Source organism: Sarcophilus harrisii, chromosome 3 (genome assembly GCF_902635505.1).
Source record: "Sarcophilus harrisii chromosome 3, mSarHar1.11, whole genome shotgun sequence".
In the NCBI taxonomy this organism is placed as follows: Eukaryota; Metazoa; Chordata; class Mammalia; order Dasyuromorphia; family Dasyuridae; genus Sarcophilus; species Sarcophilus harrisii.
In genome coordinates this window covers 571978096-572049331 of record NC_045428.1, presented here as the reverse complement: position 1 = coordinate 572049331, position 71236 = coordinate 571978096, and the positions used below count along the sequence as shown (strand labels likewise).

General features: G+C 42.2%; 3 protein-coding genes across 5 annotated transcripts; 2 read left to right on the top strand and 1 right to left on the bottom strand.

Annotated features, from left to right (window-relative positions):
* Positions 1–20046: 20046 nt before the first annotated feature.
* Positions 20047–33591, bottom strand: FBXO2 (F-box protein 2). Its single transcript, XM_031962860.1, has 6 exons — positions 33490–33591; positions 29123–29401; positions 25224–25353; positions 24815–24910; positions 24240–24375; positions 20047–21251 (listed from the first exon to the last, which is right to left on the bottom strand). Exons 1-6 carry the CDS (start codon positions 33509–33511, stop codon positions 21117–21119), a joined length of 798 nt encoding a protein of 265 aa, XP_031818720.1. The 5' UTR covers positions 33512–33591; the 3' UTR covers positions 20047–21116.
* Positions 33591–49060, top strand: FBXO44 (F-box protein 44). Of its 3 annotated transcripts, none has more exons than XM_031962856.1 (7): positions 33591–33670; positions 38487–38774; positions 42196–42322; positions 42866–42961; positions 43711–43846; positions 46305–46488; positions 47459–49060. In XM_031962856.1, the coding sequence occupies exons 2-6, from the start codon at positions 38516–38518 to the stop codon at positions 46446–46448; spliced, it is 762 nt and encodes a 253-aa protein (XP_031818716.1). In that variant the 5' UTR covers positions 33591–33670; positions 38487–38515; the 3' UTR covers positions 46449–46488; positions 47459–49060. The 3 variants fall into 3 exon arrangements, with proteins under 3 accessions (XP_031818716.1, XP_031818717.1, XP_031818715.1); XM_031962857.1 differs by lacking the exon at positions 33591–33670 and adding an exon at positions 33712–33855; XM_031962855.1 differs by lacking the exon at positions 33591–33670 and adding an exon at positions 35361–35493.
* An 11824-nt stretch (positions 49061–60884) lies between these two features.
* Positions 60885–70813, top strand: LOC100930696 (F-box only protein 6). Its single transcript, XM_003765004.4, has 6 exons — positions 60885–61000; positions 61990–62252; positions 65709–65835; positions 68766–68861; positions 69727–69862; positions 70273–70813. The coding sequence occupies exons 2-6, from the start codon at positions 61994–61996 to the stop codon at positions 70453–70455; spliced, it is 801 nt and encodes a 266-aa protein (XP_003765052.1). The 5' UTR covers positions 60885–61000; positions 61990–61993; the 3' UTR covers positions 70456–70813.
* The last annotated feature ends 423 nt before the right edge of the window (positions 70814–71236 follow it).

Sequence of the window (71236 nt, the reverse complement as noted above, 5' to 3'; positions counted from 1 at the left end):
AAATCATTTGCGAACTTTTGACTAAATGGTCCTAATACATTTTTAAAAGCTGTTGGATAGTGCCATATCAATCAAACTGCTAAAAATTACTTTACAGAGCTTCAAAAAATAATAAAAAAATTTATCTGGGAGAACAAAAAGTCAAGACTATCAAAAAAATTAATGAAAATAAAATGCAAAGGAAAGTGACCTACCCATACTATATATGGCTATATATACCTAAAGCTATACTATAAAGCACCACTCATCAAAACCATTTGGTACTGGCTGAGAAATAGAATAGTGGATCAGTGAAATGGATTAGAAAAACAAGACATTATTAAAGACTATAGTGATCTATTGTTTCATAAACCCAAAACCTCCAACTTCTGGGATAAGAACTCATTATTTGACAATAATTGCTAGGAAAACTGAAAAATAATGTCAAAAACTCAGCATAAACCTACATCTCACACTCCATACCAAAATAAGGACAAAATGGGTACGTGCTTTAAGCATAAATGGTGATACTATAAGCAAATTAGGAGACCACGGTATAGTTATAGATATCAGATCTTTAGAGAAGGGAGGAATTTATGGCCAAAGAACTAGAGAACATTATCATATGCAAGGGGGATCATTTTGACTACATTAAATTAAAAAAACGTTTGCACAAATAAAACCAATGCAGCCAAGATCAGAAGGGAAACAAAAAGCTGGGAGATAATTTTTACAATCAATGTTTCTGATAAGGGTCAAATTTCTAAAATATATAGAGAACTGACTCATATTTATAAGAATACAAGTCATTTCACAATTGATAAATCGTCAAGGGATATGAACAGACAATTTTCAGATAAAGAAATTAAAGCCATCTATAGACCTATGAAAAAATGTTCTAAGTCATTATTGATTAAAGAAATACAAATTAAGACACGTTTGAGGTGCCATTTAGTTTCCATCATTCTCTCTTGGGATACAAATGACATTTTCCATCCTAAGTCTATTGGAATTGTCTTGGATCACTGCATAGCTGAGAAGAGCTATCATAGTTGATCATCACATAATCTTACTGTTACTATGTACTATGCTCTCCTGGTTCTGCTCACTTCACTTGTCATCAGTTCATCAGTCTTCTAGGCCTTTCTGAATTCAGCCTGTTCATTTCTTATAGAACAATAATGTTCCAATATATTCATATACCATAACTTATTCAGCCATTCCTCAATTGATGGGCATCTGTTTAATTTCCAGTTCCTTGCCACTACAAAAAAAGGCTATTACCAACATTTTTTTGCACATATGGGTCCTTTTCTCTCTTTTATGATCTCTTTGGGATACCGAATCACTTCTGTTTATATCCTTTGGCTATTTATCAACTGGAGAATGATTTATATTCTAGTAAATTTGAATCAGTTCTCTATATATTTTAGAAATGAGATCTTTATCAAAATCATTGGCTGTAAAGTTGTTTCCCAATTTTCTGCTTCCTTTCTAATCTCGGCTGCATTGGTATTGTTTGTGCAAAACCTTTTTTTATTTAATGTAATAAAAAATTATCCATTTTGTATTTTATAATATTCTCTATTTCTTGTTTGATCATGAATTCCTCCCTTCTCTAAAGATCAGACAAGTAAGTATTCCTTTCTCTCCTAATTTGCTTATAGTATCACTATGTTTAAATAATGAATCCATTTTGACCTTATCTTGGTATATATACCTGGTGCATATATATATACTTGTATAAGGTATGAGGTGACATTCTATGTTCTAAGGTTCTTCCCAACTCTGACATTTTGTGTTCTAAGGTCCCTCCCAGCTCTGACATTCCATGTCTTCCAATTATAACATTTCATGCTCTAAAGCCCCTCCCAGATCCGACATGTTGTGTTTTATGGACCCTCCCAGCTCTGACATTCTGTATTTCTTCTTTCAGTTCTGATAACTTATTTTTTCACTAGTATTTTATTTTTCCAATTACATGTAAAAATAGCTTTCAATATTTGTTTTTGTAAAATTTTGAGTTAATTTTTTTTCTCTTTCCCCTCCTTCCCAAGACAGCAAGCAATCTGATAAAGGTTGTGAAGACCACGTATTTTAAAATCAGCCGGAGTCAGGAATTCAGGTTAGGGGAAAATCGTCAGTCTTTATTCTCAGTGAAGAAAGATTGGAGGTGGAAGAGAACTGGCGATAGCAATGTGTGTAGCTGAGTCAAGAAGCTAGCTAAACCAGCAGCCACATGACCAGTAGCTAGGAGTATGGAACCCAGGCTCAATCTCTCCCAGCTTCTCTTCCTGTCTCCCTCTCTGCCTCCACCCACCAAAATCGTCATTTCCTATACAACACATCAGGACTTGCACGGAGAGTGGGCGGGGACCATTATTTATCTAATCATGTATATTAATAGAGTATAGCCCAATTACTATTTAGCCTCACGTACTTGGGACCTCAGTGCATCAACTCAAACCTCAATTATAACATTTCATGCTCTAAAGCCCCTCCCAGATCTGACATGTTGTGTTTTATCGACCCTCCCAGCTCTGACATTCTGTATTTCTTCTTTCAGTTCTGATAACTTATTTTTTCACTAGTATTTCATTTTTCCAATTACATGTAAAGATAGTTTTCAACATTTGTTTTTGTAAAATTTTGAGTTAATTTTTTTTTCTCTTTCCCCTCCTTCCCAAGACAGCAAGCAATCTGATAAAGGTTATACATGTACAATCATTTTAAACATATTTCCATATTTGTCATGTTGTGAAAGAAATATCAGAACAAAAGGGGAAAAGCTCAGAAAGAAAAAAGAAACAAATAAAAAAGATGAAAATAATATGCTTCAAACCACATTCATTCTTCATAGTTTTCCCTCTGGATGCAGATGGCATTTTCTATCCCAAGTCTATTGGAATTGTCTTGGATCTGATATCTTATTGCTCCATGAAATACTAAGTTATGGAGTCCATAGAAGGCTAGAGGAATAGAAAGAATATTTCTGAGAGGCTTCTTTTTCCTCTTTCTTTTGTCCCCAGCCCTCTGTTCCACACCATTTCCCCTGATGACTTCCTGCAAGATTTTGACCCACAGCTCTTCCAAACTTCTGTAGGGAATCATTTCTCTCTTTATCCTTCCTCCCTCAGACTCAATTTTTTTAGCCCCCAGAGCAGCAGCCCTTGAGTTGGGAAGGAATTACAGGAGTCATGGAGCTCATGGACTCACTGGGAGAACAAGAAGGTATCTGGGGGGCAGAAAAGCAAGCAGGGTTGAGATAGGAGCAAGGTTTTGACTGAAGGAGGAAGCAAGGAATACTGAGGAGCCACATCTCTCTGCTCACTCCCAGATAAACATCCCTTCCAGAACCCAAGTGAACCTACCCAGTTGTCTTGAATAGAAACTCACATCTGACAGCACATGGCCATTGATAAACCTCTCCTCTTACAAGCCTGTGGGGGAGATATTGAAGTATTTTACCAATAAGTAAATTGAGGCTTGATGATGTTGTGTTGCTAGCTCCACGATCCCACAGTCAACATCCAAGCTGTGATTTGAACTCAGTTCTTCTGGATATGAGACCAGGGTTCTTTCCACTACTCCATTCTTCCTCTCAAACCCTCCATATCCCCTTACTTCACAATCCCTAAGAGTACACTGCCTCAATGGCCAAATGTCCCTGGCCCAGGACTCATTTCAAGCTTTTCAATATTGGGAGGCATCATGGTACCAAACCCATCTCTGCATGAACTTGGTCCCGGTTTCCTAGTTTATAAAATAAGGGTCAAAATGAATTCCATGACTTAATTATCCCCATCTCAGCTCTACTGTCTCTTTATTCCTTTCCAAATGATTCTCTACTAACTAAATCAACCTTGGGCTTCCTGAAAAGAAATTTAGTATCTGTTGGAGAAGGGAGACAATATACATTATTCTACTTTGTCTGAGCTACACTTTGAATCCTGAGTTCCTTTGTAGGAATTTTACACAATTTAGGAAGGACATTGACAAGCTGGGAATCATATAAGGAAGGGTGATCAGGCTGATGAAAGATGAGGATGGAAAGTGGACTACCATTTGGAAGAACTGGAGATGTTGAGTTTGGAGAAAAGAAGGCTTAGGGAAGATACAATAGTTGTTTTAGGGCTATGAAGACCTATTAAATGGGAGAAGGGTTAGGAATCAGGAGCAATAGAAGGAATTTAATTTATATTCAAAGCATCTATGGTTAGAACCACTTGTGCTTTTTTCACTTTTTACCAAAGTGACATTTTCCAAGGTGAGCTACCTTGGGTAGCTTGGATAGCACAGAATATGCTTCTGTGATCCCATGATTCTAAGACTTGTTCTCTTGGGCCCCAGAGGGGCAGAACTGAGAGCAAGAAGTGGGGAACGGGGAAGAAAGGGTTGATTAAGGTTAAGTGTAAGGAAATAATTTTATAATGAGAGCCAATTCCCAAAATGGAATGGGCTGCCTCAGAAGGTAATGTTTCTTTCCCTTCACTGGAGGTCTTTAAAATCAAACCTGGATGACCACTTGTTAAGGATATTATAGATGGAGTTTTCTTTGGATACAAGGTGGACAGTGGAACTACAAGGCAGATATTGGGCCCCCTCCTCTGTCTTCCTTAGTCTCTTTTTTCTGTCCAGTCTTCCTTATCCCCTGAAACTGAATTGAGAAGCTGCCTGTAGACACTTCCTGAAAAGCATACCGGGATTGCCCTGGCAAGCCTCCACCCAGAAGCCCATCTCCCCTCCAACCCAACAACCCTTATTGAAGTCCCACTGGATATCAGGGCCCAACAGCGGAAAACTATTGATCCTCAAGGGACAGGTCTTCTTGACCCAATGGGGGTTCTGACCCCCAATTGGGAAAGAATCTCAACAGTATTTTGCTTTTTCAATTATATTTAAAGAAAATTTTCAACATTAATTTTTGCAAGATTTTGAGTTTCAGATTTTTCTCCCTCTCTTCCCTTTACCTTCCTCCTCCCCAAGGCAGCAAACAATCTGATATATCTTGGGAAAGGATCTCTAGAAAGACTTTTTCCTTAGACAAAGTGTTCCCAGGGGATAAAGATATAGCCTCTATCCTAAGAATGGTAATGGAATGAAAGTACTTTCATTTTTGCACTAGAATCTCCAGCATCTGGCACATAGAAAGAATTGAATAAGTGCTTATTGATTGGTTAACTGATTGATTGATGAGTAAACCAAGTACAAGCAGTATTCAGTTCCCTGAAGCTTCCCTTCTGTCCCCACTCCCTACCCTTTCTTTCCAGGAAAGGCTCAGCCAGGAAGGCCCCTCTCATTCCTGGAGCACAGACTCTCATCAAGGGACTTCAGCTTCAAGGAAGCTCTCCCTGGTCCTCATTGTGATGTCCAGTTTTGAGAGCCCCAACTGTGGCTGACAGAGGGCCCTGAAGGTCAAATTTATGGGGCACCTGAATCAGAAAAGAATATTTCTTGTGGGGCATAAATAGTCTCCTTGTATTCAGAGCCTTCTAGTCTGTTAAGAGAACTAGCCCCTTTGCAGAGGGCTAGAGAAAAGCTGGAAAGCGTCGCAGTGGTTCTCAAACTTTTGTTTTCAGTATCTTTATCCTATTAAAAATTATTGAGGATCTCTCCAAAGTGTTTTTGTTTATCTGGATTATATTTATAAACATTTACCATATTGGAAATAAAAACTATTTTTGAATTTGCAGACCCTCTAAAAGGGTTTCAGAGATCCCCGGGATTCTCTAGACCATACTTTGAGAACCATACTTTGAGAACCACTGGTCTAGAGGCTAGTCCCATTTGATGAGGAAACTGAAGTCAGAAAAAGGCAAATGTCAGGACTGCAAGATAGTAAACAGTAAGGGCAGGATTAGAATCTTGGTCCTCTGGCCCCAGATCTCTTTCGGTTGCCACTTCCCTGGAGAGATGTCATCCAGCTTTCATTGTGACAGGAGATAGCCAGGTTAGACTTCTAAGGTCAAAGAGACAGGAAAAGTGGAGACCACGGAAGTGACAGAGCATGACCTTCAAGCTGATCAAGTCCCAGCTGATGATTTAAATGAAGATGAGCCTGAGCCAGGAGAGCTTGCACATAGCTATAAAGTGGGAAAGCGGAAACTCAAACCCAGTCCAGCATTCTTCTTAGAGGCAATTGGTTAGAGAGTGCTGGACCTGGAATCTGGAGCAACCAGGTTCAAAGTTGACCTCTGACACTTACTAGCTGTGTGATCAGGGATAATTCATTTAAACTTTGTCTGCCTCTGTTTCCTCATCTGTAAAATGGAGATAATTATGAAGGATAGTTATGAAGACCAAAATCAAATGAGATCATATTTGTAAACTGCTTTGCAAATCTTAAAGCATTCTATCAATGCTAGATATTGTTTTTATTATTATTATTATTATTATTATTATTATTATTATTATTATTGCTATTACTATCCATGGTGAAATTCTACCAAGGATAAGAGATATAGCACAATGAGCTTCATTTCCAGGCATAGGATCTGCAGAATCCTTGAAATAATTTGACAAGTACTCACTGCTCTATATAATTCATTCTGACAACCTGAGTGTCAGTCCTTACTGATCCCAGACCCTTGCAAATACCACCAAAAGACTCTGAAAGCTGGACCACGAACCAGCAAAAATCCAAACTATTGCTCGACTTCACTGTGCCCCAGCTCATGGGAACTAAAAAAACAAAAACCCAAGAGAAAGATTCTCACCTAAAATCTGTGGTTGCAGGGCTCCAAGATTTTCACGGGGCAAGGATTTGGCTCCAGTCTCCAGGGACCCAGGTCCAAAGGTATGACTGTTCCACAGATCATTGAGAAGAAAGCTGCTGCCTTGGGAACCATTCATGGGGGCAAAGGGAGGTAGGACCCCTTGCCTTGGGCTTAGCCCTGGAAATAGGGCAGGGAAAAGGAGAGGGAAGAGGATGTCAGGAAAACTAGATCCTTAAAAATGTCAGGAGATTGCAGAGTTCAGGAGGTAGGGAATGGAAATAGTCTCAAAATGGTGAGGAGTAAGCTCAGCCTCGTAGAATGATACAGCTGTAAGAAGATGGAAGTGTGGCTCTTGAACCATTTGACCAACTTCCATTCACCTGGGTGTTAAGAAAGACAGAGGAGTTATAAAGAGAAGTTCTCCTTGGAACAGAGAGCTCTAGGACCTGCGACTTATTCATGTCCATTTACAAGGCAACAAGAGAGGATCTCATGATGCAAACAGTGCTAGCCAGAGGGAAAAGGTCCACAGGCAATGAGGAGGCCTGGATTTAACTCTGTTTTCAACAATGATAATCAAAGACTGCCTGATCTGAGAGAGGCCTAGAACCCAGGATGTCAGAGCTAAGAGGGCCCTTAGAACCCAGGATGTCAGAGCTGCGAGGACCCTTAGAACCCAGGATGTCAGAGCTAAGAGGGCCCTTAGAACCCAGGATGTCAGAGCTGGGAAGATCCTTAGAACCCAGGATGTCAGAGCTGGGAGGAGCTTAGGAATATGTGGTATGAGAAATAGAAGGGACCTTAGAACATAAAATATCAGAGCTGGAGAGCTATTAGAATATATAATAAAGAGACAGGAAGAACTTTAGGACACAAAAGATATCAGAACTGGAAGGAGTCTTGTAATATATGATATAAGAGATAGCAGGGACCTTAGAACACAGAATGTCAAAGCTGGGAAGGGTCTTAGAATATATAAGAGAGACAGGAGGACCTTGGAACCCAGGATTTCAGAGCTGGGAGGGCTGGATAGGGAATATCAGAGCTGGAGGCCCCCTTAGAATATAATATGAGCAACAAGAAGGACCTTAGAGCATAGAATGTCAGAGCTGGGAAGACCCTTAGAATATATAATTACAAGAAACAGCGGGATCTTAAAACAAAGGATGTCCTTAGAACATGGAATGTCAGAACTGGGAGGGTCCTTAAAACAGGGAATGTTAGGACTGGGAGACCCTTAGAAGAAAATGTCAGAACTGGGAAAGATGTTAAGAAACCCCTCAGTCCAACCTTTTCAGTATCAGATGGAGAAATGGAAGATTAAAAGTGTGTAATAACTTTCCAGAGATCACAGTGGTAATTACAACCAGCCCTGCTTCTGTTTCTCCCTCAGTAACTGAGCTACATTCCCTACAACCATTCCAGACAATCCTTCATTCTACCTTGCTTTGGAATGCTTGGGAAACTGCCCCCTCCCACAGGACGCTTCCCAGGCCAGTGTTCTGTCATAATAATGTCACCCATTTTGTCAAAAGGAGCAACGCTACTAAGGGGTAAGGAGGACAGACTTAAGGGGTCTCCAATTTTCCCCTTGACCCACCCCAAGATACAATTTGATAAAGTGCATCTGGTTCCCTGAGCCCCTCACAGACGGCTTGAGCAGCAGGGCAATGGACAGTGAGGATGACAGAAGCCCCATTAATCTTCACTGGCCTATTCAGCATCCCCCCCCCAACACCCTTTCCTCCTGATTTTAAATGTTGCTTGGAAACCAAATCCAATTTGATGTAGCTCGCCAGATCTGCAGTGCAGAATTCATCGGGTGAGGAGCCTGCTTTTTGGAGAATAATTCATTTTTCCGGTGTTGGTGAGGGGAGTAATTGATTGGGGGGGGGGTATTTTACCTCCCTCGACAGTCTTACTCTTAATGCAGGAATAAAACTCTGTTAGGTCAAATGCACCACAATAAATACGTGGGCCACATTAGCTTTAATATATTGGATTATTCCACTCGCTGGTGACGAAAAACAAGATTTAATTCCCTAGAAATGCCAGGCGAGAAAATCACTTTCTCGTCTTCCTACCTCCTTTTTTCCCCTCTAGTTGTTGTTAAAGTCATTTTTGTCTTTTAGGGAAAGGACAGATATTTGGATTCTACCTTTCCTGGGGAAGAAGGAGAAAGTGCTTTTTCTAAGTAAACTATCTCTGACTCCCTCTGACCTCCTTCTATTTGGGGTGATTAGATGACCACTCATCTCCCACTATTCTCACTCTAGACTCTGCAAAGAGAGAGAGGAAATATGAGAGAGAGGAATGGATGAATAAATAAATGAATAAATAGACAAATGAATAAAAAGCTCTAATTATGTGCCAAGCACTGTGCTAAGCCCTGGGATTTAAATAGAACAGGAAGACAGTCCTTGTTCTCAAGCACCTCAGGGAGAGAAGACACATGGAGAGAATATGGACCAATGTCCCATTGGAGAGAACCTTGAATACCAGAGACATGTGAGCTTTATTGGGATAGATAATGGGGAGGTTCAATTGCTAAGACTGATCCTTGGTAATTATGGGGTCTTCAACAAGCCACTTAGCTTCTGGCTTGTTGAGCCAGAATAAGTAATATGGAAATATTAACACTTGTACCTCTTGTTTCATAAGACAGCTGTCAACAAAGCATGTCACAAGCCAGACAATATCTTGTAAAAGTAGGTTGTTTTTATTATGATCATTACATAACCAAATCTATGAACCAAATTATTCTGGCACTAGGGAAAAGTACTGAAGAGAGGAAAACCTTAAGACCTAGGGGAAACATCTGTACTTAGACACATCTTTTTTAAAACCTTGGAGAATACATTCTTCCCAAGACCTGCTTCAGTGTGAATTGCCTTCATCAATAGATGACTTCTGTCTATCTGCTTCGGTGTACCTCTGCCATCAGCCTATTATACAATCCCAAGAAACAACTGACCCTCCAACAGAGATCTCCATCATCCAGCCCTCCACCTCCAAGTTAAGATTAGCCCTGCTTCACCCAGGGCAGCTGAGAGTGCGTTTCTTCTGTCTGCTCCTTCCCAGATAATTATGGAGCCCATTAGATCTGACTCCCTCTCCTTTCCCTGACCTCTTTTTTCCAGAATCCAATCATCCATCCACAAATATTTATTTATCACTCTGTGCCAGGCAGTATTACAATGCATAAAGCAATCTCTAGTCAAAGACCATCATAGTGTAGTTAAGCTTCATACCTGTTTCACCAACATCTAACACTATCCTTGGAACGTAGGAAGTACATAAAATTGATTGATCCTTATATCTAACCAGAATCTTTAATCATTTAAATTCTCTGAGCCTCAGTTCCATTCCCACATAGGGCCTACTAAGCATAGATATTTAATCATCTGGCTTAGCCCCATAAAAATGTCTTTCTCTCTACATTCCCCATCTCTACTTGATCTTGTTCTAGGAACAATAATAAAAATCCAAACTAATATTGATACTGGAAATGGGGTGATAAAGACTTCATTCACCATTCCTATGATCACCTAGCACAAACTTTCTTTATTGAGCACCATTTCCCTAGGTGTTTTTGTCTCTCTTTTATAGACTGTAAGCTCCTTGAAGGTCATAACTGACCCTGTACTCTTTGTTTTATTAAAGCTTTTTATTTACAAAACATATGCATGGACAATTTTTCAACACTTGCAAAACCTTCTGTTTCAAATTATCCCCTCCTTCCCCCATCCCCTCCCCTAGACAGCAGATAAACAACAGAAAGAGTGAAAATGTTATATGGCGGTCCACATGCTCTGACCTTGTACTCTTAACACCTGACCAGAGCCTGGCACCTATTAGGTGCTTAATCAATACTTGTTAATTGACAAAATATCCAGAATATTGGAGAAATGAATGGGAAAAGTGTGAAGAAAGGTTGTCTCGCTGTATTGGATCTCAAACTGTATTGCAAAATGGTACTCATCAAAACATTCTGGTACTGGCTAAGAAATAGATTAGGTACACAATACATAGTAGTAAATAACCATGATAATCTAGTGTTTGACTAATCCAAAGATCCAAGATTTTTGGATAAGAAATCACTATTTGACAAAAATCTCTGGGAAAACCAGAAAGTAATTTGGCAGAAAATGGGTACAAAATGTGTCAAAATGGGTACATGATTCAGACATAGCGGGTAATTGCATGAAGAAATAAGGGAGTATAGAATATTTTACCTGTCAGTCTATGGATATGGGAAGAATTTATGACTAAATATAGAGAGCATTGCAGGATATGAAATGATCATTTTGACCATATCAGATTAAAAAGGTTTTGCACAAAGAAAACCAATGTAGTCAAGATTAGAAGGGAAACAGGAAACAGGGATGGAGGGGTATTTTTATAATAAGTTTCTCTGATAAAAAGAAATATATTTCTCAAATATATTGAGAACTGAGTCCATTTTTTAAGAATATGAATCATTCCCATACACATATAACCTAAATTGAATTGCCTGCCTTCTCAATGAGAGAGGGTGGAGAGAGAGGAAGGAAGAGAATTTAGAATTCAAAGTTTTATTTTATTTTATTTTATTTATTTATCTTACTGAGGCAATTGGGGTTAAGTGACTTGCTCAGGGTCACACAGCTAGGAAGTGCTAAGTGTCTGAGACCAGATTTGAACTCAGGTCCTTCTCACTTCAGGGCTGGTACTCTAACCACTGTGAAACCTAGCTGCCCCAGAATTCAAAGTTTTAAAAACAAATGTTAAAAATTGTTTTTACATATTACTGGGGAAAAATAAAATCTTACATAAATTTTTAAAATTAAAATGTAAAAGTATAGCATCAATTTATGTTACACTATGAAGTTTATAAAACCAACTTCTTCCTTAACTTTATCTTTTTATTTATTCTAGATGATCATGTTAATAAAATTCATAAAGCAAAAAAAAGTCATCACCCATTGATAAATGATTAAAGAATATGAAGTCTTCAGAAGAAATCAGCTACCTATAGCCATATTTTTAAATGTTCTAAATCATTACTAATTAGAGAAATGCAAATTAAAAGGTACCCCCCCCCTATTAAATTGACTAGTTAAGTGACTAATTTGACATAAAAGGAACATGACAAATGTTAAAAGGGATGCAGAAAAATAGGGATACTAATGCATTGTTGATGGAATTAACCAGTCATTCTGAAGAGCAATTTAAAATTATGCCCAAGGGATTATAAAACTGTATAAACTCTCTGATCCAGAACTACTATTACTAGCCCTGTAGCCCAAAGAAATCAAAAAACAATGAAAATGATCTACACGCACAATATTTATAGCACTCTTTTTTATAGTAGCAAAGAACCAGAAATGTAATGGAAGCACATCAATTGGAGAATGATTGAACAAATTGCGGTATATTATTATGATTGAATGCTATTATGCTATATGAAACAATGAGCAGAATACTTTCAGAAAAACCTGAGGAAACTTCCATGAACTGATGCAACATGAAGTGAGCAGAACCAGGGGAACACTGTACACAGAAACAACAAGACAATACAATGATTGACTTGACAATTCTCAGCAATGAGATTCAAGACAATTCCAAAGGATCCATGATGAAAAAAAAAAAAAAACTATCCATCGCCAGTGAAAGAATTGATAAAATCTGAATGCAGATTGAAGCAAATTTCTTTTTAAACTTTCTTTATTATTCTTGGGGTTGGTGGAGGTTTTCACTACAGGAATATGCTGGTAAAGTTTTAACTATTATTTTAAAATATTCCCAAGATTTATTTTTTTTCTTTTTAGGAAACTGGGCTAAGAATCTCAAAGCTAGTAAGTTTCTGAAGTCATATTTGAACTCAACTCCTCCTGCTCTATCCACTGTACCACCTATTGCCCCCAAGACTTAATTTTAAATTCAGTCACTTTCTTAAGCCCTGACAATCAACAAAACAATAAATTAAATCCTGATCTGTCAGATGTCAATTTCTGAGGTGTAACTGCTCCCAATGAAAATTTAATGTTCCTCTCTACCAAGTTAGTTTGAGCTGGCTCCATTCCGCCTACTTTTTTAAAGGGTTCAGACCCTAGAAGCTTTCCTTTTCCCTTTTCTGCCTCTTAGAGAGATGATCGACTGACTATAGGTGTCAGGCCTGCATTGCTAGATAAAAATTAAAGTGTTTGTTTTGTTTAATTGTATGTATTAAAGTACAATAGAAGAGTAAAATTACAGGGGGAGCATGGAGAAGTATATTGATTTGTGCTTTTTTTTAAGACCATCAATTTTTTAAATAAAAAATAATGGGAAAAATAAGAATAATGAGAGTTAACCAGGAAAAAAAAACCCTGCAAACATCTCAGGAGAGGTGGAGAGGATGCCATCCCAGGTGAAGGGAAGTGACCTCAAAGATTTATTTGGTCCCTTCAATCATCAGTTCAACCAGATTTCAATTAACAATGGTGCAAAAATGGGTCCATTCGACTGTGAGCTCCTTGAGAGTTAGAAGTAATTGGAGAAGTGTAGGCGGTTCCTTGTTTTCATAATGCTTGGCACATAGTAGGTGCTTCAAAAATGCTTATTGACTTGACTTTTAATAAAACCTTAGAAAATAAGAAAGACTCTTCCTTCTCCTTTCCTTCTCCCTCCCTTCTTCTTCCCCTCTCATTCTCTCTCTTTCTCTCTCTCTCTTTCTGTCTCTTTCTCTTTGTCTCTCTCTCTGTCTCTGTCTCTCTGTCTCTCTCTGTCTCTGTCTCTGTCTCTTTCACACACACACACACACACACACACACACACACACACACACACACACACACACACACACACACCAGAGAACCAATGTCAGATCTCAAGGTTTTTCATAAACAACTCCTTTGTTACAATAACCGGGCTGGCAATTAATTGTCTTTTGTTCAAAGAGAATGAACAAGATCGCATCTTAATTGTATTCATTATTCTTGCTGTACAGCAAGTCAACACAAGATTAGGCTTAATTTACAGAAGAAAAAAGTAGCGAATCATCTTTCAATCGTTGATACAAATTGGATAATCTTTGCTCGGTAATATTCGCTTCAGCCAGCAGGGGGCGGGCAGGATGACAATATCCTCTCTAAAACAGATGATTATAGGATTGAAATCCCAAATCTGTGTGTGTGTGTGTGTGTGTGTGTGTGTGCACCCATCTCTTTTTTTTTTTACAAACAAGGAAACTCAGGTCCAAAGAGAGGAAGTGACTGTTCCAAAATCAGCCAGCTAACAAATTACAGTCAGATTCTGAACCCAGAGTTTGCCATTTTGGTTTGTGCTCCCCCATGATCCTCCGTCTACAATCTATTGATCTTTCACTGAACAGGCCCCCCATGCTGAGAATGCATCCCCCCATTCTTCCCTTTTAGAATCTCTTAGAATCTCTTTCTGCTTCAAGGCTCAACTCAAGCATCAGCTTCTACATGGAAATTTTCCTGATTCCCCTCAACTGCTAGTGCCCACCCCCAAAATTCTCTTATATTTATGTGTATATATGTGTGTGTTACATATGTGTGGATAGATAGATAGACAGAGAGAGAGAGAGAGAGAGAGAGAGAAATAGAAAGAGAGGGAGATAGATAGAAAGAGAGAGAGGAGAAAGAGAGATAGAAAGATAGAGAGGGAGAGAGATAGATAAATAGAAAGAGAGAGAGATAAAAAGATAGATAAAGAGAGATATAGATAGATAGAAAGATAGAGAGATAGAAAGAGAGAGGGAGAGATAGATAAATAGAAAGAGAGAGAAAGATAAAAAGATAGATAGAGAAAGAGAGAGATATAGATAGATAGAAAGATAGAGAGATAGAAAGAGAGGGGGAGAGATAGATAAATAGAAAGAGAGAGAGAGATAGAAAGATAAGGAGAGAGAGATAGAAAGATAGATAGAGAGATAGAAAGGGAGAGAGATAGATAAATAGAAAGAAAGAGAGATAAAAAGATAAAGAGAGAGATATAGAGAGATAGAAAGATAGAGAGATAGATAGATAGAGAGGAAGAGAGATAGAAAGAGAGATATAAATAGAAAGAGATAGATAGAAAAAGAAAGAGAGACAGACAGACATAGAATATAAACTCCTTGAGGGCAGGGACTGTTTCTTTATTGTACCTTTAATACATGGCACATATCAAATGCATAATAAATATTTTCAATTAACTGATTAAGCAATCAAGGGCAAAGTCCTTAGTGCACGGAACTGAACTCAGAGAAGCGAAGCGTATAACTCCTTTCCAAGATGATAATAATAGCAACAATTAGCATTTATGTGATGCTTTTAAGGGCAGGGCACTTTATAAACATTTCATTTTATTCCCCAAGCCCTCAGAAGATGGCGTTATCATTATCCTCATTTTCAGATGAAAAACTGCGTCAGATGTTAGTTAAGTGACTTGCCCAAGATCATACAGCCAGTAAGTAACTAAGGCCAGGTTTGAACTCAAGCATTCCTGACTCCAAGCCTATCACTCATAGAATTTACAGCTGAGGAAACTGAGGCAAACAGGATTAAGTGCCTTGATTAGAGTCACACAGCTAAGTGTCTGAGGTCAGATTTTAACTCCAGAAGATGAGTCTTCTTGACTTCAGGTCCCAACGATCCATCTTCTGCACCATCTAGCTATCTTCCTTTTCCATTTTTATAGATAAGGAAACTAACAGAGGTCAAATGACTCCTTTCTATGAGACCTGAAAGGGTCATGGCTGATCCTGAAAAGATCTATAGCTAGCAAGACCCTGAAAGGTCATGTACTTTTGACCAAAGTCACACAGTCACTAAATGAGGCAGAGCCAGAATCTGAGCCCAAGATCCAAGGTTCCCACCATCTTGTCATGCTTCCTCATTCGGTCTTTCAAGATAGAGGGACTTTGTCCTAGCCTGAGGGTAGGAGAGACTCAAACCTCGAGATTATGGACTCGGCCTGGATCATGGGGAGGGTAGAATCCAAGTGACCTGACTCCCAGCTTCTCAGATGGTTGTTTCTTAGAAATCACTGACTTTGAGGTCTAGAAGCATAAGGTTTTGCCTGAACTCTACTTCTCTGGGTCCTCATAACTGTCTCAGCTTGTGCTTGTTAAAGTCTCCAGTCCCCTCCCCACCAAAAAATGTTCCTTTTCTATTTGTTTCATATGGCTTTGAGGGACTAGATTTCGCTCTATCTTCCTGGAGCTCCTACCACATAGATACCATCACACCCCTTTATGGTTTCTTCCCCTCATTTGAACGTCAGAAGGAAGTGACTTGTATTTGTACTCTCAGCTCTTAGAACAGTATCTAGAACATAGTAAATAGTTAATAAATTCTTGATCTAGTTATCTATTTTTCAGGCTTCTTGGTGCACATATTATTTTGTCCTTTCCTTGTAGATGCTAAGTTCCTTGAGGGAAATAAGTGTTTTATTTTGACCTTGTAGCCCCCAATATTCAATATGTTACCCAGAGCACAACAGAGACTCTTTCTAAATGCCTTCTGAATTAAATTGAATTAAACAGAGACATTCCATCACAATTTCTCTCTGTACATCCTTCCCGACCCCTAGGATACTCAAGGGTTGAATTTGCTTATGGTTTAATTGTGGTTTGTAGCTCATGCTCTCCCTTCACAGTATCCTTCAACCTGAGCATTCTGGGTCCCCCATCCCAAAGGAACAAAGAAGACCTTTCTTTCACTCCAGGAAGTTTTCAGTCCGAGACAGTAGTGACAGCCACCCAGATACCTCTGGGGTAACTGAGGCTCCCTCATTCACCAGATCTTTTGTTGATATCTGGGGCAGGAGGATTCTGGGAAAAGGGATCTTGCCCTCTAGGTGGAAAAAACCAGGGGATTCTCAGGTGGGGGGGAGGGAAAGAGGTGAGAAGGGGGAGGAAGGGAGAGACAGACAGACAGAGACAGAGACAGAGCATTTACTCCCAAAATCTTAATATACAGGGAGACACAATGCAGAAATAGATGCACTTTTGGTGGAAGAGGAGAACACCAGCACACCAGCATTATCCTCTTCCTCGGAAGAGCCCAGAAAAACTGAGCTCTCGGGCCACAGTTTTCTCATTTGCAAAATGGGAGGACTGACTACAAGATTTCAAAGGTACCTGTCAGCTTTAATAGCCTTTGATCCTGTGAAGTCAGAGAATGTTCCTTCATTTAACCTCTCTGGACCTCAGTCTATTCTTCTGTAAAATAAGAGGGCTGGGCAGGAAGATTTCCAAAGTCCCCAGAATGAGTTCTAAGAGTTTGGTTGGATCCATGAAGCATGAGCTATGGGGACCTATTCTCTGGAACTCCCTTGACAATCCTGACACCTCGTGGTCATCCCGAGAACTTCCCATGATGCTTCACTACAGGCTAACTTTGAGTAAACCCAATAATAGCTAGTAATAACAGCTGACAGGTAGATATTAATTTCTCATAAATATCACAATAACCCTGCGAGGCATGTGGTCCAGGCTACAGTCTTCTCCTACAGAGGAGATTGCAGCACAGACCGCTATTAGCTTCTCTGTCTCTGTCTCTCTTTTCTTCCCTTCCTCCCTCCTTCCCTCCCTCTCTTTCTCTGTCTGTCTGACTCTCTCTGTCTCTGTCTGTCTGTCTGTCCCTATCTCCTGTCTCCTGTCTCTCTATGTCTCTCTGTCTCCCCCCTTTCTTTCCCTTCCTCCCTCCTTCCCTCCTTCTCTCTCTGTCTCTGTCTCTCTGTCTCTCTCTTTCTCTGAATCTCTGTCTCTGTCTCTGTTTTTCTCTGCATGTCTCTCTCTGTCTCTCTGTCTCTGTCTCTCTCTGTCTCTCTCTGTTTCTCTCTCTCTCTCTCTCTCTCCTTATTCAAGGTCACTGCAGTTGGCAAAACTAAGAATCAAGTGGGTTTTCTAATTGAAAATACAACAATCCTACTGTTCTTAGATGTTTTTTCATAATAATCAATCAGATTTCTGTTGTATTTGGAGGTGCACAAAGCCTTTACAATTATATAGGTGTATGATCTGAATATAATTTACTTCTGGAGAAACTGAGTCAGGGGAGATAAAATTTCAGTAGCTTTGTAGAAATTACTGCAATTATGCATAAATAAAAAGAATTTCATTTTTTAAATATTTCATCAAATAACATGGTTCCCCCAGGATGTGGAAAATCACTTTACAAAAAATTATTGCCTATAACTTTTCAGAATCGATCTAGAATTTCATTCCAAACCATGGGAAGTTGATTAACCCCTGAAGTCTCTTTTCCTATAAACGAAACATAATATTTTGCCCACCATCTGTTGTGAAGAAAGCACTTTGTAAACCTTAAATTACTATGGTATATCTAGACATTATAATATCTTTCCAAATGCTTTGTTCTTGTTCAGGCACAGCTGACTCTTTGTGACTCCTTTTGGTGTTTTATTGGCAGAGATACTGAGGGTGTTTGCCACATCCTTCTCCAATTCATTTTATAGATGAGGAAACTGAAGCACCTAGGGTAAAGTGGCTTGCCAGGAGTCACCCAGCTAGTGTCTGAGGTCAGATTTGGACCCAGGAAGATGCAGTTTCTGACTCCAGGCCCAGCACTCTATTCACTGCACACCTAAGCCTGAGTTCAAGTGCTTTTATCTTAAGATAATTTCAATTTCAGGAGACCTAGGTTTAGTAGAAACCAGTAAGACAAGGGAGGTCACTGAAGGAAAGGATAGAACAGGTATAGGCCTCCGCTGAGTGATAGTGTTTAAATTTCAATAAACATAGCTTCCATATATAGCTCTCTTTGAGGCTTGAAAAACAATTTCCACCACCCTACCATTATCTCATTTTTGCCTCACAACAACCCTGTAGGGTCGGCAATGTATCATTATTCTCCCCCATTTCAGAGATGAGGAAACTGGCTCAAAGATGTTTAAGACCTAAGTTTAGGTGAAATTATAAAACTAAGTAAAAGTCAGAAGTGAGATTTGGACCCAGATTTTCCTGTTTCCAGGCCCAAATCTCCATCGATGAAACCACAGGTATTTCAGCATTGGTAAGTTGGGCTCAGAGAATACAGACCCCTTCAGTTACCATCTGATGAAATAAAAGTGTACTAGTTCTTTATGTCACAAAGTGCTCCTGTGTCTCTTTCCTTGAATGAAGAGAGAAATGACTGCCCATACTAACCCCTTGGTTTAGGGTCATCCCTGGCAATCCCCAGTGCTAGGTCTCAAATCCCAGGAGGACAAGAACCAAACGTGTTGCTGTACAAAGAGTTTAGGACTAGAAGGCCAAAGTCCTTGCATCTAGTCCTGACTCTGCCTCTCATTACATGTGTTTCTGTGGCTAAGTCACTTCAGTTCCTGGAGATGTTTCCTTCTCTGTAAAATGGAAATAGTGATGCTTGTCCCTGCCTGCCTGACTCACAGAGTTGCTGTTGTCAAGATTGGTTTAAATTATCCACGTCCACCACACAGACACAAGCCCTGGTCATCTGGTCCACGCCCTGCAAGAGCCATTGAATCAATTGGGAATGTTTCACATGGGGAAGATTCAGGAAGGGCATGAGAGCTGGCTTCAAGTGTTGTCGTGTGCAAAAGGGATTAGACTAGAGACGCTATGGGTGGATGTGCAAAGACAAACGTGTTTGGGAACAGAGAAAACCTTCTAGAGTTGTCCAAGAGTGAAGGTATTGCCTTGGATGCCTTAGAAAACACGCTGGATGACTTTAGTGGGTGTGTTGCAATGGGAATTCTTTTAGGACAAGAATCTAGTACAGATTAGGACTTGTAGCAGATGACTTTTCTTCTGACACTCTCCGAGCTACTACCCTCTCATCATTGTGCTCTCCAAATTTCACAACTTTTGTCATTTTGTCACCTACACACCGGAGAGAATTCTGGTCACCAACTCCAAATCACAGTGCTTTGTACACAGCAAGCACTAAATAAATGCTTTTTCATTTATTCCAACTCCAATGTCAATCCTTCTTGCTGAAGGGTAAGCCCCGTTCCTGTTGGTCAGATGCTTTGGAGATCATAGGACAATTTGAAGAGTCCATGGAGCTCATAGAATCCAACCCCCTCATTTGGCAGATGAGAAAACTGGTCAAGACAAATGGAGTGACTGCCTCCAAACTAGTTCTAGCAGGAACAAATCAACCTCACCTTCCTCAGCTGTAAAACGAAAGGGCTGGAAAAGATGGCTCTAAGGTCATTTCCAACTCAAAATCCAATGCCTTCAATAGGATATCACCCTCAATAGGAGACACCCCAGAAAATTTGTTCTCCCTGAAAGACATCTGGGCACTTCAGGGAAAGATTCCACCCAACTCGTAACTGGCAAGTGGCCCGACCCAGCCACCCCAGGTCCCCAGAGAGAGCCGGGACCCAGTGGCAGCAGACACAATGGTTTTATTAGTTGTCCTCCCTCCAGAAGCACCAACTCGGCCCATTTCAGGTCCCCTCAGCCTCAGCTTAAGTGGGTGGCAGAAAAGCCAGGTGGCTTAGGGCCTAGGAATCTGCCCCCCAATTCCACGGAAGAAAGAAACTAGCATTGGCTATTAAAAAGGTTAAGACCATCCTTTGGGAGGGAGGAGGTTTGGTCAATGAAGCAAGGGATGTTAGCAACCCACATTTCTAAACAGGAGTAGCCCCACCTCCCCACCATGCTCAAAGGTGCATCTTCTGAGTGAAAGGGAGCTCAGTTTATAAAGACAGAGCCAGGGGACAGGTGCGCAGGTGGTTCAGCCCCATTTTACGCACAGGTGGAAGCTAGACCACGTGCCTCCTCCCCCTGGGGCATTTCAAGGCTGAAGGAATGGGTTGGGCCAAACAAAGCCTTCCCTTGCTTTCTCTGGTTCCTGCCACGAAATGCTCAAGTATCAGGCAGGCTCCGGGCTCCCCGTTCTCTGATTCTCTCTCTCCTTATCTCCTCCAGCCTTCACAATCCTGGTCCTTGTTCTCTGGCCAAACCAGACCGTGGCTGCTGAGCCTGGCCCTGGCTCCCAGACCCTCACCTGAGGCCCAAGGCACAACAGAACTTGGACTAATTCCAGTGCTAGAAACTGGAAGGGTCAGGACCCAATAAATCTCTCTCCTTTTTTTCCCCCAAGGTATCCTGATCTAATTCATACTGGAAAACTTTGACCAGAACAGAAACCAGTTGGGCAGACATGCAAATAATACGCAGGTATATGCTACTGAGTGCTCTTCCCTGGCCTTTTAGGAGTTCCTATGGGAGCAGGGTAGAAGGAGGACAGGAGGGACACCCAAGGAAGAAAGACACAAATAAGAAAGTGCATAGTATAAAGACACAAAGCCTAGCTTCCAGGACTCCCCAGGTTTCCCCAAGTCAAGGGCCCGGGGAAGGGAGAGAACTCTAGAAGTGAGCCCTTCTCCAGCCTACAGAGCAGCACCCACAGCTGAGACAGCTCCTAGCCCCTCGGGAGGAGGGTCCAGGTCATGTTAGGGTTCCACCATCACGCTGCTGTTGGTCACCCGGACACCAAACCAACCCTTCCAGTAGACTGTGTCCTGGCCTCCGTGCTCAAAGCGGACAAATCGAACTCCTGGCCCGTAGTTTGTGAAGGTGTGAGAGATCTGGGGAGATGGAAAGCAAGGTTACATAAACATACACACACACACACACACACACACACACACACACACACACAGCCTTTCTGGCTCCCAGTGCACTTAACCTAAACAAAGAAAGGCCCCTCCCTTCTTTTTCTTTCCTAACACAGACTTGTCTATTACAGTTGGCCACTTTTTTTTTTCTATTTACCCACCACATCTAGACCATATCAATGAAGATAAGGGCCATGTCTACTTTTCTCACCACCTCCCTCAATACCTGGCACAGTGCTCTGAACTCAATAAATACTTTGATAAATATTGATTCATATGTTCAGTGGCTCCCACTCTCCTAATAGCTCATTTCTCATTTCTGCCACATTTATTCTAATTTCTCTCTAGTAATCTAATTTTTTTGAGTATGATTTTTAAAAGACAAAGACAAAGAGAAGATCTAACTTAGTTTCAATTGATCAAGGATGGACAGAAGCAGCTACGCCCAAAGAAAGAATACTAGGAAATGAATGTAAACTGCTTGCATTTCTGTTCTTCTTCCCGGGTTATTTATACCTTCTAAATCCAATTCTCCCTGAGCAACAAGAGAACTGTTCAGTTCTGCACACATATATTGTATCCAAGATCTACTGTAACCTATTTAACATGTATAGGACTGCTTGCCATCTGGGGGAGGGGTGGAGGGAGGGAGGGGAAAAATCAGAACAGAAGTGAGTGCAAGGGATAATGTTGTAAAAAATTACCCCGGCATGGGTTCTGTCACTAAAAAGTTATTTGAAAAAAATTTAAATTAAAAAAAAAGACCTTTCTTTGACAATCTTCCCCCAAACACACACAACTCCTATATTTTCCTTAGCCTCAGTTTAAAATAGCCTTTGAGGAGGGAATGAGAATGATCCTGCAATGGCTACAGGATCAGAGGAACTGAGATTAGACCCCAACCCTATTTTTCTTATTACCTATATACCTGGGGAAATAATGTCTCAGGTCCCCAATTTTTTTAACAGCAAACTAGGGGCCCTAGAGTAGACCTCTGAGGTCCCTTCCAACTCTATGAGTCTATGATTCTGTATTGAATTATAAAATGAGTTTTCTGGTAATATATTAGAGATTGTCTCTATCCATTAGTACTATCTTTGAGTTCCATTTTCTTTTATTCAGGGCTTTACCTACCTGGGACCTGGTTAGCAATAGATATCGGTTACAGAACTAGGGTTTGGGTTTCCAAGTAAGGAACTACCTTTCTCAAGCTCTCTTGTTCACAGAGCAGATTGCTTCTACCCTTTTGCCTTTTTTACCCCTAAAGGAAGGAGGCAGGGCTTGATCCAAGAACCTTCTTTCTTTCTCTCCCCTTCCAACCCCCACCCCCATCACTGATCCAATCGCTTGTTCTGAGCTGGCCCAGTCCTCCCTCTATCTATTCTAAGAGACAGATACACATCTACTTCTCAGATTTCGGGGACAGAGCAGAACTGGTTCCTTAGTTTCTGTCCTTTTCTCTACTGCTTTTGCCCTGTGCTCTATTTGCTACCCAGGGCTCAAGTTCTAATATCAGGTGGGAAAAAACTTCCAAGACTATCTAATCTAAGCTTGCCTGACCAGAAATCCCTTCTATGCTAAGGAAGTGTCTAACTTTTCCTCAGACATGAGAGTCCACTTTCTTAGATAATTCCACTTATGGGGAAGTTTTCCCTTTACATTAAATCTCTACACTTTCTCCTCACTAGTCTACATTCTGCTTGGCCCCACAAGTGTGTTCTCTTCTAGGCAGCCACTTTCCAAATCATATGAGGTGACAATCATGCTCCATGCTAAGCCTTCTCTTCTATATTCCAGGTTAAATGTAGCAGTTCCTTCTAAGGAGATGATCCAACAGATGCATTGTTGGTGGAGTTGTGAATGAATCCAGCCATTATGGAGAGCAATTTGGAACTATGCTCAAAAAGTTATCAAACTGTGCGTACCTTTTGATCCAGCAGTGTTTCTACTGGGCTTATACCACAAAGAGATACTAAAGAAGGGAAAGGGACCTGTATGTGCCAAAATGTTTGTGGCAGCCCTGTTTGTAGTGGCCAGAAGCTGGAAACTGAGTGGATGCCCATAAGTTGGAGAATGGCTAAGTAAATTATGATATATGAATGTTATGGAATATTATTGTTCTGTAAGAAATGACCAGCAGGAATATTTCAGAAAGGCCTGGAGAGACTTACAGGAACTGAAGCTCAGTGAAATGAGCAGGAGCAGGAGATCATTTTATACTTTAACAACAATATTATATGATAATCAATACTGATGGACATGGCCCTCTTCAACAATGAGATGAACCAAATCAGTTCCATTTGTTCAATAATGAAGAGAACCAGCTAGACCCAGCAAAAGAACTCTGGGAAATAAGTACGTACCACAACATAGCATTTCCAATCCCTCTGTTTTTGTCCACCTGCATTTTTGATTTCTTTTTCAGGTTATTTTTACCTTATGTCTAAGTCCGATTTTTCTTGAAGCAAAATAACTGTATGGATATGTATACATATATTGTGTTTAACATATATTTTAACATATTTAACATGTATGGGACTCCTTGCCATCTGGGGGAGGGGGAGGAGGAGGGGAAAAGTTGGAAAAAAAGGTTTTGCAAGGGTCAATGCTGAAAAATTACCTATGCATATATCTTGTAAATAAAAAGCTATTAAAAAAAAAAGGGAGATGATGCGATCAAATACAAACTTCCTCTGATCCAAGTTAGTTTGTTTCTTTTCTACTGGCCCTATGCTTTCTAGTTGACCATCACCAGCCGTAGACCGGAAGCTCCATGAGGGAGCTAAATTTTGTAGTCCTCTCCCTCGTTTCCCAGCTCCAGAGTTGCTCCCTTTCTAGATCTCAGCCCAAGGTTCTGCCTTCCCCGAGGGAGCCCTCCCCCCACCCAGCCAACTCCCGATCTCCTCTGCTTTCCCGCCTTGTCCAGCTCGCCCTAAATCGACACGTGCGACTTGTCACCTCTTTCCAGCCTTCGACATTGCCTTGGGGCAGGGCCATAGTGTCACTCTTATATTCGACCAGGACATCCTCGTTCTCCGAGAGCAGTTTCACGCACAGCTCGTACAGGCAGCCGGCATCGCTCCTGCTCGAGTACCTGCAGGGGCGCCCTCCTCTCAGCCAGGCTTTCAACCGCACCCCTTTCTGCCCTCCCACCTATCCCTCTGCCCCCCACCCACCCACCTAAAAAGAAACCCCCAAGTCCCGGCAGCCCTCGGAAGGGGGAATGACGGATTCCTCACCTAGGGCGCCAGCTCACCTCAGCCCCAGCCATCGCCCAGCCCCTTTCCACTACCCCATGACCCTTCCATCCCCTCTTCCTCCTCGCGCAAAAAAAAAAAAAAAAAAAAAAAAAAAAAAGGTATCGACACATCCCTGAGTTCTCGGAAAGGGAGGTGAGGCATTCCGCACCCCAGCCCCTCCCCCTTATCCCTCCCAGTCGACTCCCAACAGTTTCCCATCAAAGAGAACCCAAAGTTCTCCGCCCCGCCCCCGTGCTTCCCACACCTCCACCCCACCCCACGTTGGGACCTCACCAGTCTTTCACCACGATAGAGGGCTGAGTGGTGTCCAGGAGTTCCTCCCAGTACCCCTCAGCCCGTAAGTCAACAACCTGGGCTTTGCGGCACCACCTGAGAGAGAAGGGGTTAACGAGCACCAGCCCTGAAGTCAGGAGGATGTGAGTTCGAATCTAGCCTCAGACACTTAACACTTCCTAGCTGTGTGATCCTGGGCAAGTCACTTAATTCCAATTGCCTCAGCAGAGGGAGAAGGGTGAAGAATGAGGGGTGAGGGAGCGAGAGAAGGAGAGGGAGAGGAGAAGGAGAAGGAGAGAGGGGGAGGGGAGGGGGAGGAAGAGAAGGAGTTAACAAGCGAATCCCACCGCTGGCAGCCCTCTCCTTCCCCACCCCCTTTCCTCAGGGCCTGTCCTGTGTCCTTCCTTACCCAAAAGAAGTGACGAAGCATTTCTTGACATTCTCATCCTCCGTAAATTCAGAGCCACAGTCCCCAGGAATCTCCTCCACCTTCCAGCCATCTCCACCGTGCTCAATATCTCCCCAAGACTCGAACTCGTCTGTGGGAAGCCAAAAGCAAAGTTTTCCCACTCGTTCAAGCCACAGCACACTTGATTTCCCTTCTTTAAATCAACTGAGCCCAAGGCTGGGAAATGTAGAGGGAAAATCAGGTGTGGCTTTGGCTTGGAATTGAGAAAGATCTTTAAAAAAAACAACAACAACAAACCAATTAGCATAAACTGGGGAGGCTGCTTGAGATCTAGATTTAGATGATCTAGGCCTGGTCTAATGGTTGGAACAGGAGTGGGGTATCTGGAGATGCTTATCTGGGCATCTCCATTCCATGCCTCCTCCTCTGGGCCCAGTGGATTAAAGAGGAAAGATTGCTCACTGAGCCTTGAAGTACTTTGTAAAGTCATAAAGTACCACCCTTCATTTTTTCCCTAGCCTCTGTTAATCAAACAAGTATTTATTAAGCATTCTATGCCAGAGTACAGTACTGGGCACTAGAAATACAAAGGCAGAAATGAAATAACTCTTATCATCAAGCAATTTAGCCCCTATCCTACAATCACAAGGGGACCTTTGTCCTGGACATTCTGAAGTCTTCCCCAACCCCCTCACAGAATCTCAGACAAATCCCCAAAATTAAAAAGAAAGGAGGGAGGTAAAGAGGGAGAAAGAAAGAGACAGAGACAGAGAGAGACACAGAGACAGAGAAACAGAGAGAAGAAAGAGAAGGAGGAGAAAGAAGGCTGGAAGAGAGAAAGAGAGAGAAAGAGAAAAGAAGAAGAAGAAGAAGAAGAAGAAGAAGAAGAAGAAGAAGAAGAAGAAGAAGAAGAAGAAGAAGAAGAAGAAGAAGAAGAAGAAGAAGAAGAAGAAGAAGAAGAAGAAGAAGAAGAAAAAGAAAAAGAAGAAGAAAAAGAAGAAGAAGAAGAAGAAGAAGAAGAAGAAGAAGAAGAAGAAGAAGAAGAAGAAGAAGAAGAAGAAGAAGAAGAAGAAGAAGAAGAAGAAGAAGAAGAAGGAAGAGGAGGAGGAGGAGGAGGAAGAGGAGGACGAGGAGGAGGAGGAAGAGGAGGAAGAGGAAGAGGAGGAGGAGGAGGAAGAGGAGGAGAAAGAAAGAAAAGAGAGAGAAAAAGGAAAAAAGAGAGAGGAAAGAAAGAAGGAAGAAGGGAGGAGAGGCGGGAGATAGGAGAAAGGGAAAAGGGAATGAAGGAAGAAAGGAAGAGAAAGAAAGAAAGAGAGAGAGAAAGGAAGGAAGAGAGAGAAAAATAGGAGATATGGAAAAAGAAAGGAAGGAAGGAAGGAGCTCTGGACCTGGGAAACTAGGGAGAGGCAGCAGGCAGCTGCTACAAAATTTCGATCCCTCATGGAGCTTACAGTTTATGGTTGATGATAATGGGTAAAATGAAAATCATTCATTGTAAAGCCAAGAATTAGTAGAAAAGAAATGAATTAATTTACTTCAGAGAATGTCTGCATATGATTAGACCGCCTCTTTAGAAGGAACTACTATATCTAACCTGGAGTATAAAAGAGAAGGCTTAGCATGAAATACTTTTCTCCCCCTGAGGCAATTGGGGTTAAGTGACTTGCCCAGGATCACACAGCTAGGAAGTGTTAAGTGTCTGAGATCAACTATGAACTCAGGTCTTCCTGACTTCAGAGCTGGTGCCCTATCCACTGTGCCACTTAGGTGTCCCCATGAAATACTTCTAAAGCGTGTCTAAACTAAGTAAGCATTGAGCCTTTGCTTGAAATGATGCATCTTCCTTCTAAGGAGGAGTAGCCCACTCCCTCAGGAGGCAGTCCATTCTACTTCTGGATAGTTCCAATTGTTCAGAAGTTTGTCTTTACAATTGAGAGAACAGAATGGGGCTCTTGGTCCCTTCTTTGAGACATTGGCAAAAAGGGGGATGGAGAAATGAAAAAGATTTGAATCCACCTTTTAGGACACTTTCTCCAGGAATTGCTTAGACCCTCATTCCCAGAAGGGAAGAAATGAATTAAATATGGAAGGGATAGTCAACAATTGGGTGACTAAAACTTGGAATCCCCAAAAGATCATAGCAACCCTTAGGAGTCCAGATTTAGAGACAGAAAGGACTTTAGAGGTCATCCAACCCAAACTCCTCATTTTACAGTTGAGAAAACAGGTCAGAACAGTGAAACGGTTGGCCCAAAGTCGCACAAACAGTAAGTGATAGTGCCTGGATGCAAACTCAGGTCCTTAATATATCCCACAGCATTTATCTCTATGTTGGGCTCAATCTATTAAGATAAAATTTAGTACAGATAGATATAAAGTCCTGCTTTGGGATTAAAAAAATAACTATATGTAGAGTGTAGTGCTAGATCAGTGATGTCAAATTCAAATAGAAGCAGGGGGCCACTAAACCATACATATGGATCCTAGGGGGTCACATATTCTTTTAGAAAAGCAATTGTTAACAATATCTATGTTCTATTGTATTTTAATTAATTAGGTTAATTATTTGCCAATTACATTTTAATCTGGTTCTTGGTCCTGAGGGTCATTTGACAGCCCTGGTCTAGACAATAGTACACGTGATAAAAGATCTGGGACTCTAAAGGGGCCACAATTCAATATGAGTCAATCAATATTGTTTCTCTGGCTACACTAATAGAAGTAACAACCCTGGTCAGTTGCTATCCGTGGTCCTGAATTCAATTCTGGGGCCCACATTAATAAGCTGAGAAGTGTCCAGAGGAAGGCAATTAGGATGGTAGCGAACCTGATCATTTAAAAACTGTTAACCTGATAGGAGATATGGGCCATGGGGTGGGGCAGCATGATCTCTAACTTCAGATGTTTGAAGGGCTGGATCAGAAAAGAGGATTTAATCTTAGTCTACTGATTCCAAAGAATCAAGGGCAATAAGTGAAGAAAGATGCAGAGGGGCAGGTTTTGGTTTGACCTAAGAAGCTTCCCTACTTTTGGATTCTTTGGATACTTAGAAGTATCCAAGAATGATAGGCAACTCGGGAATTAATGAGTTCCCTGCCACCAGCTGTCATAAGATCTAGATCTGAAAATGTTCTTATAAATCCAGTCTAATCACTTTACAAATGAGGAAACAAACACACAAAAGTGCAATGACTTGATCAGGAATCACACAGTGATGAGGGTGGTAGGGGTAGGGGAGAAAGCTGGGATTAGAATCAAGAATTCCCAAACTGCTCAACATGAATTTGGCAGCCCACTTGTCAGGGAAAACTGAAGAGATCCTACTTGGGGCACAGGTTGGACTGGGTACCTCCTGAAGTTCCTTCCGACTATAAAATCCTGTATGTCTAAATAAGACATTAGATACTGATATCTAGACACAGACACTAAAACGAGAATCTAATTCAATTAAGGTTATTTAGAAGTAGTAGATGGATGAGGTAACTTCCAAATCTGTATGGTCTATGAGCTGTCCCCAAATCCATTAACTTCTATTACCAATGACACAGGGATTTTTATTGCTAATCAGTCAGATGTCCTTTTACTTGCCTTAGCTGTTAGGCAAGGGAAGGGTAGTGTAGGCAGTGGTGGTGTGGTGGTAGTTATGAGTTCAAATCTAGATTTCTGACTTCCTTCTCTTCCTTCTCCTTTCCTTCCCCTCTCCTTTCACTTCCCTTCCTTTTCCTTCTTTCTCCCTCTCATATCCTTTCCCTTTCCCTTTTCTCCTCTCCTTCCCCATCCTCCTTCCCTTTCCTTCTCTCTCACTTCTTCCCTTCCCCTTTTCCTCTGTTCTATTTCCCTTCTCCTTCCCCCCTCCTTTTACTTTCATTCCCTTCTTTCCCCAGATCATTTTTCTTTACCTTCTCCAAAAACGTTCTTGAGCAGATTTCTCTTCCTCTTACTGAGAAAGTAGAACATCTGCCAGTTTTCCCGATCCTCCTCAATCTGGTCCTCTCCTGCCAGCCCTTCCTGCTGGCACTTGAGGACCCAAAGTGAAGCACCATCCACCAGCTCTTTCCACTGCAGGCACACCAGGCGGCATATAAGCACCAGCTCAGTAGCAGGCACTGAGGCCAGAATTTGGATCATGATAGGATCAGGCAGGTCTTCCACGGTCGCTTCTGGAAGCACCAGACACCCTGGAGACAGAGTGGGTAAAAAAAGGAGCAGAAATCTTGTCAGTCCTCTGCCTTGGGACTATGGCTTCTCTCTTGCAAGGTCTCCCCTTAGAAAACAACAGCTCCAACTTAACTTTGAGAGTCAAAATAACATATCAGAAAGAGCATTAAATCTGGAGTCAAAGGCCTTGCGTTCAAATTCTACCTGTAATGCATAACCTTGGATAAGTCATTTAGTTTCCTCTTCTATCATATGAGATAACTATGTTGGATTAGTTGACTTCTGAGGTCCTTTCCAGCTCTACATATAGAGTCCTAATCCACAAATAATGCTCTGAAAATACTAGAATCTTAGACTACAATATTCCAAGGACAGCGATAGCTTACACAAACACAGGGCTTTGGGGCTCTGAGATAGTAGTACCTCCTATTTCTTTAGTGCTTGAAGTGAATGCAAAGTGCTTTCCCCAGAATGTCCCTGAGAGGTGGGTAGTGTAAATACTGTTAAAGTCATTTCACAGTTGGAAATTGAGGCTCCAGGGACTTTCAGGATCCCTAGGATCCCATAATCCATGGATCTCTTGAGTTGGAAGAGACCTCAGAGATCATCTAATCTATCTAACACTCCCATTTTATGGAAGAACCAGGAAGGATTTAGCTATGTTCTCCAAATCACACATTGGTAGTAAACATAAGAGGTGGAGTTTGAATCCAGGCCAACCAACATCCTTTGGGTCTCTACCAGGCTTCCTCTGAATGCATCATAAGACATTCAGTCAAGAACCAAAGGGACCTTAGAAATTATCTAGTCCAATTTCCTTCTTTTATAGCCAGAAGACCCGAGGACCAGATGGGAGGGAGTCAAATTCAAAATCACACAGATAGTAGGCATCAGAGCCAGGATTTGAACTTGGATCCCAATACGACAAATTCAGTCCAATTTTACCCATTTCAAGGTCCATCTCAAATACCACCTCCTCCAGAAAAATTTCCTTGGTCTTCCCACCACCCCTTTATTGACACTGTTTCTTCTTCTAAATACATAAAGCACTCAAATATCCTTCCCGTATACTGCTTTTTGCTGGAATTATTGATCAATCAACAAGCATTAATTAAGCATCTATTATGTGTCAGACTCCGTGCTTGGCACTGAGGCTACAGATACAAGGAATGATGTAATCCCTCCCTTTGATGCACTTATATTCTACCTATGTGCATACCTCATGTCCCTGTACTTCAAGGGCAAAATTCTGGAGTGACTCATCAAGAAGAGTATTTTGCCAAGGATCTTACACATAATTGGCACTGGATAAGCATTGATTTAAAATGGAATTCGGTGTCTCTTAGGCACTAAGTAGCCCAGTTTCCCCTAGGCCTTTTCCACAGTCCTGTGGGACGGAGATAAGAATTATTCTCCCCCCTCCATTTTACAAAAAGGGAATCTGAGAAAACCATGGGAAAATTTGGATAAAATGATGCCATGAAGTAATCAAAAGGAAAGAAATAGACAGTAAGTACTGTGGAAGAAAAGAAAGAAAAATGAAAGAGGTGTAATTGTAGACACCAATCTTGAACCCTGCAAAAGAGGAAAGGAAGTGCATCTTCTTCATTCAAGTTGGGGTACAGGGTTGCAAACACTATCAGATTTAGTTACTGCATCACTGTTTTTCTTTGTCACAAAGATGGGGGTGGGGAAGGAATTCAAAAATTACTTTGATATAAAAAGAAAAGACATTGGGTGTTATGTGACCATGAGAGCCAAGACTGGTCCTGAAGAGTGCACTTTCCTGACTTCTATACAGAGTAGAATTATGGGTGTGAAACATAGAATGCAGCAACAAATGTGACCAACCCATGTCAAGTTAGTTTTACTAAATTACTTTCCCCTCCCCCTCTCTTTTATTTTTATTCTTTATTTTAAAGAATAACTCAGAGAAGGGGGGCTGATAGCTGGGGAAATTTAATGCATTGTAAAAAATAAAACATATCAATTTTTAAAATGAGAGAAAAGGCATAAACAAAACTCTTAAAAGAAGAAATAAGGAGAATAGCTGGTTTGAGGTTCCAGAAACCACTGAGGCTCTCTAGCCTGTAGATGAGAACATTCTCTTGGAAACAGACCCCAGGTGTCCTAATCAGCCCTTTGTCTTCAAGGTCCAACTCACACCCTGGCTGGACACTTGATGCTCTCAGGAAGGCACACCCTGCTCCAGTCAGCTCTTCTGGCCCCTGGCCTTATGCTTTGAACCCAGGATCTGATTACCTCCTTACCCCCCCCATCTCTTCCACACACAACTACCTATATTGTTGCTGGTTGGAAAGTTATCTGGCTCCTGGAAACTGCCACAGGAGCTGACTCACTCACCTAGATTTGGCCCCTGAGACCAGGGAATTAGTGGACCCTGGGAACAACAGGTCCTTCATTCTGGGGCCGTGCAGAGGGTACAGTGGAGAGACAGTATGGCACCATGGAAAGAATGCTGGATTTGGCATCAGGAAACCTGGGGGCAAAGCCCAGTTCTGCTATTCATTACCTGTGTAATTCTGAGCAAGTCACTTCATGTCTCTGAGACTCAGTTTCCTCATCTGTAAAATGAGGATGTTGAGCTAGATAAGATTAATTCTATAAACCAATAGGTTAAATATAGATCAAGTTATCCAAAAGTGGGGAGGGGATTTAAATTATTAAACCTAATTTAAGTAGGATGGGAATTTAGAGATCTTGGGCATACAAGTTCAAATACACCTGGACAAGATTCTCTCAGAGTACATCAATCCATCAACAAGGATTTATTAGGGACTTAGGAAAAAAAGAGAAACAAAGAGAGAAAGAAAGAAAGAAAGAAAGAAAGAAAGAAAGAAAGAAAGAAAGAAAGAAAGAAAGAAAGAAAGAAAGAAAGAAAGAAAGAAAGAAAGAAAGAGAAAGAAAGGAAGGAAGGAAGGAAGGAAGGAAGGAAGGAAGGAAGGAAGGAAGGAAGGAAGGAAGGAAGGAAGGAAGGAAGGAAGAGAATCTATTTTATGCCGTGAGTTGTGCTTTAGATAAAGACATGAAACAGACATTGATCTCAAGGAATTTAGGCAAGGGTAGAAAATGAGCAGGGACAAAATCAATTTTGAGCTGGTCTCCCCTGGTATCCAGTTCCAGCCTCCCCATCAAGCTCAATAATCCAGCTGGAGACACCCCCATCTCCCCTAATGTACACACTGACTCAGCAAAAGGCCTCTCAGCCCAAGCAGGCACACAGCTTCATGCCTCTTGGAATCCCAGTTCTACCTCTCTTCCTCTCCACCATATTCTTGTCCCGCCCCCTACCATGGATGGTACTTGATGGGTTCCTCTTTCCCCATCTACCTGAATGCAACTTGGCCCTTGCTATCTTCCTGGGCAGCCTGGCACCGCTGAGACATAATAGTGCCAGTGGGATAAGGAGGGGAAGAAGTATGGGATAGTGAGAGGAGAAGGGAGGAGGAGAGGGGGCAGGAAAAGTAAGGCAGAGAGAAAAGAAGATGGGAGAAAATGCTGAGAGGAAGGGGAAGGAACAGAGAGAAAGGAAGGGAGAGATAACCCTCCTTGAGATGCCGGAGAGAAAGTTATGGGTTACGGATTTCGGCAAAGGGATATTGAGCCGGTCTGAAAATTAAACTACGTACTTTTATCTCACACACCTGACTCAGCTTCTCCCACAAATCCATCCCTCCTCCCCAAACTAAGACAGGCGCACAAGCCTAGAATACTACGTCAGATCCCATTGACATGGGCTTCTCTGGAGAGGCTCAGAAACAGTCGATGGAAGAGCCTAAGAGGAAATCCGTTCTATGGTCCGCACTGATGGGGAAACTGAGGCCAGGGGTAGGCATCTCGTACAAAACCCAACAGTCCTAACCCCCTCTCCAGGTGCCACCTTCGCCCGCTTCTCCTGGAAATGGGAAATCACTTTGCTGCCCTTTTCCCGTGTCCCTCCTCCCCTTCCTCCCCTTCCTCCCCACCCACCCGCTTGGGGGGAGGACGTGACTCTGCTCCCCCATGGTCTGCCCTGAAAAGTCTTCCCCGGGAGAAGAGTGAACCGGTCCTCCCCGGCTGCAGCCGGGGCTTTTCCCCCTCTCTCTACCTGGGAAGTCGCCGTCATCCATGGCTTCCAGCGGCACGGGACGCGTCTATCCGCGGAGGAAGAGCTGAGGAGCGCCGCTCCAGATGTTGGCGTCCTGCGGGTCCTCGGCAGCCAGATGCTCCGCCCTCCTCTGCCCTGCACAGACTGTCACCGCTGCGCTCGCCCCTGCTCTCCAGCGCCGGTGCGGACAGGCGAGGCTGGCCAGCGCTTCTTAAAGGCCACCGCTACCCCGCCCTGGTCCACCCGGCTCCTCCTCTGCTCTTGGCCCGGGGCCCAACTCGACTCTGCTGGGAACGGAGAGTCGATGCTGGGCCCTATTGCGGCGCACTGCCCTTCCCCACGGGCAGCTATTTGGCCTTGTGGCAGGTAGAGGGGCACCCGGGATGCCCGGGGATCTAAGGAGGGCCAGGAGCGGTGCTGGGGCCTGGATGGGAGGGGGGAGGCTGCTCCTTCAGAAAGGCCTCAGATGGGAGTCCGCAGCTGCAGAACTCGGCCAACTCTCCGGGCCTTGCGGCTGGGGGCTGGGGGAGCGCTGGGGCGGAGGGAAGGGGGAAGGGCTGCTTCTGGATCAAGCCAGCTTGGGGAGGGAGCAGTGCCGAGGGTCGGGCGGGAGAGGTCAGACAGTGAAAGTTGCGGCCCTTGGACCTAACACTACCTGCCCCTCCCCCCACTCCTCAGCTCTAACATTTCTCTGTTCTCCAGTCTCCCTTCCCCCATCCCCAGCTCTGACCGCCTCTATTCTAAGGGCCCTTCCAGCTCTTTCATTCTACATTTTAAGGTCCTTCCTGGCTCAGACGTCTCTGTTCTGAGGGCCCTCCGGCTCTGATATCCCAACTTGTGAGGTCATTTTCACCTCCAAATATGTTGCCCTTTGGGTTAGTATTTGGGACAGAAGCTGGATAGGAAAGCAGCAACTTAAAAAGCAAGATTTTCACATGATTCTTTCCCCAGGAGGGTGATGATAGTATCTAGCTCTTCTAGGCGCTTCAGATAATTGGATTTCCCAGAGCTGCTCAGTGAGCACATTAAAAACCCAAGTGGATGGGAGAGGGGCTTGATGGGGAAGGAGGTCTGGATACCAGTCCTAGCTCTGCTAGTAACTGATGATGTGACTTGAGGGAAGTCACTTCTAGACTCCAGGCCCTAGTTTTCCTCCTCTTCAATAAGTTTTATTTTTAACAAGTCTAATAAAGGACTTGTACTAGATAATCTAATTTAAGGTCCCTCTCAATTCTTGCATTTTAGTTGTAAAATCTCTCACACACACACAGCCCTGACAGTCTTCTCAGAGAAGAAGCAATATTTCTGAATGCAGGCTGAACCCAGATTAAAATGTAATTGAGAAATATTCAACTCAAAACTATAATAAAATATAGATAACATGACATTTTAAAACTAAGTCAATATACCACACATAGGGACATTTATGTACTAGCCTCTGTTACTATTTGAGATTGACACCATTGTTCTGAGGTTCTCCCCCCCCCCCCCTTTCTGGCATTCTATAGAACTCAGTCTATGTTCTAAGATGATAGTACTGACATTCTGTGCTCTAAGGAACCCTACTAACTCTGACTTTCTACATTCTAAGGGCCCTCTGAGTTCAGAAAGACTCTGTTTTCAGGTGTCATCCATCCAGTGGCTCGGGCAAGCACACACACACACACACACACACACACACACACACACACACACACACACACACACACACCGTCTCTGCCATTCTACATTCTCAGGTCTTCCCAAGAGCCCCGCAGAAGAGCATCCTCTGTTCTAAGATCCTCCTCGGCTCTTATACTTCCCAGATTCCGGGATCCTGGCATTGGGCGGAGCCAGCAGCCCGGGATTGGGGGGTGAGGGGAGGCGGGACTCTGCAGGGCCGAGGGGCGGGGTCTCAGCCCAGTTCAGCGCTCTCTCTGCCCGCTGAGCTGCCCGCCGCGTCTGAAGCTGGGAGGGGGTCCCCGCCGCGCAGGATGCTGGGGGTCTCCAAACGGCGTTGTCGAGGTCACTGCTGGGGGCGGGACGATGGGGGAGTCGGGAAAGAGTCAGTCGGAGAGGGAGGGGGCGCGGGTTTGCTGTGGCTCCGGGGCCGTGCGGAGGGGCCGAGGCAAGAGCTGGGAACTAGTGCGCCGGGGTCCTTGTCCCCCAAGGGCAGTGCCGCACTGCAGGCCGGGCGGGGGCGCGTGGCGGCGGCAGCGACGGTAATTTTCCAGGCTGAACTGGCGGAAGGCGAGGAAGCTGGGCCAGCAGGGAACCCGAGATGGACCTGCGGAGGCTAGGGGGAAGCAAGAAGCCGAGAGGGCAGGGAACCAGCCCAGCCTAGTCCGCTGCTTTGACAGCCCAGGAAACTGAGACCCGCAGAGAGACAAGCGCTTGTCCACGATCTCACTGCGGTTAACTGGCTGCCATTCACTAAAGTACTCGAACAACAGATGCCTACAGTGAACACGCTCGCGAGCGCGCACACACACGCACACGCACACAGAGAGAGAGAGACAGAGAGAAGAGACAAAGAAGAGAGATAAAGAAAGACAGAGACAGAGAGACTGAGGAAGAAGGGAGGGAGGGAGAGAGACAGAGATAGAGACAGAAAGAGACACAGAGAGACAGACAGAGAGATAGAGACAGAGAGAGATAGAGAAGAGACAAAAGAGAGAGATAAAGAAAGACAGATATATAGACAGAGAGACTGAGGAAGGAGGGAGGGAGAGAGAGAGGAGTTACTTTTACCTATAGATTATCCCTAATATGAAACGAGCCCCAGGACACAACTGGTCCACAATACAGATAATTCCCAGAATACATATATTTGGTTGTCAAATGTATATGAGTATTGAAAGATCAATTTTCCATTTCTAATCTGATTTTGCACAACGATGCTGTACATTTTAATGATATTTAAATGGAATGGAATTAGGGCATGAGCCTGTTTCCCAGATCTGCCATTTACTGGAATCTAACTGATTATGGGAAAGTCAGGGACCCTCCCTGGGTCTCAATCTTCTTATCACTAAAATAAGGGATCTGGATTAAAGTTCAAAGTTCTCTTCCAGCCTACACCCACTGTCAACGGGGAGAGACAGCCCTGGATCATCAATCAACCACATTTTTTAAGTGTCTATTTGGTTGTCAAATGTATATGACAATTGAAAGATCAGTTTTACATGCCTAATCTGATTTTGCACAACGATGCTGTGCGTTTTAATGATATTAAAATGGAATGGAATTAGGGCATGAACCTGTTTCCCAGATCTGCCATTTACTGGAATCTAACTGATTATGGGAAAGTTGGGGACCCTCCCTGGGTCTCAATCTTCTTATCACAAAAATGAGGGGGTTAGATTAGAGTTCAACGTTCTCTTCCAACCTACATCCACTGTCAATGGGAAGAGTGCCCTGAATCACCAGTCAGCATTTATTAAGTGCCTACTGTGCGTAAAGCACTGAGACAAAAAACAAAAATGAAACTGTTTTCAGGTTTACAATCTAGTCAGGAGAGACAACACACACATCTACAGGTATATCCTTAAAAAGATAAAATTTAGTTTGAGGGAGAAGGCACTAGTAGGGAGTGAAATTAGAAAAGGCTATATGTAAAGTAGGAACTCTGCAATCAGTAAACTTAGCCCTTTTAAATATGTGTGTGTGCATGTGTTAATAATTGTGCTATGTAATATAATTGGTTTCCTTTGCAAGTCTATTTTATTTTATGAAATTAATAATGTAATTAATAATCATAGGCTCTGTACATATTTACCTGTCATTTCCTCATTAGATTGTGAACTCTGAAATTAGATGTCCTTTTTTTCCTTTTTATATCATCAATGTGATATAAAGTGATATATAAATATACATATATATATATATAATATAGTAGGCATTTAACAATGTTAACAATGCTTATTGACTGACTGATTGATTGACCAGACTACCAAAGAGATCCATAGCACAATAAGAAAGGTTAAGAACTCCTAGGGGTTGCTTGAGCTGCGTCTTGTAGGAAGGGAAAAGATTCCAAGAGGAAAGGAAGGAAGGCATTTCAGTATGAATCTCAGCCTGTGCAAGGGCAGAGATGGGATGTGGAGTTTTGTGTGTGAGGAACAGTAATGCCAGCTTAAAGGGTGAACCTGAGATAGAGTTAAAAGAAGAGTGGGTTTGGAAGGAAAGATGAGTTCTGTTTTTAGCATGTTCAGTTTAAAATAATAGGTCATTCACTTTGGAATACTCAATAGGTTGAGTTGGTGATGGAGGATGAGAGAGAGAGACAGAGACAGAGACAGAGACAGAAACAGGGAGAGACAGGGAGAGACAGACAGAGAGACAGAGAGAGAGGGAGAGGAGAGACAGACAGACAGAGACACAGAGACAGAGACAGACAGAGAGATGAGTGCATGAAGGGATAGATGTCTGAATGGATGGATAGGCTGATACATAGATAGTTCTAGAGATAGAATAGAATAAGTAGATGAACAGAGTTAATAGATAATTTGATAGGTAGATAGAAAGATGGATGGATAGTTTGATAGATCATTTTAGAGATAGAATAGATAGATATTTGGATAGATAAATAGATAGACAGACAGACAGACAGAGATAGATAGATCAGGAAATCATAGATATAACAATTAAACTCTTAGGAAATGAAAGCTCTGAATGGGTCACCTTGTGCTTTTGTGTCTAAGCCATCTCTAACGATGGCTTGTTACTGTGACCATGGCGCCTGAAGACAGCACCCCTCATAAGCATGTTTCTGATTTGTGTGCTTGTGTGTGTGTGTGTGTGTGTGTGTGTGTGTGTGTGTTTCTCAGCACTTAGGCCCAGAGCAATGCAGAATCCAATCCCTTATGAAAGTATTTGTGCTGTTCACTTGAGGGGCCCTTGGTCAGTGTAGGCACTGCCCTTTATAAGCAGATTTTCATTATTTATGTGTATCCCCAATACTCAGTCATGGCTCTCATGGACACTGGCCTTCACAGACTTGTGTCTGGTGTTTGCAGATCCCCAGCCTGCCCTGAGTGTTGGGACCATGGCCTCCATCAATGAGTTGCCCAGTAATATTCTCCTGGAGCTGTTCTCCCTGATACCAGCCCGGGAGCTCCTATTGCACTGCCGGCCAGTCTGCAGCCTGTGGCGCGACCTCATTGACCTGGTGTCTCTGTGGAAGTTGAAGTGCCAGCGGGAGGGCTTCATGCCCAAGAAGTGGGGCCAGCCTGTATCTGACTGGAAGGTTTTCTACTTCCTCTGCAGCCTCCGGAGGAACTTGATCCGCAACCCCTGTGCTGAAGGTGGGTCCCCTTGCCCTCAGCACTGTGATAGAGTCTGTATGCGGAGAAGGGATGATACAGACATCGGTAGCACGCATCGCACTGGCCATACAGTGTAGGCAGCTACCGCGTCCATCTCAGTTGCACAAGGTAGCTAGAATACGCATTATGTCATGGTACAAGGTACACAGTATACATACCCATATACAATATGCTTTACATAACACCCACAATGTGCATTGTAGCCACTATACTATGTAGAGATCTGGTGTAGACATTTACAGTATACACAACTTCGACAGCTTATTGTAAATGTCATGGTGTACATGACCCTGACTATACAGAGCAGGCATCCTCAAACTTTTTAAATAGGGGGCCAGTTCACTGACCCTCAGACTGTTGGAGGGCCGGACTATAGTAAAAACAAAACCTTTGTTTTTTAAATAAAGAAACTTCATAGCCCCCGGGGGAGGGGGATAAACGTCCTCAGCTGCTGCTTCTGGCCTGCCATAGTTTGAGGACCCCTGCTATAGTAGACTATAATATATAAATATACATATTTGTATGTATATATATATATACATATATATAATATCTAGTATATAATATATATATAGTATACTGTTGTATACATGATATGGACTATATAGTACAGACAGGCATGGCACATAAAACTAACAGACATTATATACAAATATATGTAAATAGCAGCAGTTAGGTGGTGAAGAGTATAGACTTCCAGGTCTGGAATCAGGAAGCCTCTAAGTTTAAATCTGAATTCAAACATTTCCTAGCTGTGTGATCCTGAGCAAGTTACTAAACATCCTCTTTTGCCTCAGCTTCCTCATCTGTAAAATGAGCCAGAGAAGGAAATTGTAAAACAATTTATTTTTGCCAAGAAGACCCCAAATGAGATCATAGGGTAGGACATTGCTGAAAATGACTGGACAACAATATATTCATATGTCAATGGATCTCACTTGAAGGGCTGTGTGTTTCCTCACAATAGTCCTTCAAGTAGGGGCTTATATTATCACACATTTTGCAGATAAGGAAATTGAGGGTTAGGGAGGTAAATGACTTGTTCAGGATCAGAAAGCTAGGAAGTACAGCGCTGGAACCTTACTGAGTCTCTTCTGACTACCGGGTCCCAAATGCATTCAGTTGCACCAAGCTCTGTCTCTACTTACATGGCATAGATGCATTAAGTGAACATGATACCAAGTGGCCAGTGTAGACACTTGGAGTATGTGTAACCTGAGTATACAGTGCAAAACACTTTGAAATGCATGATATAGACTATGTAGTGTCTATATCTGTATAGCACACAAAGAGCAACTGAACGACATAAATGTTTACAGTATGTCTAACACCAACTGTATAAGGCAGATAACCATGATATCTATGGAATGGGCTTCATTCTGTTATCCTGGACGAGTCATCTCAGATTCTATCTGCTTCAATTTCCTCATCTATAAACTAAAAATAATCAGCATCCCTATTACCCCCCCAGGGTTGTTAGAAGACTCAATGGAGATAATATTTATAAAGAACTTTGTAAATCTTAAAGTGCTCTAGAAATTCTTTTCTTATTGTTGAGCCATCAATTCTTGGTGACCACATTTGATGATATCTGGAGTTAGAAAGACCTTAAGTTCAAATGTAGCCTCAGATATTTCCCAGCTATATGACCCTAGGCAGTTTGCTTCAGTTTCCTCATCTGTAAAATGAGCTGGAGAAGGAAATGACAAATCCCTCCAGTATCTTTGCCAAGAAAACCCCAAATGTAGGCCTCCATAGTATAGATGTTTATAGGATACTTGACAAGGACTGTCATGTGCATATATAGACATAGGTATATGTGTGTAGATATATATTATATATATATATATAGATATTTTATGTAATATACATATTTTTGAGTAAATATTTTATTTCTGTCTTTCACTAAAGAAAGCTGTCTCCCCCCCAATCTCTGTCCAGTACTCTCTCTCATCCTTCCCACTTTGCTCTCTCCCCGAAGCTTGTAGCTTTATCCAGACTCCAAACCCAGTATCAGGGGTCCTCAAACTACAGCCATGGGCCAGATGCAGCAGCTGAGGACATTTATCCCCCTCACCCAGGGTTATGAAGTTTCTTTATTTAAAGGCCCACAAAACAAAGTTTTTTGTTTTTACTATAGTCCGGCCCTCCAACAGTCTGAGGGGCAGTGAACTGGCCCCCTATTTAAAAAGTTTGAGGACCCCTGCAGTAGGGGATAAGGAGATAAAGGTGGAGCCCCTCAGCCCAGGATGTTCCTAGTCCCCAGTCCATACTCATACTTATACATAAAGTACACGGTGCTGACTGGTCAGGGTAGATACTATTACTATAAATCATCCTGGAGGTACAGTGTAGCGCTCTCCAGTTGTCACAAATGATGTCGGTCTTCCACAGCATACATTGCAATCCGTTCATGTAGACTGAGACCATCTGGCATAGCATAACCATCGCTGCGCACTTTTCTGTATTCCATATTCCACAGACACATTGCATACCCCCTCCCAGCAGTGTGACCGTGAGATGAACATCTTCCCTGGGGTCCCACCTCCTTTTTTCCCTCCCCTTATATTCTATGCTGCACAGACACAGTGCAGGCTGGATAATTTATTTCAGTTGATTACGATGGGACACACTACATGGTATCAAGCCTTGCCCAGTAGGTGAGGGAAGGATCAGAGAGAGGTCCTGGCCAGTCTCTTAGCAGCCCCCTTCTTTCAGAATTAAGAGGGTCTCACAAGCACAGATAAGCTCAACAGGCATTTGGACATACTATATCCCATGCTTATTCCAGCATTACTGTGAGAAGTGGGAGGAGGGAGGGAAAGAGACAGAGACAGAGACACACATAAGAGACAGAGAGGAAGAGAGAGAGAGGGAGGGGGAGAGGGAAGAAGAGACAGAGAGAGACAGAGACAGGCAGAGAGATAGACAGAGAGAGGAAGAGAGAGAGCAAGGGAGGAAGGGAGGGAAGGAGAAAGAGAGAAAGACAGGCAGAGAGAGACAAAAAGAGACAGAGAGAGAGAAAGAGAGAGAGAGAGAGAGAGAGAGAGAGAGAGAGAGAGAGAGAGAGAGAGGAGTAAGCTCATGGAGTTCCTAAGTGGGAGGAATGCCATGTACAAGCCCAAATCAGTGGTTCAATCGAAAAGAGCATGGAGCCAGAGGAGCTGAGGTAGACTCTTGGGTCTATTATATGACCTTTGCCCTTTCTTGATCTCTGCTCCCTTCTATGTAAATCAGGAGTGGGGAGTAGATGGCCCCTCAGCTTTCATTCTGTTGTCCCGTGTCATCAGCAGATACCCACTCCCATCCCTGGGTTTCAGTGTGGAAAGTAATGGGATGACCTCCTCAGCACAGCCCTGAAGGAGGCTCCCCCTCTAATCTCTGCTCCACTCCCTTATAGAAGGCTTTGAGTTTTGGACCCTGGACGTGAACGGAGGAGATGAGTGGAAAGTGGAAGACTTGCCTGGTGATCACAGGAGGGTGTTTCCTAACTCCCATGTCAAGAAATATTTTGTCACGTCTTATTAGTAAGATTTGGAATTGGGGAGGGGAGGATATTGGCCCAGGGAAAGGGGTGGATTTGGTGGATGATGAAAAGGGGACTGGAGAGCTTCCCAGGGGAAGAGTCTTCCCATCTTCCTGCCCTGCCTGTCACAGGTGACCAAACCAAGTACACAGGTGGGAGCAATGAAATGATTGATTTGAACCCAACATCCCTCATGGTGATCAGGCTACCCAAGGGCTGGGGACCAGGGACAGGGTGAGGGTGTAGAGAAGACCTGATATGTACTTCCCCATCAGTGTCATCATGAGATGAACGTCTTTTCTGGGTCCCTCCTATTTTTTCCTCCCCTTATACCAGGGGTCCTCAAACTTTTTAAATAGGGGGCCAGTTCACTGTCCCTCAGACTGTCGGAAGGCCGGACTATAGTAAAAACAAAAACTTTGTTTTGTGGGCCTTTAAATAAAGAAACTTCATAGCCCTGAGTGAGGGGGATAAACGTCCCCAGCTGCTGCATCTGGCCCGTGGCCGTAGTTTGAGGACCCCTGCCTTATACCCTTTCCCCAAGCACCTGCCTCAAGTCTCAATTAGTGGACCTGAAAGCTGAAGGATATTGGGAGGAGCTAATGGACCGGACCAGACCAGACATCGTGGTCAAGGACTGGTGAGTGGTGATGGTAGGAAGGTGTCCTGCCCTTTGAAATTGTTCTCTGAGATGAGTGGTGTCCTGCCCTGCTCTTACTAGGAGTAGGCAGAAGAACCAGAGGGAATCGATGTGGATCTGGGCTCCTTTGATTCTACTCTTCTCATTCAGTAATTCATTGGGTAGTGGACAGAAGGCAGTTATGCAAATGCATAAGTCACAGCCCCTCCTGCCCACAGTGGAAATTACAGCCTAAAACAGGAAGAGGGATGACATTTATTCTGCTTGGTCTCAGGGGGTAGAACTAGGAACCATAGGTGGAAGGTATAAAAACAGACTACAGAAATTTGTTTTAAAAATTCCTAAGGTACTGGATGGAGCACCAGACCTGAAGTCAGGAGAACCTGAGCTTAAATCTGGCCTCAGACCCCTAACACTTCCTAGCTGTGTGACCTTGGCCAAGTCACTTAATTCCAATTGCCTCAGCTAAAAAAAAAAATCTCCTAATGACCAAACTACCCCCAAAGAAGTACATAAGCAGTTCTACATCTCTTCCTCTACCTGTCATTAGCCTCTTACCATGTCCAAGACAGAGCTCATCAACTTTTCCTCTAAACCATCCTTCTTGCTTCTGTTAAGGGCACTATCAGTCTGAATTCATTATTCCACTTCTCCCCTCCTTCCAGTTGCATGTTATCCCCAGAGCCTTCAACATTTTCCCTCTTGTAGTCAGTCCCTAATTTCCACAATTTCTTCCCAAACCTCCCCAGGTTTGCTGCCAGACAAGACTGTGGCTGCAAGTATCAGGTCTGTGTGCAGCTCCTGTCTTCAGGCCATGTGCCTCTGGGCACCTTCCAGCCAGATCCTGTTGCCATCCAGCAGTGGAGCGATGCCAAGTGGAGAGAGGTGAGGAGAGGGGAGAAAATCAGGGTACAAAAAGTCCTCTAAGTTGGAGGGGGTTTTCCGGTGTCTGGGACCCACCCAGCTCAGATCCCTTCTTCCATTGCCTGACCAGAGATGCTAACATGAGACCAGAGACAAGGGGACTGGTAGAATGCTTGACAAAGAGACTATTCTTCCTCCAAGAAAACCTCCCAGGCCGGTTGTTGCTTAGGGAGTTATCAAAAGGACAGAAAAGAGATAAATTCTCTATCCTCTTTACTTTATGGCCTACTAAGGGAATAAGGCAATAGCACCATATTAGGTGCTGGTTTTTAAAGGTGGAGTGGACCATGTGATTTTGAAGGGGGAAAGTTGAGGCCCTTACTTCCTATGAAATCAGGGAGAAGTTCACATCCTCTTCTTGCTGGACCTCAGTTTCCTCATCTGTAAAGTTAGAGGATTGAACAAGACCATTGGTTTTCAAACTCTTTTTTCCCACATTATTCTTTGGTACGAAGTACCAAGGCACACTGAACAACTGACAACAGTACAGAAAAGTCGAAATACTGTCATATACAAATAATAATAATAACATCTGTATGGCACTTAAAGATCTGGAAAGACCTTTATAAATATCTTCTCATTTTATTGTCCAGAATGAGGCAGATAGAAGTTCAATGATTTGCCCAAGCTGACATAGCTAATAAGTGTCTGAGGCTGAATTTGAACTGAGCCACTTTCCTGATTCCAGTTTCAACACCATCCATTACATCACTAGTTTGCCTACTGTTCCAAGTATAAGTTCCATATAATCATATAATCATATAATCATAGCCCACAAACCCCTGGGACTCACTGGACAAGATGAGCTCTAAGGACCTTTCCAACTCTATCCCAATAAGTCATGCAGAGTTATTATTATTATTGTCTTGTTATTTTTATTGTTTTTATTGTTGTTTATTCTTTGTTCTCAAAGAAGTCCATGAAATCAGGATACTATGACATGCAAGTGAATTGGATTTATTTATTTTTTGTCGTAACAAAAATATTTTAATAATAAAGTCTTGCATAATAAAAAAATTTTTTCAAGCCCCACCCTATGGCTGTACATTTCGATTAATATGTGAATTGGATTTAAATGGGCAGGGAGAGCTGTTCAAAACCTCCTGCCTCACTTTCCCCTCCAGAGCAATCTGGAGCCAGTGGCCAGGTGTAGATCAAAATGACTAGAGATGGCCCTGGATGCAGTGGGGAGACTTTGACCTTTTTAAACTAAAATTTTTAGCAGATCTCAGTTTGAGACAATGCCCATCCAGTGATTAAGGCTAGATAAAAAAAATGAGGCAAAGAATAGCATTTTTTACCTTGTCAAAAAAAAGATTCACTTTGGGAGGGGAAGACCCTGAAGGTTTCTGGTCAAAACAACAATTGACCTGAGACTTACTGTTGACCAATCAATGAGAGGGATTTGGGTTTAAGACTTTTTTTTTTTATTAAAGCTTTTTATTACATATGTGTGGACAATTCTTCAACATTAGCCCTTGCAAAATCTTGTGGTCCAATTTCCCCCCTTCCCCCACCCCCTCTCCTAGATGACAAGTAGTCCAATATATGTTAAACATGGTAAAATATATGTTAAATCCAATATATGTATACATATTTATACAATTATCTTGCTGCACAAAATTAAATCAAATCAAACAGAAAAAAAATGAGAAAAAATAAAATATAAGCAAACAACAACAAAAAGAGTGAAAATGCTATGTTATGGTCCACACTCAATTCCCACAGTCCTCTCTCTGGGTGTAGATGACTTTCTTCATCATAAGATCTTTGGAACTGGCCTAGATCATTTCGTTGTTGAAGAGAGCCATGTTAAGACACGTTTTAAAGAAAGAAATCTAGCCTGTGAACCTTAAGATAGGAATGCAGGAAGGCAGGAAGGAAAGAAGAAAAGGAGGGAGGAAAAGGGGGAGTGAGGAAAGAAGGGAAGAAGAAGTCAGAAAGAAAGGGAGGGAAGGAGGGAGGGAAGGAGGAAAAAAGGAAGGGGGAAGAAGGGAAGGAGGAAGGAAGGGAGGCAGGAAGACAAGAAGGAAGGAAGGAAGGAAGGAAGGAAGGAAGGAAGGAAGGAAGGAAGGAAGGAAGGAAGGAAGGAAGCAAAGGAGGGGGGAAAGGGAATAGAGAAAGAGGAAGGGAGGGAGAAAGAAAGGGAGGAAAGGAGGGAGAGAAGGAGGGAAGAGGGAAGGGAGGAAGAAGGAAAGAAGGAAGGGAGGCAGGAAGGCAGGACAGGAAGCAAGGAGGAAGGGAAGGAAGGAGGCAGAGAGGAAACTCTGTTGCCTGGTCTTCAGTGGGCACCTCCTACTCACAAGAGACTCACAGGACCCCAAGTGGATGCCTCTGTTTCCTGGTTCCTTGCTCCTCTGTGTTGATTTCTTTAAGGATTGGATAGACACTCTCCCTCACCCCTTTTCCCTTCTTCCAGGTCTCCCACACGTTCTCCAACTACCCACCTGGTGTCCGCTATATCTGGTTTCAGCATGGAGGAGTGGACACACACTATTGGGCTGGCTGGTATGGGCCCCGGGTCACCAACAGTAGCATCACCATTGGTCCTGAACTGACTTGAGCTAACATACAGCCCTCATCTGCTGCACCCTGACCTACTGGTAAGTCAGTATCCTGAGGCTGTCCCTCAATCTGGGCCCTCGAGGGGAGGTAACTGAACACATGATATTCTTCTGGCTCAGTGACTTCCTACCTCTGTGAGCTTGGGCAAGATATTTCCGTTCTCTAGACTTCATTTTCCACAACCATAAAAAGAATGAGACTGGGTGATTGCTAAAGTCCTGCCCCACTCTGACCTTCAGATCTCTTCTGGTTCTAATGTCTCTTGTTTGAACATTTTATGTCCTAAAGTTTCTATCGACTCTGACATTGTTCTCCCAGGCCCAATCCAGCTTGGACATTCTCTACCCTAAGCCCCCTCCCAGTTCTGACACTCTGTTTTAGGGCCCCTCCCAACTCTGATCTTCTGTTTCCTTTCTGGCTCTGACAGTCTCTCTTCTAAAATTCCTCCCAACTCAGTTATTTTATGTTTTAAAGTCCCATCCTGCTATTTTCTGCGCTAGGATTTCTCCCAGCTCTGACATCCTGTATTCTAAGATCCCACCCAGGCCAGACATCTTGTGTTCTAAAAACCCTCCCAGCCATGACATCTTGTATTCTAAGATTCCTCCCAGTTCTAACATCCTGTGTTCTAACATCCCTCCCAGCCCTGACATCCTGCATTCTAATATCCCTCCCAGCTCTTATATTCTGTGTTCTAATATCCCTCCCAGCCCTGACATCCTGTATTCTAATATTCCCTCCAAGTTCTAACATCCTATGTTCTAACATCCCTCCCAGCTCTTATATTCTGTGTTCTAATATCTCTCCCACCCTGACATCCTGGGTTCTAACATCCCTCCTGCCCTGACATCCTGTGTTCCAACACCCTTCCTGCCTTGACATCCTATGTTCCAACATCCCTCCTAGCCCTGACATCCTATGTTCTAATATCCCTCCCAACTCTTATATTCTGTGCTCTAAGACCCTTTCCACCCTAACATTTTCCATTCCATTCCCCTTCTTTACCAGCTCCATCATCCTAGGTCCTCCTTCTTTGCACTGCTGTTACCGTCAACTCTCAATTATCCAGGGACCGTGAGCCTGACAGGTACATTATCCAGGCCCCTCTCTGCCACATGATGATTCCTGGTTGCAGTCAGAACAACGTGAAACCATGGAAAGAAATCACTGGCTCTGAAGTCAGGAGATGTGGATTTGAATCCCCAGCTCTGCTGCTTCCTGTGTGACCCAGAACCACGTAACTTTACCCTCTCTGAACCTTAGCTTGTTCCTCTGTAAAATGAGGATGAGTCCAGGATGGTTCTGAGGAAAGCACTTTGTAATCCTTCAGGGCAATATAGAGCTGTGAATTATTATGATTATTGCACAGAGGACTCTACGCCAGAGAACACTTTCCAGAATATTTACTTCCCATGAGGAAGGCAAGGCAGATGCTGGCATCTCCCTCTATCAGAGGAGGAAACTGAGGCTGAGAGAGGAAAAGAAGCTGGGCCAAGGTCAGACAGAGTGATGGCGGCTGGGACTAATAGCCAGGTTCCTGCGGCCTGCTCAGGGACTAAAGGCCGGGTCCCCTGCTGCTTACTCCCAGAACCCTCTCCCCCAGTGCCTCTGAGCAGGGAAGGGGTAAGTCATCTGGACCCCTCGAGGCACTTGGAGAGCAGTTCAAGGAAAGGCTTTAGTGCAAGGGGACTTGGGACCACAGTTGAGTTGAGCTATAAGTTGGAGTCTGGGCTCCTCCCCAGCCTGGCACGGATAGTGGCGAGTTGACTAGCTAACTCACCAGCCTCTTCCAACTCTTTTTTCTCCCTCGCTTCTCTAGTGTTTTTCACTGTCCCCAATTTTTAGTCACCACTAGTTTCTCCTTTATAATACCTGAAAAGACGTGGGGGCCGAGTTTATCGGCTACAGTATCGGGAGCTATCAGGAGCTTCAGGGAGAGAGAGGGGGTAGATAGCTAGTTTGCTGATGGACCCCACCACTGAGGATGAAGCTATTTTCTTGATTTAATCCCTCCTTGACATCTCGACCCCCAGCACCAGAGGGTGCTCTAGCCCCAGAGAGAACAGAGGTCCAAGGGAGACCCATCTCCCCTGGATGGGGAGTTCAGTGAATCTGGAGCAGGCAACGTCCCACCGATTCTGAATTGTCCCCAAGAAAACTAGGTGGCATCTGAGGTCTGGTCCAAGGTGAACCCAAGTATTGAGAGCCTAATCAGACCCCAGGATTTGATTCGGGGGAATGGGAATCTTCCCATTTGGGAGATGGGAATCAAGAGAAAAAGGATCCTCTTCTCAACAGCCAGATAATATCAGCTCCTGCCCCTTTCCACTCCTCTTGGGCCTTTTACCCTTGGGCCATCCTCTTCCTGAGGCCTGGGTGTCCTCTCTGCCCTGCCCTCACTCTCAGTAGCCCCCATGAGCCAAGGCTTGCCTACACTAATGAGTCTTCCAAAGCTCCTGCCAGGAGCTGCCATTCTCAGGATCCCCACACTCCCTCTGGCTCTCTCCCTCCTGCTGCTCTGAACCCCACACCTTCCTGCTCAAGTGCCACCAGTTTTCCTCCTCAGATTCTTCTCTTTGGAGCAAGTAGCCAAATAAAAAAATGTTTCAAGTCAAATGTGTGAGCTGTGGTTCCTGGGGGTGACCTCAGTATTCTCTGAAAAATAGGGAGGTCAGCAGGGGAGGGGGTAGATGGTGTCTCAGGTCCCTCCCAATTCTAATTCCTATGATCCTGGGACAGAGAGGAACTTGGATTCTCTGCCAGCATCCAAAAGAGAGTGTTAGAGAGAGGGTGACCTCTCCCTCTGGCTCCAACTCACAGCCTACAGGCTTATCAGGCTAATGATGTTACCAAAAAGGACGCAATGTGGAAGAAGCAGCACCAGAGACCAGAGTTCAGATCTATGGATTGAAACCCTAAATTGGAAATTAAATCTATGTCAGGGCCAGAATTTCATCCGAAATCTAACATGCTGCCTTCCCTGCTCTAGAACTAGGAAGATGGTGGTCACTGGCAGAAATTCACCCTCTACACCCACTAGAAGTCCCTCTGCTAAACAAGAGAGGGTAGAGCAGTAGTAGAGAGGGAAAGCAGGCTTACAGGGGATAAGGTGAGGCATCTGGGGACTAGGGGATTGTCTGGAGCTCAGCCTCACTGAAAAGGGATCTGGTTCTTTAGAAGGAGCTGCCCTAGTGAGGTAGTGATTTGCCTGTCAATGGAGGAATTCAGTCAGAGGCTAGATTTAGATAGAATTCCTGCATGAACTGGGAGCTGACCCTTCTAGCCAGAGAATGAAAAAGAGAGAGAGAGACAGAGACAGAGAGACACACAGATAGAGACAGAGAAAGAGAGGGAAGGAAAAAGGAAAGGAAGGAAGAAGATGGATAGATAAATAGGCAGGTAGGTAGATAGGTAAGTAGATGGATGGAGAGATGGACAAGTAAACAGGTAAGCAGGTAGGTAGATATAGAAAATTGATAGATAGATAGATGATAGATAGATCCAGATATAGATAAAGATACACACACACACACACATATGACTTGGGAGGCAGAGGATCTAGGTTTAGATTCTGGTTTTGATACGGATTACTTTGAGAAAGTCACATCTTCTCAGGTCTCAGTTTCCTCACTGTTAAAATGAGAGTTTGAACTCATTTTATCTCTAATGCTAATTGGTTCTTCTGCTCTTGACCTAAGATCCTCTTAACGTGAGTTAAGGAGGTCAGTGTGATCCCAGGACCCAGGGAGGAGAAGCATTTGCTGACCCACTACCGAACTTCTGCAGAGATGGAAACAGAGCCTGGAGTCCTGGAATGAGACTGTGAGGGCCTCATCCTGCCTTTTCCTGTTTCCCAAATAGCAGAATAGAAGCTTGAGTGGAGGAGGAAGAGCAATTCCAAGGTCTCTCTGGCCAGGGAGTTCAAGTCCAGAAAGCTATGGGGAGCTCACTCACTAACCAGGAATTAATTGGAGAAACTGGTCTTTGGGCATCGGAGCACACATCCCACATCCGCCAGTGGTTAGTGGCTCACGGACGTTGTGGTTAAGTATACTCAGCTGTGACAGCTGCAAATAGCACAGAAGGCAGTCCCTTGGTAACCAAGAACAGAAAGTCACAGAACACAAATACGCAGGCAGGGTGGGTAGGGAACAAGGACGGGCACGGAGCAGAACCCAGGAGCGTGGGGAAACAAGCATGGGTTACATGGTTTGCTGGAGGAGAGCAGATGGAGGATGGGTGTCTGTCTGCATGTAAGTCATGGGCAGAGACAGAGACAGAGACAGAGACAGAGACAGAGAGACACAGAGAGACTTCTAGTCCGTTTCCAGAGACCTGGTCATCCTTTCAATCAGGGGTTGTCTGAGCACCCAGCCAGTAACGATAATGAGTCAGGAGTTGGAGAGCATTGAACACAGGCTCCCATCATGACTCAGTTTAGCCTCCCCACTTCAGACCCTCCCTTCTGTGAAATCTGACTTCAGGACTAGGCCTGATCATGCCATTCTCCCCTTCTGAAAACCTTCAGTCGCTCCTGCCTCCAGGATGCAGTAGGAATATCTCAGCCTGGCACTGAGGCCCTCCACAGTCTGACCTCACTAATTTCCCCCACACCCACTCTCTATTTCACCAAATTAGATCATTACCCAACTTCAAAGTCAAAATTTCATTCTGTCCATTTCCTCCTGATAATTTCATTATCTCTAAGCCACTGGGCTTAGAATGAATTGAACTGGAATACATTATCTCATCAAGTCACCTTCAAAATATTTATTTATGGTCTCTTTAAGATTTAGCTCAGGGGCCACAGGGTCTCTGAAAGGTCCTCCCTTGATCCCTCTGTGCTCTCAGTTGTGAGTCATCTTCCCTTTCCAAATTGTCTCGGGTTTGACTGTCTACATAAAATAATGAATCAAGAATGTCACCAAATAAATGTGGACCCCAAAAAGAATGTGGGCTGGTCACAGAGCAAGAGGAAGGGAATAATAATAACTAGTATTTATATAGCACTTTGTGTATTCTCTTATTTGCACCTCACAGCCACCTTGTGGTTCTTAAACCATTTTGAAAGATGAGGATAACTAATGTGTAGCCATGTTCTTCCTGCCTGCAGATTGGGTGAACTCCCTGTGGCAAACTCAGGAGGAAGTGTTTGAACATTGGATACAATATTGCTAGACTGTATACAATGTTCTGCTGGTTCTGCTCATGTCACTTTGTATCAGTTTATGAAAGTCTTCCCCAGTTTTTCTGAAAGTATCTTGCCCATTTCTATAATATTCCATCACAATCATATGGCACAACTTGTTCAGTCATTCCCCAGCTGACAGGGGCAGATATATCCTCCAGTATTTCGCTGTATTTGTGCCTCTCCTCCATTCACGCTTCCCCATCCTGTGCAGCTCTTGTTCACCTCCTCCTGATGAGAGGCAGGATGCTTTCCGAAAAACCTGGGAAGACTTTCATGTCTTTTTCAGGGATATTGTGAGGATCAAAGGAATGAAGACATAGAAACTGATTTTCAAAAATAAAATCCCCATTTAAGTGTCAATTATAATTATCAAAATAGATAATTAGAGAATATTTAAAGAATGAAACAGTACAAAAATTAGAAATGACTAATTAATTATTATTTATTAAATCATTAACAGGGGACTGGCCTTGGAGTCAGAAAGATTTGGACTCAAATTCTGACCTATGACATAAGGGGCCTTAGACAAGTTACTTTCCCAAACAATTGTAAAATAATAAATTTCCAAGAAGGGACCAATTGGCATTAGAAGAGGAAATTTCTGTATGGGAAGTTCTTTATGCCAATGAAATCTAATTTGAGGTCTAATTCAAAAATATATCATCATCATCATCATCATTATATCATGTAGGCAAATACCAAAATGGCTAAGGGAGTTATAAGATTATTTCTGTCTGTGCTCTCCTTTGGTAGTGTAGATATTTGAGAGATAGTTCTAGTGGCCCTATAGGCCTTGTAGTCTAGTTACACTGTTTAATAATCATTAATGGAACGAATGCTAGACTGGACAGAGGTCCCATCTTGGTTCTAACAGCTACTGTCTCTGAGACCTTAAATAGTTCACTTAAGTCACTCTGATTTTAGTTTCCTTCACCTGTAATATTTGAGGGACCAGAAACCATAATTTCATCATTTACCAACTTTAGGTTATAATAATAATAAATCATTATTTTAATTAAAAATAAATAACAATAATAGTTATATTATATAGTTAAATAATAATAACAGCAGCATTTGTATAGTACCTAAATGTGTTGAAAAGCAATTTGTATAGGTTAATAATATTAGTTAATATTTACATAGCATTTAGGGTTTTGAAAAGCACTGTACAAATGCAGAGGATACAGGATCAGCCACTCCTCATCTCTAATAATATTCTTAGGGTTATATAGGATGTGCAGGGAGGACTAGCAGCTCTGTTAAGAGGACTACTCTTTGCAGAGCTGTTCATCCATCTTTGGTGTCCATCTGATCTACCCATCTCTCACCTATGGTTCCAAGAACCTATAACAATCTTCCATTAATATGGTCTTGACAAGTTAAATCAGATGGAGGGTAATCAATAGCCTGAAACTTGTCAGTGAGTTAGGGGGCGGTGTACTTCCTAACTATGAAGATTGTCCCATTGGAATGAATAGATGAGGACAAGTTGTTCCAATGGCCATGAAGGAGCTGAAGCAGGCGTTTAGAGTTTGATCAGACATTGAAGATGGCAAGGTCATTCACTGCATATGGGACCATTACCAATCATCCTGATTTTTGTCCTGAACTTTGGTGATTCTGGAAGAGAGAAGGAAGCCAACAACTCTGCTCACTTAAATCCAATTCACACACAAGTCAAAACTTCACCTGTGATGTCCCAGTTTTCCCACATCCCCACCAACACTAATAATTTTTTGATTATCATTTCCTATCATCTTTTAGGCTCACTCTTTTATTGAAAAGGAATATCCTCTCATCGAGAATCAACAAATATTTATTAAGCAACTACAATGTGGCAGGCACAGTGATGTGATAAAGCAGCAAACCTGCACTAGGCACTGTGCTGAGCTTTGGGGGATACCAAGAAAGATAGAAGACAGCCCTTGCTCTCACAGAGCTTGTGTGTTTCCCCTCATCTTGTACTTTAAATGACCTCCAACTTTTCCAAAGACCATCATTTCATTTGATCCCAGTAAGGTAGTTAGTTAGACCAAGAGAGTCATCTCTCTGTGCAGATGAGGAAACTGAGATCTAAAGAAGTGATTGGACTTTGCAGATAGATGTTCTGAATTCCAATTAAGGAACATTAAGTGCTTCCTATGAGCCTGGCCCCTGTGCTGGGTAATGGAGATAACAATCTAATAAATGGATTTTTTTTAACTTATACAAAGAACTCTGTCATTTTGATGGACTGTATTCAAATCCATTCAATTTAACAAATATTTATTAAGCATCTGCTTTGGGAAAAACCCTGGGCTAAGAGTGGTCTTAATCTGACTCAGTAAGAAAGCATCCTGACTTATCTTGATGTGGCTATTTAATTCCAGGTGACTGTTCTCTGCTAAAGGCCCAGACATTTAATATCTCCTGACCCACATTTCTTTGCAGGCAACTCCTCTCAGCTTATATGTACACCACTTTCTGCATCCTATTAGGTGGGACCAGAGATACTGGAACTCCAGGATTGACTGACTCCCAGGACTCCTTACAGAGTACAGAGATCCTGTGGGATGAATGGGCCATTCCCTTCTCTCTCCACCTTACGTCTGAATTATTGCAAAAGCTGCTGGGGAGGGAGGGATCGGAGTCCACCCAAGTGATTATACTAAATCGAAAGTCACCATATTATCCCTCCCCACCCCCCTGCTCGACTCCCTAAGGCCTCCAGGATCAAATACCAAATGCTGTTTGACATTCAATGCCCTTCATAAGCAAGCCCCTTTTTTTTTTTTTTTTTTTTTTTTTTTTTTTTTTTTTTACCTTTTTAGCCTTTTTTATACCTCAATTCTCCCTACATAGTCTCTCATGAGTGTCCTTGGTCTCCTGGCTGTTCCATGAACAAGACCCTCCATCTCTTGGCTCTGGACAACTTCTCCCGTTGTCCCCTATACCCTGAAGACTTTCCACCACTCTGATTATTGATTTCCCCTTTCCTTAAGTCTCAAATAAAATTCTACCTTCTACAGAAAACCAATTTCCTTTAATTCCACTGTTTTTTCTCTATTATCTTCTATTTATCCTGCGTGTAGCTTATAGTCTATATAATTATATACATATATATGTGTATGTATATATAAATATAGATATTATATTTGCATTTTGTCTCCCCTATTAGATTATAAGATACTTGAGGGCTTATTGCTGAGTTTTTTCAGTCATGTCCAACTCTTTGTGGCCCCTTTTGGGTTTTCTTGGCAGAGATTCCGGGCTGGTTTGCCATTTCCTTCTCCAGTTCATGAGGAAACTGAGGGAAACAGGGTAAAATGACTTCTCCAGATTCACAGCTAGGAAGCGTCTGAGGTCAGATTTGACCTCATGAAAATGAGTCTTGCCGATTCCAAGTCCAATTCTCTGTTCTATGGCACCCCCTAGTGGCCCTCTCTTTTTGTATCTCAGGTATTTGGCACAGTCCTTGCATATAGTAGGTGCTTAGGAAAAGTTTTTCAGGCTATCTGATTCAATCTCCCCATTTTACAGATGGGGAAACCAAAGCCCAGGGGAGATAATTTGCCCAAGGTCACCTAGAAAGAATCAGAGACAGGATTTAAATCTTGGTCTTCTAATTCAATTTCCAGTACTCTTTCTATCAAACTCTGGGAATATTTCCCATTAGACTTATAATTAAATTTAAGCTGATTCAAAGAGCATTTATTAAATTCCTATTGTATGCAGAGTAGGACAGCTAGGTGGCATAGCGAATAGGGTGCTTGGGTTGGAGTTAGAAAGACTTGAATTCAAATCTGGCTTAGCTATGTGACTCTAGACAAGCCACTTGATTCTCTTTGCCTCAGTTTCCTCATCTGTAAAATGAACTGGAGAAGGAAATGGTCAACCACTCCACTCTCTTGACCAAGAAAAATGCCATGGACAGCATCGGTGTGCTGTGGTCACTAAGAGTAAGACTCAACTGGATGATTTAAGGACAATAATGTACCAGGCCCTGGAGAGAGAACACAACCAGTCCTTGCCCTCAAGGAGTTCTCAGAATAATGGAGGTGACAAACATGGAGACAAACAGGGAAGACACTAGAATTAAGGGAGAAGGAGAAAAGCTTCCTGTGAAGCTTTTTCAGTCCCTGAAAGAATCCAGGAAAGCCAAGAGGCTGAGATAAGGAGAAAGAGATTTTCAGGCATGGGGAACCACCAGAGGAAATGCCCAGAGTCAGGGGATGAGGTACAGTTATCCCCCTTCCACATTGTGACTTTCCTCATCACAGGCTTCAAAACATCTCATAGTTAGCATAAGAAAATAAATGGGAATTTTGTGGAGGCCAGCAGACAATACAGAAAAAGCGTAGAAATCCCAAAATACACAAATCACATGTTTAGTGTTGTATAATATCAAGAAAAAAGAGAAGGCAATTTACAAAGCCTGGAGACTTCTTCTTTGGTACAAACAGAAGGTCAAAAAATTTTCCATGGATTTTCCAGATTATGGGGATGCCATCTCCCTACCCCTGAGATGTGGAAGGGATAAATATTCCTTGTTTGAAGAACAGTCAGGAGGCCATTGTTCCTGTAGAGCAGGGGTGGGGGACCTCTTTCTTCCAAGGGCCATTTGGTTATATTTATAAAACATTCATGGGTCATACAAAATTACCAATACATAGAACTCAATCAGCTCATCATCACCTGCAGTTGCCTTAGTAAATGATTTTAAGGGCCTTATTAAGTTTCCTACCTCTCCTGTAGAGACTGGAAGGGAAACTAAGGTCATTTGGAGAAATAATATTAAGTCAATAAGACCCAGCTCTGTAGACTTGAGTAAAAAAGAGTCATTTTCTATTTCTGCATTTCCTGGTTGGTTGGTTGGTTGGTTAGTTGGTTGGTTGGTTTTAAGGGAGGAGCAAGTACAAAGAGCAAAGTTGCACAGGATCATTGTGAAACTCCAAAATTCAAATGCAGGCATCCTCCTCTGGGATACTTTGCAGCCCACTCCCCATCACTATTCATCTTTCCATACTGCTTTGGGTTACCCAGAGATGATGGTTGATCTCAACATTTTCCCAAGAATTTTTAAAAAGACCATAAAGTTATTTTTGGTTAGAGAAAGGGATGGCGAATGAGGGGAGGAGTTTCCCAGGGCTGTGATTACATCAGGATAGGGAATTTATAATCTTAGTAAGTGGCTACTAAAATGTTCATTGGCTTGCCTGTGGTCAAATGGCCAATAGGTGCCAGACCGGTCTCTGTTCTTTCTGACTATGGTTCGGTTCTGCCTTCCTGTAACTGTAGCCCCATGTTTGACCCATGTGTTCTAGAAAGTCTTTTTTAGGTGCAAGTTGGGCTAGATGGCCACTAAGGATGCCAGAGAGACTTCTGGGACATGAGACTACTGAGCTCTAAATAGTTCTAGATTACACGCCCTTCAGTGGGATTTGGATGTGGTTGGAGAAATTGGGAAATCTGGCTTCTTGACCTGATCTAGGACCAAGTTTTTCAGGTTTACAAGGGTCAATAGGAGAGGAAAAAATGTCAGTGATTATATTTGGGACTGAAAAATCTTCTCATGGGCCTACCAGAACCTCTTGACTCTCAACTGGTAGACTGAAAGTCAGAAACTACTGGAAGGAACGTACAACAGTGAAGACAGACATTGTTGACAGACTGTTAAGGGGATGTGGGGACCAAGTAAGACATTCTCCCTTCATAGGAGCTCACACCTTCGAGATTCCTCCAATTCAGGCTCTGTTCTCTCATTAGCAAGTCTTTAGCCTGGACCCTCATTTCATGAGGGGCTCCCATGATGCTCACCTTGCATACACTCTAGATTTTCTCTTCCCAATCCTTCCCTCCTTTCCCAGATCCCATTTCTCTGTTCACTTTCTCTGTTAGAATGTAATATCTGGGGAAGCTAGGTGGTGTAGTAGGTAGAGCACCAGCCCTGACGTCAGGAAGACCTGAGTTCAAATTTAACCTCAGACACTTAACACTTCTTAGCTGTATGACCCTGGGTAAGTCACTAAAACCCAAATTAAGAATGTAACCTCCTTGCGGGTAAGGACTATCTTGTTTAATTCTTGTATTCCCAGCACTTAGCATAGTACCTGGCACATAGTAAATGTTTTATCCTTCCGTCATCATAATCTCACAAAGAAGGGTAAGATAAGTAGTCTTGTTCCCTTTTTTCAGGTAGGAGAATTGAAACCCAGGAAGACAAACCAGAAGGTCACACAAAGCTTCTTGTGCTCTTTGTGTGGGGGTCAACTAGTCAGACCACAAATCTCAAATAAACTAAGGAAACACTTGTTCTGGTTTGAAAGATGGGACTTGGCCATCCTACTTACTAAAGCATAATAATAATATCAAATATTATCAAATTAGATAAGACATGTAAAGCACTTTGTAAACCTTTAAGTGTCATATAAATGCTATGTATCACAAATCTTAATATAACCCACATAATTATTAATAATACTACACTAATATCAATAATAAAACTAATTATATTAATGACACTTGTAATTGATGAGTTAAATATTAATTAATATTACAATATTAATTAATAAAATATTAATAACATGTATCAATAAATTAAATATTGATAACAATTCTAATTAATCATGATAACATAACTCATTTTTAGTGGTCTTAGGCAACTGTGAAAAACAATTCTATGACTTTGTATTGAAATAAAGATGAATATCATCTAGAAGGAGCAGTTAGATGGCATGGTAGAGACAGCATGCTGGGCCTAAAGTCAGGAAGACTCATCTTCTAGTGTTAAAATCTGATCTCAGAAACTTACTAGCTGTGTGATGCTGGACAGGTCACTTCACCCTTTTTGCCTCAGTTTTCCTCATCTATAAAATGAACTCGAAAAAAAAATGGCAAACCATTCCAGTGTTTGCCAAGAAAACCAGTATCTACCAGAAGTGACTGTCCATGCTCCTGCCTCAGATGATAGCAAGTGAGGAATAATTTTGTCCTGGACATGTTTAAGGCCAAACTGGAGATAGTGTCTTTTGTTATTGTTTGGGATTGTTTGCTTTTCTTTTTTTTTTCCTTTGGGGGTTGGGGAGAGGAAGCGAAAGTTAACTTTTATATACATATATATATAATAGCTTTTTATTTTCAAAATATATGTCTAGTTTTCCATATTCACCCTTGTAAAACCTTGTGTTCCAAATTTTTCTCCCTACCTTCTCCCCACCCTCTTCCCTAGACTGCAAATAATCCAATATATGTTTAAAATATATATATGTTATATATGTGCAAGTCTTCAATACATAGTTCCATATTTATCTTGCTGCACAAGAAAAATCAGACCAAAAAGGAAAAAAATGAGAAAGAAAACAAAAAGCAAGGAAACAACCACAAAAAGAGTTTGCTATACTGTGATCCACACTCAGTCCCCACAGTCCTCAGAATTGACCATCCTTCAGAATTGACCATCACATTATCTACTTGTTACTAATGTTCTCTTAGTCCTGCTCATTTCACTCAGCATCAGTTCAGGTAAGTCTCTCCAGGCCTTTCTGAAATCATCCTGAAATCATTTCTTACAGAATAATAAGTTCATTATTCAGCCATTCTCCAACGATGGGCATCCACTCAGTTTCCAGTTCCTTATCACTACAAAAAGGGCTGCCACAAACATTTTTGCACAGGTGAGTCCAAGTCCCTTTCTCCCCTTTAGGATCTCTTTAAGATAGAAGCCCCGTAGAGACACTGCTGGATCAAAGGGTGTGAACAGTTTGATAGCTTTTGGGCCATAGTTTCAAACTGCTCTCTAGAATGGTTAGATCAATTCACAACTCTACCAACAATATATCAGTGTAAAGGAAGATTAACCTTGTTACAATTTTAAAAGTCCAGAGAGATATAGATTTTGGGTAATTTAATCATTTTCTTAATTTATTGTCAGCACTTTTATTAATAAAAGGATCTTCATTTGGCCATCTCTCTTAGGCCAAAGACCCCTCAAGGTAGTGAGATTATAATTTTATCCCCTTCATAGAGCAGATATTCCTGGGGATGGCGATCAACTCTGGTTCACAATTCCTAAGATCATGAATATCGCAATGAGAGACTGGGCTATATTATTACAATGAGGGTCTTGGGGTGACTTGGATCATGCAAATCTTGGTCACAGAGATTTATCAATTTCCATATGACTTGTCTGACAAAAGGGAAAATCAGCACTTCTCAGACACAAATAAACATTTTGAGCAGGAATACACCTATTAGCCCAAACTTAGAATTTCTTTTACTATCAAATGGGATGTTAGCCTGGGTAAATCCCTACCTAAAATTTCCCACACTGATTGGTTTCTGGGTGAGGAAATAGAAAAGGAGAAACTCCTTGTTCCTAATTCTATAATTAGTTATTAAGTTAAAAAATAAAATGATCATTTCTCACAAGCTAGAGTTGGTTTGGAAAGTTCAGGAAATAAATGGCTTCAATTTTACAATCATCTCTTTCTTCAACATACGCAGAGCCTCCAGCTTCTTGCTCACCTACATACAGTATAGGACAGCAACTTAAATCCTACAGGGGATAAAACTAAAACTCTGGTCAGGAAAACCTGAGTAAAAATGTGTCAGGAAAACCTTAGTGGGTGTGTGGCTCTGGGCAGAATCACTGTTTGCCTCAGTTATCTCAACTGTAAAATGGGGATTATAACAGCACCAATCTCCTTGTAAGGACCAAATGAGATAATAGCTATTAAGTGCTTAGCACAGTGCCTGGCACATGGTAGATTCTAAATAAATGTTAGCGAAATATTTCTGTATGTACTTTTCGCAAAACAAATATAACCTGGGTTTGAAGCCAGAGCCCAGAACTTTCCTTTATGTTATGTCTCCAAAGTTTAACCCAGCTCTCCTTTCTCTCCTTTCTGTTCTAGGTCCTGAACACCCACACGCAGGCATTTCCCACTAAGCTCTATATAGGCATTTCCCACTAAGCTCTATAGCCCGGCTTCTTAACTGTGTGTCACAATACCATCGGAACTGGATGTGGGGGTTGCAAAATCATCATTTATTATCAGTAAATGTTTGATATGTATTTTATTTGTATTTGCATTTTATATATCTTGGGTCATGTCAAAATTTCTCGAGCAAAAAAAAGGGGGGTGGGGGGTCACTAGTGGAAAAAAATGTAAGGAGCCCTGATCATTCAGAAGCACCCGTTCTAGAAATCATCAGACTCAGAGTTTCCTCCCAATCGCAGTTCTAAATAACCAGGAAGTCACACTGCACGAAAGCAATAGCTCCACCTATTCCACAAATGTAACGAAAAATCCCAAAACTGGAGAGGAAGTCTTTTCAGGGAAGAGCTTCGGCAAGTGCGGAGGACTGCCAACATAGAACAAGTAAGTGCACGTTGGGATTTTTCATTAAATTTTTAAATATTTTTAATTTTTAAAAAAAGCCTTTTCCAATTTGGCCCGACTTTCCTTTCCTTTTACAAGCATTTACACACCCCTTTTGAATATTCAAACCCAAACAATCCTTTTTGTTCCTTGCACTTGTCTCTTCAGCCGGTGCACAGGTACTTTATCCTTGGAATGCCCTCTCATCTCAGCTCCACCCCTTAAAATCCCTAGTGTCCATCATGTTTAAGCACCACCTTCCATCTGAAACTTTTGTTGATCCCCACTCCCAGCTTTCTCTATTTTCAAAAACAAATTTATGTTTTTTTCATACATCCCCCCATAGAATAGAATGTAAGCTTCTTGAATACAAGAATCATTTCCTTTTCATTTTTCATACCTCGAGCACATGGCAGATTCTTAATTTCTAGTTAATGGATTGCAAGTGAGAGGGCGATAGCTCTGTGAACGTAGAAAAGGGTGCATTTGAAAGGTGCCCCATGGAGGTGTTTGTTGTTGTTCAATCATGTCTGACTTTTCATAACCCAATGAGGAGTTTTTGGTTTGCTTTTGGCATTAGAGAATAAGGGAGAGGGAAAAGTTGAGGGTGACTACTAGGTTGTGAACAGGGATGCTTAGTGATGCCCTTTACAAAAAGAAGTTCAGAAGAGGGGTGAGTTTGGGGAGAAGAGAATGAGTTCTGTTGGGACCTGTTGAGTTTGAGATGTCTATGGGTTATTTGGCAAAGAAGTAGCTGATGACAGGAAGGAAGGCAGCTAGCATTTAGAAAATGAATGGAGGTAAGATGTAAAGAATGGGGATCTTTTCCATAGAGATAATAGAATCTGATATGCTCACCAAAAGGGATAGCATCGAGAGAGAAGAGAGAGGCTCCCAAAACATAGCCCATGTCCAGTGTATAGTCAGTTCATGATCCAGAAGGACCAGAGCCAGAATGGGTATGATTTCTCGCTGCCATGTGCCTCTAGAGATATGCTCTCCATCAATGAGCTGCCTGAGAACGTTCTCCTGGAGCTCTTCTCCCTGATACCAGCCCGGGAGCTGCTGAGGCACTGCCGGCCAGTCTGCAGCCTGTGGCGGGACGTCATCGACCTAGTGTCCCTGTGGAAACGCAAGTGCCAGCGGGAGGGTTTCATCTCCGAGAACTGCGACCAGCCTGTGGCCGACTGGAAGGTTTTCTACTTTCTTTGCAGCCTCCGGAGGAACTTGCTCCGCAACCCCTGCGCCCAAGGTGGGTCCTGTTAGCTGTTGCAAGTTCTACTTTCTGCAGGGAGCCCCAGAACCTGCTGGACTTCATTCAGCTCTCTTGGTCTACTTCATTCTTCTCCTTTCTGTTTCTTTCCAGCGGAAAGTTTAAATGACTCTTCTGGTCTCTGACTTCTTGTCTTTTCTTTTCCTGAGGCTTAGAATGATTCATACCTGGTCTTCCTGTCTCAACTACAGCTCGAAAAACTCACAAAAAGTTCACAATTCTATAAAGACAGATATAGAAAAAGAAAGAAAAAGCTTTCCCATAGCTCCCAAAGAGCTCTTTGAGTTCTAATTTCTCAGCTGTATCCTTCAAAACACTTTTTAATAAAAGTTATATGTAAATGATTTGATGGATCCCAATGCAGCCATCCTCCCACACACACACACCCCCTTTTACATCTTTGAGCTGCTTTGAATCAGATCCACTAAGTACATTTATCTGAGGTGATAGTTTTCTGTCGGTCCTCATAACTATCTCAGGTTGATTTACTTTCACAAATGTAATTTTTCTTCCCCTTTCAGTAACCAAATTATTCCTATTTTAAAAGGGCAATGCTTTACATCTAATCAAAAAAAATCAGAAAATCCATCGGTCTCCCATTTTGATTGACATCATTCCAGGAGCCCGCTGCTAAAGGGGGTTGGTCTCCCACACGGCATGAAGCACTGACTATTCAATCCCACAGGCATTCTTCCCAGAATCCTGAGTCAAGAGCCTGTCCCTCTTAACAGGCTGTAGGCATGGAAAGTGCATTGTGGGTGACTTCATTCCCAACCCAAGTACATCCAGACCCATGGCCATAGGTAAGAAGGGATTCGGTCCCAAGTCACCACCACTGATGACTCAGGTTGTCACAAATGGCCCGCTGCTTGTCATTCGAGCAATAACTTAACCTCAGAGCATGCTTTATCCCACTGAAATATGTCAGCTTCTTGGATCATCTCATTCATGAATGAGAATTCTCTTAAGTGAAAATAATGTGCAATTCTCCCATGTGGCATTAGAGGATGCCATAGTGGACAGAGTGCCAGACTTAGAGTAAGGGAGCCGCATCTTCCCAAGTTCAAATCCAGCCTCTGATATTTAATAACTGTGTGACCCTAAGCAGTTTCATGCTGTTGATCTCAGTGTCTTCATCTGTAAAATGAGCTGGGGAAGGAAATAGCCAACCACTCCGAAATCTTTCCTAGGAAAATTTCAAATAAGCACAAAAAGTGGAATGTGACTGAAATGATTGAACACACACCCACGGTTCTCCCAATCCAAAACCTGAAGCAGACTCTATTTGGTCCTATCGTAAGAACAGTAACTCCTCCTTTTCTCAAAGAGTAGTCATGTATATTCTAGCTGAAGCTGCATTGTTAGCTTTATTCTAGCTTAAGAGTTCTTAACCTGGGGTCCACAGATCTAGTTAGGGAATAATTTCAATGGGTTTATGTACATAGATGAGAAAAACAATTATATCTTCATTGTTCCATAACTTCTAACTGCAGTCTAGCATTTCTTCCAATTATGAATGTAGACAACATTTATCTGAGAATAGTCCCACCTACACACACACACACACACACACACACACACACACAGTAAGAACCACTGTCCTGGAGGGTCCAATTAAGTCCTGCCAAGTCAAGGCTTTGAGTTGTCTCATGGCTGTGTCCTTGGAATTGTGGCTTGAGCATAGATAAACCAAGGGAGATATCACTACAATAGTGATCCTTTCTTTTTACTTGCAATTCCCCTGGAGCAAAAAATTTTCTGCCATGGGATAAAGGATCAGAGTTGTTGGTTTTCAGTAGCAGCCATTTTTGTGGTTAAAACTGGATCTGGTTACAAAGCTTTTCTGTAGTTTCTTTGTTATGGGGTGGGGTTGTTTTGGGGGTTTTTTTCCCAGTTTCAGCAATTTTGGAATGGAATTTAAGAAAAGCAGAAGGGAAAGATAATGATTTACACATCAAAGAACAAATGGGAGAAAGAAAAGAGTTATATCAGGCAAGATAGGAAATCATCAGGCTAACATCAGAATATCCAGGGCCATCTCCAGTCCTCCTGATCTCTATCTGGCCACTGGACCCAGATGGCTCCAGAAGGGAAAGTGAGGCTGGTGATATTGAATAGCCCTCCTTCATTTCAATCCAATTCATTTTCATGTCACAGCATCACTTCCCTGATGTCAGGATCCAAAGAACAAACAACAACTAACATCTTGAGCTTGCATTTGCAGGCTCGACCTAGTTATGTGATATGCTCATATTAAGTAAATTATGGTTACGTTAAAGCAGAAATTAGCTTATGATTCTATCTAAAATCTTTATGGAAGTTAGTTAAGAGCATCAAATTCACATTAACGTTAAATAGAATTCTGTAGTTTCTTTGGGACTGCTTTGGCGGCTTCTTTGACATCCAGGCAAGCTTCAGCCTGTCCTGAAAACTTGTATAGTAGAAAAAGGACATACTCTCAACTACAGCATTTAGTTATTTGAATAAAATTAATCCATATATTAACAAAAGAAACCCATTATATATGTTACTTACTTTGTCTGTCAAACATGATGTAGCTGACAGATACCACAATGTTGTTGAGTCACTTTTCAGTCATGTCGGACTCTCCATGATCCCATTGGGGTTTTCTTGGCAGAGATACTGCAGTGATTTGTCATTTCTTTCTCCAGCTCATTTTACAGAGGAAGAAACTGAGGTTAACAGGGTTAAATGATTTTCCCAGGGTCACACAGCTAATTAGTGTCTGAAGCCACATTTGAACTCAGGGCTTCCTGAGTCTAGTCCTGGAATTCTATCCATTGTGCCATCTAATTTTAAGACTGTCCTGTGCTAATTTGAACAAAGAAAATTTTAATTTCTTTACATCCTTTTTTCTTCCAGTTCTTGACTCTGATGAAACTAAACTGATTGTTGCAAGTCCCACAATTTCATTTGTCTTTGCTTTGATGGAGCCAATTGATGACCATTAGGGATCAGCTACTTGATAAAACATCACCTGATGGCAGAAAGATCAACCTGAGTTGGGATTCTGTTTCAAGCACTTTTTAGCTGTGTGACCCTGGGCAAGTCATTTGCACTATTAGCCCCTCATTTGCCTCATCTATAAAACAAACTAACAATAGCCTCCGTCTCCCAGAGTTGTTGTGAGGGTCCGGTGGGATGAACTTCAAAATAGATAAAAATTCTAGCTCTTGGTAGAAGCAGTCGACATTTTTTTCTCAGATTCATTGCAGAACTTTGCTGCTGGGTGGTAAGAAGTGAAACTTTCAGGTTTACTTGCACAAGTTTTTCTTTTGACAAAATATTTTCCAAGATGATGAGGCCTGAGATAAGAGATGACTGATAGGAAGAAGGCAATTTTAAGACATGTAGTGGAAGAAAGATCCATCTAGTTTTGCTTGTGGAGTTCTGAAAGACTTGCTCTTTTTCTAGAGGGGTTCAAATTTTGGAAACTTGATGAGAATCATGGAAATAGGTGGAAAGTGGAAAAAATACCTAGAGACCATGGGACCGAATTTCCAGACTTCCAGGTCAAGAAATGCTTTGTTACCTCCTATGGGTAAGAAGAATTTTGATTTAAATGGGCTATGGAAGGGGAGTGGGATCTGGCTGACCAGGGCTACACTTGGTGGGGGGCGGGGGGAAGGGGGGAAGTTTGGGAAGCCGAGGAACAATATTTAACCCTTCTAGGGATGACCTCTTCAAAGTGAATGTTCATTTCCCCCCTTCTTCAAAGTATGGAAATGAGAACACAAAACATTGTCTGGTGCATAGTGGGATTCATAAATGCATGTCAACTGTTCCCTCCTCTCCAAATCCCAGAAATTGGATCTTCTTCCCCTGAAACATGAGGAAATTGCTTGGGAATTGAGCCAAAGGCCCTCCTGTCTCATTCATTGAGAAGAAATTTACCAAAGCCTGAAATAAAAATCTCAGCATTGTAGGATTCCATGCTGAAAGGGACTTTAGAGAGCACTTAGTCTGTTGCCTTCATATTACATAATAGCAAATTGAGGTCCATGAGAGAGGTAGGAACTTCCTCTGTAAAAACAGTTATTGATGCAAAATAGCATCAAATTAAAGCATTTTTATTGATATTTTCACCTCTAAACATATCCTTCCCTTTCTCCCTACTTAGCAAGCTATCTCTTGCGTATTCATATAAAAAGAAGTTTTTCAAAATCAATTCAGCAAAATTAGTTATTTATCAACTGTATCAATATCAATTATCTATCAATTGAGTCTAATGGGGTATACAATATTCCATAGTCATTGTCCCCCACCTTTGCCCCCCCAAAAGAATTCATTATATATTCTTTATATATTTACCTGTAGATATTATCCAGTCTCCCTTGAGAAGGAAGCCCCTTTGAGATCAGGGACCATTTTCACTTTTGTCTTTATATCCCTCATCTTTGTGTAATACAGTGCCTGGCACACAGTGGATGCTTAATAAATGCTTGTTGCTAGATTGATATTGAAAGAAATTTATCAGCGGTACATACATTTAGAGCTGGGAGGTTATTTTAGAGGTCATTTAGTTAAGTCCTTTCATTTTTATGGATGAAGAAATTGAGACCTGGAGGGGATAGTTGATATGCTAGTAAATATGTGATCTTGGGCAATTCACTGACTTATCTGTATTTCAGTTTCTTCATCTGTAACATAGACAATAAAATAATAACCCTCATGCTACTAACCTCAAAGGGTTATTTTAAACTCAGATGAGCAAAGTAATGTGGTTTCCTTGGTACAATGTAAATTGCTGCGTAGAGAAAAGAATTAAATCTGTACTTTCATCAATATAAACAATTTATCGTCCCATACAATCAGCACTTTCTCTGCAACTCAAAGTCTTTGAGAGTTGACAAGAGCACTAAAAGGTGAAGGAATTTGCACAAGGTCAGACACTCTGGGTCAGAAGAGGCACTGGAATAAAAGTCGTCCTGGTTCCAAGGCTAGCTCCCTATACATTGTCTCTGCTGTAGCCTGAGCAATTATTGTTATTAAACAATTTCCAGAAATCTGTGAAAAGACAGAGGGAAAGGAGAAAAGGGATTCAAGATCAACTTCTTTGAGTAGACTCAGAAAGAGAGAGACTTGTGAGGAGAGATATATATAGCTGGAGGGGTGGGGAGTGAGAAACAGAAAAAGAAAGAGACAGAGTGAGAAACAGAAAGAGACAGAGAGGGTGAGAAACAAAGACAGAAGATGAGAAATAGAGAGACAAAAGAGTAAGAAACAGACAGCCAGACAGAAATAGAATAGACAGAGACAGACAATGAGAAACAGAGCCAGGGAGATAAAATGAGAAACAGACAGAATGAAAAACAGAGAGAGAAAGAGATAAACAGAGAGAGAGAGAGAGAGAGAGAGAGAGAGAGAGAGAGAGAGAGAGAAACAGAAGAGAGAGAGAGACAGAATGAGAAACAGAGACAGGGACCGAGAGACAAAGAGTGAGAAACAGAGAGAATGAGAACACAGACAGAGAGACAGAGAGCCAGAGAGAGTGAGAAACAGAGATACAGAGTGTGAGAAACAAAGACAGAGAGAATGAGAAATGGAAATAGAGAGACAAAGTGAAAAACAGGACAGAGACAGTGAAAAATAGAAACAGAGAATGAGAAACAAAGATGGAGAAACAGAAAGAGATAGAGACAATAAGAAACAGACAGAAAGTGAGAGAGACAAAGAGAGATAAAGAAACAGAGTGAGAAACAAAAGACACACAGAGAGAAAGAGAGACAAAGACAGAGGCAGAGATAGAGAAACAGAGACAGGAAGTGAGAAACAGAAAGAGAACAGAGAGTGAAAAACAGAGACAGACAGAGAGAGGGACTTCATGCCCATTGCTGAGAAAGGGATAGTAGAGATGATTATAACTCTTTTAAGTCTGACTGAGAATCAATCCATCACATGGCAAGAGAAATGATTATTAAATAACAAATTACTGGGAAGATCCCTGATCCTTTCCAAAAAAATTTACCCCAATTTATCTAGGTGGAGTTATTGCCCCACTCAACTAGAGAACCTTACAAAGAATTTAATGTAAGGTGAATTCTGACCCATTGTGTTCCACTCAGCCAGGTTTGATTAAGCAGAGGTGGACCACCTCTTGTCTATATTCCCCTAGGTGGGGATAGTCTGGGTGAGAGAGAAGTTTCTTTGTTTAAGATTGAATATCAAGTCTTCCAGTTCCTCATTGGAATGAGCCCATCTCTCATTATAATATTCATCCTTTTCATTAAGAGTTAACTAATCAGAGTTGATTGCCACCCTCTGTACCCATTCTTCCAAAGGCATAAAAACATTGAGTGGACTCCAAGAGGGGTCTTTGGCATTCAAGAGTGCCACTGATCTCCCTTTTATTATCTACTTGCATGATTAATAAAAAGATTAATTACTCAGAAATTTTGTCTTCCCAATGGGGAAGGGCGCAGCCCATTACTGACCAAACCTGAAGCTGAAACCTTTCCTATGTCTCCCTAGTACCTGCCTCAAGTCTCAGCTGGTGGACCTGAAAGCTAAGGGGTATTGGAAGGAATTGATGGACAAGGTGAAGCCAGACATTGTGATAAAGGATTGGTAAGTGGGGCTGGAGTCTGGGGAAAGAGAGGACTTTCTCACTTCCGTAAGCAACTTCATCCTCATCATAACCTTGTGAAGAAATAGGTTTTCTCATTTTTTAGATAGGGGATCTAAAGATCTGTTCAGTGACTTATCTAAGGTCACACAAGATATCAGTGACAAGGTTAGGCATGCACTAGAAAGAAGGCTAGACTTAGACTCACAGGTCCCGAGTTTCAATGATGCTCTATCATTATAGATCTTGAGCAGTTCACTACTACACCACTCTGGTCCTCAGTTTCTGTGAAAATGAGTGGGTTGGATTTAAGTGTCCTTCCAGCCTTGGTGCTATAATACTATGGAGGACAAGCAGGACTTCCTGATCTCGTTATACTCTGCTGTGAGTCCTGGACGTTCAGCTGGCTGTATTTCACAGTTCACCTTTCCTCCAAAAGATGGCACTAACTCCCTTTTCCAGGGGACCAACTCTATTCCCAGACCAGGATGTGCAGCCCCAACATTAGACTTGTGTCAAAAGGTAGATCTTGGAGAGCTCATCTTTTTAAACTTCTTTCTGTGAATTTGATCATGAGCATGGGTGTATTCTCCTAGTACAATGGACTGTTCTCTGCTGCACTGGAGTGTTCAGGCAAACTTCATTTGCTCTTGGTGACTGTCTTTAGTACAAGAATCTGATGCAGTCCTGAATGGAGAAACAGGGGAGCTTGACCAATGGGCTTTATGGCTGTAAGGTCCGGGGAGAACATGGCTAAGGAGCTCTGAGAATTCCCTGCCCTTGGCCATTGTCCTCACACTCATAATGCTCCTATTCTTCATCATTTCCCTCTCCCCATCACTCTCCTCCCCCTTCTCCCCCCCACAGGTTTGCAGCCAGAAGGGACTGTGGCTGCATCTACCGTATCCATGTGAAACTGTTGTCAGCTACCAAGGAGGTCTTAGCTGAATTTAATCCAGCCCCTGTTTACATCGAGCAGTGGAGTGATGCTGAATGGCAAGAGGTCAGGGAATCGTGGGGGGAAGGGAGGGACACACATTGGTCAGAGGTGGGAGAAGGCAGATGTTTCTCGCAGCTTCCCCATTTCAGCTTCTCCAGCAAAACTTCTGGCTTTCCCACCAAAGTGATACCTCAGAACAATTTAAATTACATGCTGAACTTATCATATATTTTAAAAAGAAAAGCAAACTTTACATAAGAAACCCCTATAATTTCATTCTGCTGTACTATATAAATGGAAATACCTATTTCAAACATAGTGGAAAGAACAATGAATTTGTCATATCTCAATTTTCCACTTGCTACCTATTTGCAAATCCCCATTATCTGTTGGTTCCAAAGGAGTGGACGTGATAAATTCATGCAGGGGTTTGCCACTAGTAAATGACTAACTAATTCTCTGGCTTCTCTCAGATCTCCTATACATTCTCCAATTACCCTTCAAGAGTACGTTACATCCACTTCCAGCATGGAGGCAAAGATACTCAGTACTGGGCTGGCTGGTATGGCCCAAGTGTCACCAACAGTAGCATCACCATCGGCCCGGAGGTCGCTAGGAAATCCAGTCCTGCACAGGGGGAGGACTTTCGGCCTTAAGATCCTTTCAGCAAACCTGAAGACATCAGTTAGGAATGGCAAAACAGATTGAATCTGAATATAATGGAACATGACTGTACTGTAAATAGGGATGGATACGAAAAATTCAGAGACTTATATGAGCTTATTCAGGTGACACACCTCTAATTTTGGATAGGGATATAGTTCATGACCAATTACAGACAAAAAGGGTCATGGGAAGTAAAATGGACAATTTTTATGACATTAAATTAAAATATTGTGCATAAACAAAACCAATACAGCCAAAATCAGAAAAGCAGGGAACTGGAAGGGAAATTTTATAGCAAGTTTTTCTGATACAGGTCTCATTTCTGAAATATATAGGGCAGATACCTACTAGCTGTGTGACCCTGGACAAGTCACAATAGCAATTGCTTCTGAAAAAAAGAAAAAGGAAATCTGAAACATATAGGGAACTGAACCATATCTATAAAAATAAGAACCATTCCCCAATTGTTAAATGGTCAAATGATATGAACAGGCAATTTTCAAAAGAATAAATCAAAGCTCTCAGTATCAATATAAAAAAAGTTCTTAATCATTAATAGAGAATTGCAAATTAAAACAATTCTGAAGTACTCTTTCACACCTATCAAATTAGCCAAAAAGAAAAATGAGAAATGTTGGAGGGGATGAAGAAAAAATAGGTTATTAATGCATTGTTAGTGGAGTTATGAATTAGCCCAAGCAGTGTGGAGAATAATTTGGAACTGTATCCAAAGAGCTATAAAACTGTGCATTCCCTTTGAACCACTACTTG

What these genes read in the sequence shown, in the direction of transcription:
- LOC100930696 (XM_003765004.4), top strand. Translation starts at nt 61,994, where the DNA reads ATGCTCTCCATCAATGAGCTGCCTGAGAACGTTCTCCTGGAGCTCTTC. An exon ending in TGCTTTGTTACCTCCTATGG is followed by an intron (nt 65,836 to 68,765) that starts GTAAGAAGAATT and finishes ATGTCTCCCTAG; the next exon opens with TACCTGCCTCAAGTCTCAGC. An exon ending in GTGATGCTGAATGGCAAGAG is followed by an intron (nt 69,863 to 70,272) that starts GTCAGGGAATCG and finishes GGCTTCTCTCAG; the next exon opens with ATCTCCTATACATTCTCCAA.
- FBXO2 (XM_031962860.1), bottom strand. Translation starts at nt 33,511, where the DNA reads ATGGATGACGGCGACTTCCCAG. An exon ending in TGCTTCGTCACTTCTTTTGG is followed by an intron (nt 24,911 to 25,223) that starts GTAAGGAAGGAC and finishes CTTCTCTCTCAG; the next exon opens with GTGGTGCCGCAAAGCCCAGG. An exon ending in TCTATCGTGGTGAAAGACTG is followed by an intron (nt 24,376 to 24,814) that starts GTGAGGTCCCAA and finishes GCGCCCCTGCAG; the next exon opens with GTACTCGAGCAGGAGCGATG.
- FBXO44 (XM_031962855.1), top strand. Translation starts at nt 35,463, where the DNA reads ATGCTGGGGGTCTCCAAACGGCGTTGTCGAG. An exon ending in CTCCAAACGGCGTTGTCGAG is followed by an intron (nt 35,494 to 38,486) that starts GTCACTGCTGGG and finishes TGGTGTTTGCAG; the next exon opens with ATCCCCAGCCTGCCCTGAGT. An exon ending in TATTTTGTCACGTCTTATTA is followed by an intron (nt 42,323 to 42,865) that starts GTAAGATTTGGA and finishes CCTTTCCCCAAG; the next exon opens with CACCTGCCTCAAGTCTCAAT.